At 33.7% G+C, this 71,009-nt stretch overlaps 7 protein-coding genes and 2 pseudogenes across 9 annotated transcripts; 8 read left to right on the top strand and 1 right to left on the bottom strand.

The window, feature by feature from the left end:
- Nucleotides 1–21,021: 21,021 nt before the first annotated feature.
- On the top strand, nt 21,022–27,034 carry LOC114730779 (adagio protein 1-like). Of its 3 annotated transcripts, none has more exons than XM_028917888.1 (2): nt 21,022–21,414; nt 24,794–27,034. In XM_028917888.1, exons 1-2 carry the CDS (start codon nt 21,191–21,193, stop codon nt 26,403–26,405), a joined length of 1,836 nt encoding a protein of 611 aa, XP_028773721.1. In that variant the 5' UTR covers nt 21,022–21,190; the 3' UTR covers nt 26,406–27,034. The 3 variants fall into 3 exon arrangements, with proteins under 3 accessions (XP_028773721.1, XP_028773722.1, XP_028773723.1); XM_028917889.1 differs by having other exon boundaries at nt 21,132–21,427; XM_028917890.1 differs by lacking the exon at nt 21,022–21,414 and adding an exon at nt 21,774–21,867.
- A 1,621-nt stretch (nt 27,035–28,655) lies between these two features.
- LOC114730804 (uncharacterized) lies at nt 28,656–31,643 on the top strand. The gene is made up of 4 exons (XM_028917918.1): nt 28,656–29,007; nt 29,827–29,924; nt 31,062–31,129; nt 31,220–31,643. Exons 1-3 carry the CDS (start codon nt 28,779–28,781, stop codon nt 31,113–31,115), a joined length of 381 nt encoding a protein of 126 aa, XP_028773751.1. The 5' UTR covers nt 28,656–28,778; the 3' UTR covers nt 31,116–31,129; nt 31,220–31,643.
- Nucleotides 31,644–36,978: 5,335 nt separating this feature from the next.
- LOC114730753 (PR5-like receptor kinase) lies at nt 36,979–42,043 on the top strand (annotated as a pseudogene).
- A 1,679-nt stretch (nt 42,044–43,722) lies between these two features.
- Nucleotides 43,723–45,949, top strand: LOC114730752 (uncharacterized). Its single transcript, XM_028917856.1, has 4 exons — nt 43,723–44,645; nt 44,734–44,886; nt 45,101–45,506; nt 45,642–45,949. The coding sequence occupies exons 1-4, from the start codon at nt 43,794–43,796 to the stop codon at nt 45,947–45,949; spliced, it is 1,719 nt and encodes a 572-aa protein (XP_028773689.1). The 5' UTR covers nt 43,723–43,793.
- A 2,392-nt stretch (nt 45,950–48,341) lies between these two features.
- LOC114730751 (uncharacterized) lies at nt 48,342–50,888 on the bottom strand. The gene is made up of 2 exons (XM_028917855.1): nt 50,390–50,888; nt 48,342–50,301 (listed from the first exon to the last, which is right to left on the bottom strand). Exons 1-2 carry the CDS (start codon nt 50,746–50,748, stop codon nt 48,342–48,344), a joined length of 2,319 nt encoding a protein of 772 aa, XP_028773688.1. The 5' UTR covers nt 50,749–50,888.
- Nucleotides 50,889–53,229: 2,341 nt separating this feature from the next.
- On the top strand, nt 53,230–54,313 carry LOC114730748 (G-type lectin S-receptor-like serine/threonine-protein kinase At5g24080; annotated as a pseudogene).
- A 1,518-nt stretch (nt 54,314–55,831) lies between these two features.
- Nucleotides 55,832–56,374, top strand: LOC114730747 (LEAF RUST 10 DISEASE-RESISTANCE LOCUS RECEPTOR-LIKE PROTEIN KINASE-like 2.4). Its single transcript, XM_028917854.1, has one exon. It carries the CDS (start codon nt 55,832–55,834, stop codon nt 56,372–56,374), a length of 543 nt encoding a protein of 180 aa, XP_028773687.1.
- Nucleotides 56,375–59,737: 3,363 nt separating this feature from the next.
- On the top strand, nt 59,738–61,764 carry LOC114730746 (LEAF RUST 10 DISEASE-RESISTANCE LOCUS RECEPTOR-LIKE PROTEIN KINASE-like 2.2). The gene is made up of 3 exons (XM_028917853.1): nt 59,738–59,795; nt 60,030–61,258; nt 61,711–61,764. Exons 1-3 carry the CDS (start codon nt 59,738–59,740, stop codon nt 61,762–61,764), a joined length of 1,341 nt encoding a protein of 446 aa, XP_028773686.1.
- Nucleotides 61,765–64,607: 2,843 nt separating this feature from the next.
- On the top strand, nt 64,608–66,061 carry LOC114730705 (rust resistance kinase Lr10-like). Its single transcript, XM_028917815.1, has 2 exons — nt 64,608–64,700; nt 64,813–66,061. The coding sequence occupies exons 1-2, from the start codon at nt 64,655–64,657 to the stop codon at nt 65,997–65,999; spliced, it is 1,233 nt and encodes a 410-aa protein (XP_028773648.1). The 5' UTR covers nt 64,608–64,654; the 3' UTR covers nt 66,000–66,061.
- The last annotated feature ends 4,948 nt before the right edge of the window (nt 66,062–71,009 follow it).

The following is a 71,009-nucleotide window of genomic DNA, read 5'->3' as shown; positions in this document are numbered from 1 at the left end:
TATGTATTGATTAGAACTACCATTTGATGAAATCTTTAGCATATGCAGCTATATTAGGGACAAAGTGGATTAAATTTTATATTCATGACCAAATTAAATATTAAACTAGTTTTTGTGTTAAGATTTGGGTGTAGTATAGTAACATAGAAACTAGAAACTGTAATTTTGTAAATTTAATCAATATTTTTTATTTATTTTTTGATTAAGTAATCAATTTGTTTTATTTAATACAGTTAAAAGCACTTACACAAACGTATTAAGAATGAACTCAAACTTAAAATCTCAAATAAGTACAATAGACGACGTTGCTATTGGAATAATTAAACACACTTTAATCATTGTAAATATGTGTGGGGAGATACTGTTGAAGTACTCCCTCGCTTTCATATCACTCGTAGAAATACTACTTTTCCGTTTGGGAAAAAAAAAATCTGCAGGTCCTTATATGTTTGTATGATTTCTAATGAGATATCTTCAGTGCTTTTTTTATTGGGTCTGTCTAATTTTATCAATCATAGGCAGTAGGTTTTTTATTTTAATAATTTGTTAATTTGCAAGAGAAACAATAGTTGATGATATGGCATTTACTTAGTGTGCACTTGATTAAAAATAACTTATAATAGAGAGCCGATTTAAAAAAAAAAAGAAATTGTGAATTTTGACGGCTAAATTTTGTATTCTGTTTTACTCTTGTTTATTTCAGATTTCAAAACTACACTAAATTAGGAGTAGTATTTATTTCAAGAAGATTAATCATTTTTTAAAAAAAGAGTGTCTCTAAAAATTATTTTCGAGACAATTAATGCACAATAAAATAATATTATTTTATATTGCGTATAAAAAATATAATATGTGAAAAATTGTGCCTGCGCTTCACGGGGCAACTCGTTTTTCTAAGTTTGCGTTGACTTTGAATCTAATTTTTCCGAAAATTTCTGATACACTTTCCATCTTGCCCAGAGATTAGGTCACTATTACTATTTTACCGTTGGAATTGGGTCCTTCAAATACATTTGTTTGCTGTATTGCTTGCGTAGTGAAAAAAAGAAAAAGAAAAGAAAAAGGCTCTTAAGAATTTAACTGCTATCAAGAAAATAAACAATTATTGTCAGCTAAAATAACCGTGACAAAATATGCTGCTAGTATTGATCCATGATTTTGAAAATTATTATTCATACCAATGAAAAGTGTTTCGAATTTCTTATAGACTATGAATGAATTTTTTTAGATATAGCAGCTTCAAATGGATTCAAGTATTGGACTCGGCAATCGTTTTTTTTTTTTTATCTAGAAAGATCTCAATTAAGTTCAGTTGAAATAATTAAAATCAAAATGCGCTGTAACTTCAAGTTTTTTTCACAGTAAAATAGCATTTTGGTCTGTTGACAATCTTCAGAAATTATTGATAAAAAGAATTTGCTAAAAGTATAGGTTAATAACCAACAAATTTAGCCTTCATGGTAAATATATGAGGATTTAATTTGGAGATTCTGAGCTCAATACCATGAAAAAAGTATAGGTTAATAAAAAATAGGAATCAAGTTTTTGAGGGGTTGATATTAAAATGAGGAATAAATGAAAACATTAGAAAGCATTAGGTTAACTGAGAGTTAATTTATTGAAAAAAATTTAACATTGATAATTGAACAAATTCTTATCCAAATTTAATATTACGCTATTAATATAAGATTTAGTTGATTAATTTGGAGAAATTAAAAAAATTAACTAAATTAGTTATTTGTAATAAATATATATTGTCTTTTCTATAATATTCTTGCTAATAATGTGTATTAACTAAAATTATTATTTAATGGAACATTTAACATGTGTAACTACTACAATGATTACTTTTAAAAAAAATGGATAAATATAAAAGACAAAATGGATTGATATCTTATATTTAAAACCAAATTTAAAGTTAAATTAGCTCTTATATTAAAGACTCGGTTTAGTATTAATTATAGATTTCGTTCATTAAGCTTGGATCATTGTTGGAGTTAATCTGACGGCATTCTTCACGTTAATTCATCAGCAAGCACGCATGATTACGTGCCGTGACAAGTGAAGAGAAGCACGCCCCTCGTTGGCCAAAAAGAGAACGACATTTAATTTTAAAAAAAACGATTGATGTAATTGGATGATTAAATTAAATCATTTTTGCATAATTTATTTATCTGTTTATACTCCTATATGCATATGTTTCCCAAGACGATAGCTATATCATGCACTTCAATATAATTTTCAATTCATTAATTTTTTAAAAAAGCAAGTCAATGCTCAAAGTACTATTTTTTGTCTTAAAACAACATTAATATATTTGAAAACAAAGTAGAAGGATCTATCATATAAATATGTTTTTTCAAAAATTAGAATACATGCCACTGCTGAATATAGATTACTGCTATGCATCTATCAGTTCATGTGTCAACATTATAGCAATTAGTTTAAAATTATTTTATTTTTATTTAAAAATCTAGTTTTATCATTGACTTATGTGCATCTTTTTATCTCTATAATATTTTAATCTATGATTTATATATATAATAATGTTATTATTATATAAGATTATTTTTGTTGAAAAGGGTATATAAACTAAAAATATCTCTAGATTTGTAGGGTAACGTTCTCTGATTTGGTCATCATCTTCGTAATATATACATAGAAAAATTCTAAAAAAGTACTTCTTGAATTTAAAAATTTTAAATTCAAAATTAATGCAAAAATATATTATCATTTACTTTTTAAGTTTAGTTAATTACTTTTAAAGCATAGTGAACAAAATTGATTAAAAATTTTGAAATTTAAAATATTTTTTTAAAAAATTTTCCCATATACAACCCATTTCAACTAATGCATATGAGTCCAATACGACAAAATTCATTTTTTTTGCTAGACATAAATATAGAGACAATCTCATTTAAAACACAATCAGTCACCAAATGTTGACACATCTTTCAGTTGGGATTCAAAACTTGATTCGTTATATTGCAAGGAACTAATCCCTTAGACTAAACTTAACCCTTATTAGTGGACAAAATTAATTTTAAAAAGTATAATTTGTCAAAATATTAAGAGAAAAGAAGTACTATGTGATAATATAAGAACTGTTTAATGAACTTGAGTAAATTAAAAAAATTATTTAATATCTCTAAAATATCATTCCAGTTTATACAAAATAAACAAATTAATTTAAAAACATACTAAATGCAAAACATAAAATCAAAACTAACTATCTAAATAAAGGATAATTACAATAAGGTCCCAAGCAAGGCAAACAATTAAAAAAAAGTCTTAGATTGTCATTCTTACTATACAACTTGTTATTATTAAGTTGTTATTGGATCTTCTGATAATTATTTTTTTTTTGTGAGACTTTATTGTAATTTTCTGTTCAAATGATAGTGCACAGGATTATAAATTAAACACTGGCGAGGATGAGAAGACCAATTCTATAATATATGTTAAATGGCTGTTTGCATGCTTGCAACGGTAAAGAATCTGCCACTCTCTGCATCGTTCCGTTCATGATTCATGTCAGAACTCGGGACAACTTTATAATATTTAATATATATACATATATATTTATATATTATATTGTTATTAATAAATAATAATATAATATATACCCAACCCGTACGTACGACGGTATGAAACTGTGAGGTGCACTGTTACTGTTTTATAAAGGGAATCTATGTAATTTTAAAATGATTAAATAAGTATACATGATTTATTCTTTTTTAAATCCAGATGTATACTTTATTATTTTGTTTTAGAAAAGGCTGGCGTGTATAAAGTTTTGCAAGTTGAATAAGATTCTAAAACATTTTGTGTTAATTTAGAAATAAAAAGAGCATACAATTTTGTCATGAAGTATAAGACATTTTTATATGATTTACTTCTTTTAATGCAATTTTCAAACTTACTTTTAATATGTTCCATGTCTTTCTTTCTTTTCTTTTTTTTTAGGTTAAGTCAAAATATCATCAAGTCACTTTAGAGTTGAGATTAATCTCTATTTGATCGGGAGCGTTGAGATTAAACTCCTTTTAACAAGCACTTTTTTATATTCAAACCTATGTTCTCCTTCTTCTAAGGTGAAACCATTTACCATTTTAACTAATAGTTTGTTAGTATTTTTCTTTTTTCCAGTCAAGTACTACTAACATGTATTGAAAGCATCTGGCAAAAAAAAAACATGTATTGAAAGCACACCCCATTTTTAATTTCCCAAAAAAAAAAAAGGAATTTGGTGTACTTGTATTATTGTATCCATATATATGGTCAAGTTTAAGGACACCATCTATACTCTATGTCGTCATTCAAAAGAAAGGGCCAAAATTTTCTTAGACTCGTCTATTGAAAGCAGACCCCATTTTCTGGTTTTTTCTATCTACCCATCAAATGTTTTTAAAGATATTTTAATATAGTACTCTTTAGAATTGAGAGGCTATGATATTTATGTATTTAATGTTTGAAGTCTATCTTGTCCACGAAAAAAAGAGTTTGAAATCTAGAATATGTTTTCTTGATTTTCCCCTAGCTAGCTTGGATTATTGGATACCGTATAGTTGAAGGTGCCAATCCATCATATTCTTCATACTAATATTAAAATGATCGCTGTTTAATTTGCATACAACAACAATGATGATAACAACAATAACGGATTTTAAAATCTTTTTTATCCATTTTTAAGAGATTTTAAATTTTCTGATGTACTATCTTCATAGATGCTCTTAAATGACATAACTTCGCTATATATATCTAAATAATTTTAAAAGATTTTCTATAATTTTCTTTTCAGTAAATGCCTTGCCAACTCTTCAATCTTCATCATGTACATGCATTACGACTTTTATTATATATTTTTTATATGACCATACATAATACATCCATCTTAATATTATACCGTTCATGCTCATCCAACATTAAGCCCTCGTTGTCCCTTCAAAAGTTAACATTTATTATCATGTAAGCATTATTGGTCTTATAACAGAGATTAAAAGAAATTTGTATTAAATAATTTAGCCAGGTGTAAATTCAAAAAAATTTAAAGTTTTTAGTGGCATGGATTAAATAAAAAATATAAGTAGAGTGATATTGTGTTTATTCCATAATGCTACTATATAAAATGCTATTACTTTTTATCAAAAAAATAAAATAAAATTATTTTGAATACTTATGGTTTCTGTTCAAAATTGAACAGAAGCCATAAGTACCCTTATGGTGTTAGGTCTAAGAAGACCAGAAATGAAAAGTATTCAAGGTGCATACAACTTATGTTTCTTATATAACTGACACCAAAAATAGTAGTTATATTGATATTTTGTACACTTTACTTCAACCCCTTCATATATATTCTGATTTGGTATCATTTGGATTTTCATTTTATATCCCAAACTATAAGTCCTAATCCAAATACTAAGGTAAAATTATTATTACTTGTTTCTAATATTGACCTAAAGTAAATTTTAAATTTTAAAGTGCATAGACTCCGCTCCACCTACCATTATATATTACTAATATTATGATCTGCAAGTAATTATTTTTGAACCCAACGTTAATTGGGTGTTGATTTTATCCGAAAGAGCGTGAACATGTCAAAGAATAATGAACATAGTAATGATGTTCACATGCACAAAACTTGCACATATATTAATTTATTGTCATGTTCTCTCTTTCGATCAACTAACCCATTGGTATATACAATTCAAACTGGATGTTCCGTTGTTCCCACTTGATCACATTATATTCTTGGGCTTTGAACGTTATGAAGACAGATAGTCAAAAAGATGGAGCTCATGTGAGAGAAATATTGTGGTCCAAACCAAAATGATGTCCCATGGCTTGTGGGAACTTAGCGTTGAAAAAACAAACAACTTTTGAAAACAAACTCTATAATATATATTAAGAAATCCTCTGTTCTGTTATGTATATTATCTCCAATTCTAAATATAAGATCAACTTTTAGTAACTCGTATTGTCTAGCGTATTATTTTTTTAACCTGGTATCCATAATAGACTATAAAAATTCCTAAATAAATCACTAAGCTCCTTCCACCTGATAATTTTTATTGAGGGTAATTTTGATGTTTTATGAGAAATAATTAATTTCAACTTACTAAAGTTGTTATTAATTAGATGCTTATAAGGAACGAATAGAGTAGTTAAGTATATTATTGTTTTTAACTTATTATTATCATTTATCACTATTTTTTTACATAATTGGTTCTAGTTCACATCCCACAAGCAAGACAGAATGAAGAAGATTCCGAAATAGTATCCCTTATTAGTGGCAACATGGTTTCATGTCATCAAGTATGAGAAAGGACAGCAAAGTCCCCATTTTGTTTGGGAAAAAAAAAATCCCCATAATTGGGGACTAAAATTGATCGTAGACCACTAGCGCCATTTATGTGGTTAGTTATATAGCTCAAGTTGTTAAGTTAATGTGATTTTTTTCAAAAAAAAATTATTTTTGTCCAAAAAATATTTCATACAAACTATGTGCATCCTAAAAAAAATTATGAATAGGTGATATGTAAATATATATAACACATAATTTTTTATAACTAGTACTATATGTTACCCCTTTTGAACAATTAACATTAAATTAAACGGGCTAGAAGATCGACGATTAAAATAAGGAAAACAATTGTATTCGTTTTTTGAAAGAAAATTCTGTGTTATATTATTTTACAAAATGATTTTTAGACAAAATATATTGTAATCGTTATTCTTTTCTGGTGAAAAAATGTTATTAAGAAAAAATGATTATTGATATAGATTGATTTATGGTACCATGAGAATTCTCATTCAAAATAGATGAAAATCTCTGCATCACACGGACTTTAATATAAATCAGTTGTACCATTTATAATTCATGAATAATATAGCTTTTTTCAAATAGATTATATATATTGATTGATGAATGATTGATGATAATGGAATTTTTTTTAATATATATTGATGATCGAATCAAGCACAGAAGATTAGCAGGTAATTTTTGAATGTTTCAGCTATAAGTATATAATCATTCATACTCATTTTTGCATTTATTTACTAATATTTTTAATTATTAATTTTAACTATTAAATTAATGTATAATGTTCCCAAAGTATACTTTACTCTGTTACTTGCAAAAAGGCATATACTCTACTAACAGCAATTGATCTAGTAAAAGAAGCAATGGCGATTAATACACGAGGTCGTGGGCAGCACACGTAAAAATATGTATGGCTAATGAACAAAATGGAATATGAAATTTCAAATTAATAGTGAAAAAAATTAAATAGAAAATAGAATTAAAATCTAAAAAATAAGGTATTACAAAAAAAAAATGAAAGCCTATATAAAAAAACTATAACTTAGATACTTGTGTGTGTGATATATATTAATTATGACACTTTCTTTCCGAGCCTCACGCAAGAAAATACGCTCAAAATGATTGGAGCATAATTAGCTACACAACACATGTAAGCATGTGAGGAGATGCTTACACACACACACAAAATTAAACTTGATGATAATAATGCAAGCTACGTATCTCGAAAGATGCTCCAACTTATACATACACACACTTTAAAATAAAGTATAAAATATAAAATATTTATACACAAAGTCGGGGAAGGATTTAAGGTAGTCCTTTGAACTTTGGTGGACTCACATATTGGATTAGGTATCCAATGGATATTTATTACCATAAAGTATGATCTAATCTTCCCTTCTCGAATAACAATGAGATGGAAAGGATCAAATACTCTTTGCAGTATCAAGAGGCATTGGTCTTTAAGAAAAGAGAGAGATTTGCTTGCTTGAACATAAGGTTTCAAGGTCAAATTCTTGTGAACGAAGAAAACAACTTTAGAAAAGCTATCCCTAATTGGGTTTGACAATGCTCGAATATAACCTGATCAAACAGCCATTTGAAAAAAAAGCTTTGCAGTGTTCTTTTATTTTATTTTAGTATAATTTACGCACTCATTGTGTTCTTTATAAAGACTTCGAACTCATGATGACATCATTTTTAATAAAATTTTAAGAGAGTTGTTTGCCGTCATTTGTTATGTCCTTTTCCTTAAACTTCCATTTTAAAAGACGTACGCATTTTGAGGCGATTGAATTTTTTTCTTAAAAAAAAAACAAAATTTCAAGTGTGATTTTTATTGAAAGGAAGTTATAGAATGTGAGATATATGTTATTTCTTCGATATAAGAAAAGAAAGGCAATATTTTGACCATCTATTGGTATTAGGCTTGATTAGCATGTCAGATAATTTAGCAGTCTAGTCTGATTGCAATCCCATTATTAATGAATTTTATATCAATATTTTTATCGATTCATTGACTCAGTTATCAGTTTTTAAAAGCATTGATTATGTTTTCAGCAAAGGGGCCAATGCTTGTAAAGGATGGAGTATGCTGCCGCACTTTTTCGTTTTCTTGTATGGATCAAATCTCATTTTCTTCTTATACTCCTTTTTATCATTATTATAAAAAAAATCCCATTAACAAGTAAATTAAGAAATTCAATTAAAAGTAATTGATAATTGTCAAACTTATAAGTATTTACCGTGAAATTCATTAATTGCAGAAGTTGTCAGTTAATAAAAGAACATCAAAATAAGATGTAGTTAGGGGGGGGGGAATTAATGTTGCAGACAAGAAGTTTCATATATATATTAAGCTCGAGTCTTATCATAAGAAGGAGAAAAGATATTTAGGAATCTATACGCTAATTGTATTGCGCCCATTTAAGGATGCCTGAGTGGTAATATGACTTTTATTGTTTCAAATCCATGAAAAAAATACATTTTTTTAAAATTACATAAGTGTATACTGATGACTTTAGGTTATAAGCAAGATTGAATTCATGATGTTTTATTAGAAATTTACATGTACCTCAAAAGTCTTAAACCTTCCCCAGACAGGCTTCCTATTATAGTGGCATAAGAGGAATGGCATCCTAAGGTTAATTTGATACTTTTTTTTATTTGAAAAAAAAACTACTCCCTCCGTTCCTTATTATAAGAGACAAATAACCGAAGTACGTTGATAAAAAAAACAGTTAAAATTAGTTAAGAACAATTAATGTGTAAAAAGTATAATTTTTTTCCAAAAATACCCTCATTAATAAGGAGAGAGAGTATGAGAGAGAACAATTAAATTATTAAAAGAAAGAGAAGTGGGAGGGAGAGAGAGTGTGAGTTGAAGATAATAAATATGGGTAAAATAGTAAATGAACACAAAAAAGTAGAGACAACTTGTAAGTGTCTCTTATATATAGGAATATACCATAAGCATCAAATGTCTCTTATAATAAGGAACGGAGGGAGTAATTCTCTTGGTATCAGGATTGATTAGTATGTCAGATAATTTAGCAGTCTAATCTGATTGCAATCCCATTATTAATGAATTTTATATCAATATTTTTATCCATTCATTGACTCAGTTATCAGTTTTTAAAAGCATTGATTATCTTTTTAGCAAAGGGGCCAATGCTTGTAAAGGATGGAGTATGCTGCGTAACTTTTTCGGTATATATATGGATCAAATCTCATTTTCTTCTTATATATGCTGCTTTTTATCATTATTATAAAAAAAATCCAATTAACAATTAAATTAAGAAATTCAATTAAAATTAATTGATGCTTGTAAAACTTTATAAATATTTACCATGAAATTCATTAATTGCAGAAGTTGTTCAGTTAATAAAAGAACATCAAAATAAGATGTAGTTAGGGAAAAAAGAATAATGTCGCAGACAAGAAGTTTCATATATATTATATCGTGAGGAAGAGTCTTATCATAAGAAGGAGAAAAGATATTTAGGAATCTATACGCTAATTGTAGTGAGTCCATTTAAGGATGCCTGAGTGGTAACATGACTTTTATTGTTTCAAATCTATAAAAAAAAAATACATTTTTTAAAAATTAAATTAGTGTATACTAATGACTTTAGATTATGAGCAAGATTGAATTCCCGATGTTTTATTAGAAATTTACATGTCACTAATTTACTTTTTGCAGCCGACGTAGAAAGTAACTTTCCACAAAATTACATCACTGGACCTTTTAAAATCGACCTCAAAAGTCTTAAACCTCCCCCAGACAGGCTTCCTATTACAGTGGCACAAGAGGAATGGCATCCTAAGGTTAATTTGATACTTTTTTTTCCCAAAAAAAAAACTAATTCTCTTGAATTTGAGTTATATATATATATATATATATATATATATTACGTCTTCAGGAAGCTAACTTATATTAATTAGAATTTATTGGGACTTTTGAAAACCACTAGATATGTACAAGAATGACTAATGGTGGTCTGGATTCATGAACTACGTGGCTGAGATATTTTGTTAGGGTTTGGTAGGAGAAGTTAATGAACAAAAACGACGTAGATTTGCATGCATTTAAACTAAAACGACTTGCAATCACAGATGCTGACTAAACATGAATAATCCACACTTAATTATCAATCATTTACCTCGTTTTTAAGCCACCCGTGATATGTATTTTCAACCACTCCCCTTCATTTTCTCACCGTCTTCAGTAAACGACACTGATATATGGGAGCTATACTATTGATTAAAACTTTAAAAGGGACGAAATAATTAACAATGTCCATATAATTAAGAGAGAATTACTACAAGGTCTCAAGGAAGGAATATATTTACTATTCTTCTGGTCCTTAATATAGGACCTGATTGTTAAGTTTATTTTGATCCTAAATATAAGACTTATTTCTCATATTTATCAATTTTTTTCTAAATTATCCCTATGGATACTTTTTCAACCATAACTAAGTTAGTGAGGGAGGGATGATATTAAGGAAGATGATTATGGTATTTTAAGAAAAACATGCCATATTTTTTGTAATTAACTAACTTACCTAACTTTCTTAATCTAATCAAATTAGTTAAATAAGTCTTATATTAAGGACCGGAAGAGTATTTACTATAAAGTCCTATAACAATCCAGTAGCTTCTAATAATAAATTCTAACGTAAGAAATAACAATGGGTTCTAGCTGCTCACTTGTTTTAAAATTTTTTTACTAATTATATTATTCCTTATCTGAAACTTCGTAATTATTCTCTCTGTAATGAACACTTTTTTCCCCCCCACATTATGGACCTATGTCACGTCATGTGAGAATAACTTTATATTAATCAAAATAGAAGTAGCACAATTTGTATGAACACATCTGGCATTATATTCCTGAAATGAACCTTATTATACTTATTTTGACCGGGTCAAAAGAATTCATCTACGAGGTAAGATATCATAATCATTTAGCTAATAGCTACAATAAGTAGCATAAAAATTAAGACTTGGGAGAGAGACGAGGACTGGTTTGGCTGCTTTAAATATATAAAATATATAGGAAAAAGCCAATAAATTTACCAAATGGATTAGAATTATATACGGTAGAAAACAACTTCTTTTCAAAAACATGCTTTTACAGTTTAGTCAGACGACGGCTAATAAAATCTTTGTATTTTTCTTTTCCTCCCAACTTTTTGCATTTATAATGACGATAAGGTTGAACCATCGGGACAAATTAAATCCGAAAACATTGACTTAGACTTTGAGAAAGCTAGCTTTATTTTGGCCCTCTGTGAAACCAAATAAAGTGAGACCATTTTCCTAGTAAATCTCTTATATTTTATTTTTATTTGCGAACGTGGGATTAAAAAAAACTATGGTTTATCTATATAAGTATGAATTCAAAATCTAAGCTTTCTGTATAAAAGAATTCAGGTCTTTAATATTTGATTTTTTTTGACCAAGGGTCTTTAACATTTGATTGTCTATTGAAATTTTACATTGTATAATGAAAAACTATTACCCGAACAAACCAAGTGGTTTGATTTGACCCGATAATTCTAGATTTTGTTGGTTCAATTTAATCCAATGTGACGTCGTAGAACATTATCATTTTTCTTTGGCCTACTAAACTGGGCCCGGCCCATGTACATCAACCGACAATATTATAGAATATGTTTTCTTTTTCTTAATTGGTCCACGGACAAATTGTGATGCTAATTAAATGTTAAATAATTATTGAAATCCTTGTTGTTTGAACACCGGCTAGTAAAGTTATTTTGAGTAAAGTTTATCTATTATCTCCGATTCTAATTATAAGACCTTATTTATAAATTATAAACAAGATTTTATAACTCATTTTTAAACTATAAACAAGGTTTTATAATTAGAACTGGAACTAGTATTTAATCATTATTTTTTTGTTTGATTTTATTTGTTTTCCGAAAGTTCTAAGAACCTATTAATGAACGTGTGATTAATAAAAAAACTGGGGCTTTGACAACAATGAATTCAAAATCTAGGGTTTCTGTGGAAGCAATTAAAGTTTTTGGAACTACTTGATTGTCTCTTTTGAAATTAATAATTAAAAGAAATTACCACAAACGCGCCAGGTGATTTGAATCCGATAATCCTAATCGAATCAAATTTGACGTCATGCAACAAGATCATGTTGTTTGGGCCAGGGGCAATGACGATTCGGAGCAACAAGGCCCAACGATCCAATTAAGCCTAGGATAGAGAGAAATTTTTTGGGATAATTAATTCACAGCTCCTTATAGTTTTAACTAATTTTGAATCAGGTCCTTATAGTTTTTTTTCTTTTTATCAGGTCCTTATACTTTCACCTGTTTTTAATTAGGTCTTTGTATTTATTTTGCTTTTTATCAAGTCCTTATAAGTTCACTTTATTTTTAATTAAGTCCCTGAATTTTTTATTCTTTATTTTATGAATTCTAATAGTACTATTATATAAACATAAAATAGTATATATTATTTAATATTAGTTTATAAACAATAATATTCTAAAGATATTGAATTATTATAATGATTTTAATTTTTTCAGCAAAAAAATTAATTGTTCTAAAAAATTTTCCTGAATTAATTAATTCTATTACTTTTTTATTACATAATTATTAATTTAATTTAATTATTAATATTTTATATTTCAGTATTAATCTATTTAATTAAGCTTATATTTAATTAATAAATAAAAATTAAAACTACATGGACCTGATTAAAAATTTAGTGAAATGATAAGGACTTAATTAAAAGAAAAATAAATACAAGGACCTAATTAAAAAAAGGTAAAAATATAAGGATCTGATAAAAAGAAAAAAAAACTATAGGAACCTGATTTAAAATTCGTTGAAACTATAAGGACTTGCGGATTAATTAACCCTATGAGAAATTAAGATTTGAATTCCACTAAAAGAGATACCTACATTTCATACTTGATAGTGCTTCAAACATAATTACCTCTAATAAAAGAATACTTATACTTAGCAAAAATAAAAGAAAAGAAAAGAAGCTCTTCTAGTGGCTTAAACCATTTGAACCAATTGTTATTGTTATAATTGCTTTTTTCTTTTTTTTGAGTAAAACTGTTCTTTTCATTTTATCTTCTGTTTTTTGCCATAATATTTTGCTTTCATAAGATGTCCTTTGATTGCGAATGTGGGGTTTATATATTCTTGTGGATATCGTTGTGCCTGTTTTGTTGCGAATATTTGTAGGGGTATTCATAGACTAGGTTGGAAAATTAATTACCACTAAAAAGGAAAATAGTAAAAAAAATTTAAAAAATAAAAAATTTAATTTAATGTTATCAAATAAAAATTAATTGCCATTATTTTAAAATTCCTCAAAAAAAAAAAAAAAGCGATGTCAACAAAATTATCAGTTATTATGAGTACTCAATATTTGTGCACAATATTTCACCCTTATCTCCTTGCCATGTGGTTCTGCTTGCTGACCTAAAACAAGGAAAAATCAACACACATGCACTCTCCATGTTTGGCTTTTGTTGGTACAAAATGATGCATGCTTTGTTCAAAGTTTGATGTTTCTGGTTTGTTGCTTACTTCTCACCCTATTCCTTCCATTTTTCTACAAATGGGGACATCATGGTACATTGTGCCCATCCTGTGAGCTCCATCAAAAACAGGCTTGGTTTGAACTTTTTTGGATAATTTTTCCTTATTTTTTATGTTGATAATTAGAAGATTGATATTATTTTACCATGTTTAATTTATACGTTTGCCAGCTTCATGCCATGGATTTATAATAAATGCAAACACAACATGTTGTCTAGGTAATTAAATTAATTATGTTAGCTAGAGCTTTCCCTATACTTAAATTTGAGTTAATTTTATAGTACATTGTATTGAATTGAATTTAAATTTCACTTAAAGCAGTCTAACAGTTTTAAGGGAACATTCCTTCAATTCAATCACATGATGAATATAAATGAAAAAGAGATAAATTTACATATTTATTTTGTAAAATATGAAAGGAAAATTCCAACTGCCTGTTGCTAAATTCCCTGTCATGCACAAGGAAATGGCATGTGCACGGATTTAATGGCATTGATACAGGGGCATGTTTGTGAGCTGGGAGAAAAAGAATCCACCCCACCATGTGACTCTGCTTTCCCTTCCCAATTTCTCTCCAACAATAATGGAAAAGTTGAACTAAAACACTTCCTTTTTTAATTTTTCTAAATTACTATTTGCCTGCACCTTTTTTTCCTAAAATAATAAAATGTTAGAAATATAGTTAAACAATCTTGAAGCACGATAAGATCATTGTTAACTATTTGTAGTTCAATATGAACTACAAAAATAAATTTTATTGAGCTATAAACTAGATTTTATATTAAAAATTACAAGTAGTATAATTTCTTTCAAAATATGTACTTGTAATAATTCAATAGGTCACTCTGCTCTTTGATAGGCAACATGAATTAATAGAAAATATTTATCGTAATAAATTATGTCACATTAGAAAAGAGAAGGTCATGTTACGCTATTTTTTCATTCAAATTTTGTGAACCAGTATATGCCGGGATATCTATTCCATTGGAAAAATTACAATAACATCTACGGCTGGTAATACACGGGCTCAGCCCACCAGCCTTGCAAAAAAGGCAGCTTTTCCAACTTATTAAGGTGCGGGCTATTCTAGTTCACACTGCTTTGAGCTCGCTCAACCGCGGGTGCTGGGTTGGCCCATTTTTTTATATATTAAATTTTTCATATAATTCCCAATATATTATACAACATATTTAAAAGATTCTGACCCTCAAATTCCACATGAATATTACATCATTCATATCATTACATATGTAATTAAGCACTTTATATATGTGTAACTGTGTGTGCAGTTATATAAAGAACATTGTCTATCTTTTATTTTTCATTTATTTGTTGCGTTACTATACAAGCCTTTATGAGATTAAATAAACATGTGATACTTATACACAGACACACACACATAAAAGATCTACCTAATTAATTTGGATAAGAAAACTAGTTAAATTAATTATTTATAAAAAATATGTGTTATTTTTTTAAAATATCTTCTTAAATTATAAATTAATCCTCAGATTATTTTATTACAATCTACTACTCAAATTCAAGATTCCAAGTTTAATTTTAACATTTCAAACTAAACCCAACTCACACCAATAATAATGTTTTATTAAAAAAAAGAAGAAGAAGAAAAGAACATTGAGGCAGGCTGGCAGGTGAGCTCGGGCTGGCAAAATTCCAGCCTGCCAAGGTGCAGGCTACTTCAGCCCGTACCGCTATGAGCTGGCTCGTATCCGCACCGCCAGCTTGCTTTATCACCTGTAATAAGATCCCATATAAGAAAATTAAATACAAAAAAATTCTTTGAAATCATCAAATTATTTCAAAGTCTCAAGGGACTTCATTGTAGGAAATTTTACTTGTTTAATTATCAAATTATTCTTATTTTCTTTAAGTATGTATTGACAACTGAAAGAGTAGTTGTCATGACATCTTTATTTTTATATCTAGAATTTAATTAAATTTAAAAATAAATATATTTTAGTATTAAGTCAATAAAAATTTAGATATAGGCAAATTATTATTATTATTATTATTATTATTATTATTATTATTATTATTATTATCATCATCATGTTATTTTGTGTGTGTGTGGGTGATATTCCAAAAAAGTATTGCATGGTATAGAAGTCTCACATTGACTAATCACTAGAGTGAAGGAGTTTGGAGTGAGCAAATAATTTTCACACATATCTGAGCTAGTCTTAAAAAAATGCTAGTTTTGAGTTTATTAATTGTTGGATCGGACTAAAATTTGGTCAGTCATTTGGGACATTCAAATCGTCAATTCTAACGGTTAGATCATTAGTTTGATCTCCGAGTGACAAGTTACTAGGTACGTTTTCAACTTACTTTTTTAGATTTAGCAGATAGAGACCTGAATAGTAAGTTAACATTTTAAAGTTTATTCACCGTTAAATTGAGCCATAATTTTGAAGATAGTATCATGATAGATAGAAAACTAAATTCAACAGTCAGATCAATGGTTTAACTTCTGTAGTGAAAATAACCTAGCTCATATTAAATCTAATTATTTAAGTCATTTGAATATAGAACATAAGTTATAAATTAGGATTTTTCTATTTACGTTATGAATTTGATAATTATAATTATATAATATGATAATTAAAGGATATTTAAGCAAGAAAAATTTAGGAATCAAGTCTAAATCATATATATATATACATGTTATCATTCCAAACCTTAAAAAAAAAAAGATCTTTTAGGCTAGAATTCTGAGTAAAAGTTGAAGCTTTTAGAGGAAGAGTTAGAGGCTAGGATTTTGTAAGTAGCCTACTCAAATACTATAAAGATAACATTTTAATTTTGTTTGTAGATATAAACTCTATTATGGTGTTTTCGAGATTGGACTTTGGTTATATTTGACTGTCAGCTAAGAGACCAGGTAACTAAATTTCTATCTGTTACATGCTTTAGTATGAAGTTAGTGAGTGGTTTTATAACTAATTTTATATAAGTATATTATGTTTTATATGAACTATCTTGTGGGATGCCGTTTTGAAAAGAATTGAAATCATTTATATTGTTAGAAATTAATGATTATGACTATGAGGTGTTATTTTGGATTTCGGTTGATTATGCATATAATATGTTATTTTGAACCATGTGCAGCTAGTTTGGGTGGGAGAAGAAGATTATTGGAGTTACTGAGACTTATATACTTATCACGTGGTATTGACCTCCATACGGAGCTCTATGGTTGGTTACTATTATTATCCCACTAGTTCTTCGAGAGATTGTGACACCTCACTGGTTCTTCGTGGGGGACCCATGATCGATCGAGTGTTCTATGGTCTTTCGCCAGTCCATATCACTCGTGTGATGAGCTTGTCAGAGTCGCTAGTCAAATAGAAAGAACTTAGCCCATGAATCTAGTCGGATGAAATAAGAAGGATATAAAGATGGATTTGGGTTCAGGAATTGCATATGACATGGGATCTTTATTGATGTTTGTATCTTTTAAATAAATGAAAAATATATTATCTCTTTTGAAATTATCAACTGCATGAGATTGGTGGAAGTATTTGTCTTATGTGGTTATTGTGAGTTTTAAATGTTAAATAAATGTCTATCGACTGTTATTAACTCTATGTATCCCACCTGACACCTCACTAACCCATGCTAGGGTGTGTGATAGGTAGGGATTTAGTTACTGAGACGTTGTCTCACTCTTTTTGTTTCACCATTTTCAAGAAACAATATGTTAGTAGGACTTTGGGGGAAGACTCCTGAGGCTTAATAGTTGTAGCTGACAATGTAGAGCTTCAGGACTTTATTTTATGCAATCTTTTCATATATTGCCATACATCAGGACTGCATTCATTTAGAATTTATTTTATTTTCTTATATTTTTATGTCATTTGTCTCAATGAATGTATTATACCTTCTATCCTTGGTTTATTTTGTTTGGACACTGGATTGGAGTGCTAGTAGTGGGTCTTAGGCCTTTAGGTTGCATGCCATTCAATTATTGTGGATTCATGATGTGACAATGGTAATTTTTGCAAGTTTAGTTGTTGTTAGTATTGAATGATATAATCAAATCTGAACTGCTATTATAATTTATCATTCAGGGGCGTGTTGTTTTATGACGTGTTAGCTATGATTACAAATATAGGTTATTTCTTTTTTTAACCATGATAGCCTTGATTGATATCAAGTGCTTTTCTATTATGGTTAGCCCCTTATTGATGTGACTACTTCTAAATAACCATGATAAGGTAGCTTTACTAGTTTTATTCCTTTCTATCATGGTTAGTTTTAGTTAGTAAGTAGCGAAGTTACATTTTTAACAATTTAAGGTGTAATAATTAACAACTATCGTAACAAATATTAACTGCATGAGCTATCAATATTTGCCGTGATAGCATTCAACCGTTATATCTCAAGTTGTTAACTATTATACTTTTAGTTGTTAATGCATTCTTTTTTAAAAAAAAGAATAATTTGATAATTAAACAAGTGGAATCTCTTATAATGAGATCCCTTGATATTTTAGAATAATTTGATAATTTGAAAAGATTTTTTTAATATTTAATTCTCTTGGACCTTATTGCAAAATTTCCTATTCTATTTAGGCCAGTACTATATAAATTTGAAGTTATTACATTTAGTATTAGTAGATTAAGATTATTTATTGCATATTTCTTGACAACTAAGATGATCACTGCCACTAATTTAAAAAAAAAAAATTTTTTGACCAGAACTAACATTTTAAATTGGGATCTCGAAACTTTACACTCACACATGGGAGCAGGAGTATCAACTGTCCAACATTGGATAATTTTTGCTTACGCTCAACGGCACTGTGTTGTGGGGACCAATGCCGCTCAATGCGATGGACATCGATTTGCACTTTTGGAATCTGGACCGCCTCTTTAATATGCATGCATATAGCGTGTGTATATACTCCTCCGATTCTTATTATAAGACCCCATTTAACTTTTTATTTGGTCCTAATTATAAGACTCCAATTCATTTTGTCTCTTATATTTATGCATTTTTTTCCAAGACAATCCTTCTAATAATGATAGTTTTAGCCAATATACTTAATTAGCAAGGATATTTTAGGAATGACAACACTTATTTATTATAAATAACCAACTTAACTTACTTCCTTAATTTCCTCAAATAAGTGAATTGGGTCTTATAATTAGGACCGGAGGAGTATATTTAATTTAGGGAGTGTTTGGATAGAAATAAAACTATGATTTTTAAAATGATTTATGGTATACGAAACAAATATGTGAAAGAATTTCTTCGATTTGCAGAAAAATGTTTTGGAGAAGTACTTTTATAGCTTCCAAACACTTCCTTGATCAATGATTTTTCTTTTTGATACTTATAACGTAAAAAGTTTTTCGTCTCTCCTAGTAATAAGCTTTCTAAGATTCAAACTGTGCTATTCTTTTTACGGGATGATGCCTCTTACTATCTCAACCAACATCTTGTTGGTTATATAGTATATTGTGATAAAAGAATTGGAAACTTGTTTCCTTTGTTATAAGAAAAAATAGGTTAAAAATCCTCATTTAAAAACTTAATTGATTAAAACGATCTAAATTTGAGCAAGTGTAACTATGATTTGTGAGCTAATTTTTCTTTCGCTGCGTGCAATATATTATCAATGATATGCAACAATCATCAATATATAAGTTATTTGCACACAACAGAAAATATGTTACATATTACAGAAAAAAGTTGTACTTAGATCATAGTTGTGCGTGTTCAAATTTAAGTCTTTTTAGCCAATTAAGTTTTCAAATAGAGACTAAAACCTATGATTTTAAACTTGAGGGATTAAAACAAAAATGAGAACAAATTTGAAGGGAAAAAAATTATCTTAACCTCTTTTATCATAATGCTATGAGAAACGTGCTCTTAACGAGCTTCATATGTGTGCGTGTATATATATAAGTAGGCCTGTGACATTATAATTTTTCTTCTTGGAATTAAAAGAAAAAAAACAGAGCATTGAGGGGGTGATGCATGTTGTGATGTGTCAGGAGAAACTGAAGTAGTATATATACGAGAGATTTCTGGTCGTAACCTGACACAAACTGCCTCAAAACGAATATGGTGAGTTCCCCTTTTAGCAATATCCAACAATTGGTTTTGTGCCCCATACAACAAAATGCTTGGGTTCTTTTCCACTCTCTTTATCGTGGGACATTTATCTTTTCCTTAAGTTTGCTTCCTCTCCTAAAATGGCACTCAACTGTCTTGCTGTGCTCCATGTGCACTTCATCATTGGCTTGCCTGCCTCAAAAGGACACCCCCACATAACTGCAGCATCCAAAGAGTTGTTACCCATTCCGCGGGCACACTCTTCAAATTAAATTTTTTTGGGGGTCAAAAGTCTTAAAATTAAAATTAAAAGTGGTGCCTATAAGGAGGGGTTGAGTAGATAATTTTCAGCCTCGTGAAGAGATGCAGATAGAAATAAGAATGACTTTTAAAAGAAATTATTAATTAAAATTTCTTGGTTAATGGCTTGTTGGTAGGACACTAGGGCTGGTGTCACAGAAGGTATAATAATGTTGTGTGATTATTGATTAAAGAAGTTATTTCTCTAAAACAAAAAAGCTAATAAAACATTTTAATTTGGGCCTGATAAGTGAACAAATAAAGAGAAAATAGAATAGATAAATTAAGCAGTTCTAATATATTTTAAGCAAAATATAACTTATATAATTGATTCAGTCAGATTCTAAGATAGGTTATACGGTTTATTTGCTGGTTCAACCAATTATTTCAGCTGGATTTTACATATATTAAGTATGAATTTACAATTTAATTGATAAAAATATTTTATTTTCCATAATTGTTAGAAAGGGAAAGAAAAATTGTAGGGTATTTGATCAAATCCTTCATGGTAAAAAGATTTTTGGAAAAAAAAAGAAAAGAAAGTGATACCCATGGGAGGTGCTACCCGTGTCCGAATCCAACAAACCTAACCGCAACCCGTTCCCAGATTTTCCAACCAACCAAAAACGTTTCGTGCCACCGCCCACGTGGAAACCGGCTCGCTTTCTCTCTCAAGAGGCCTCGCTTCTTAGCTATATTCTCACCACTCGTTTCTACGCACATCTCAAAACCCCTTCTTTCCACTACCGTTTCCCGCACTCTCTCTCTCCCCCCCTCTCTCTCCCCCTCTGTCGCCTCTGATCACTGATCATTCTATCACTTCCCGATTCTTCTATCTCCTTCCTTTTCCTGTTCATGGGTTGAGCTGGATTTCTCATTCTTCTTCATGGAGTGGGACAGCAATTCCGATCTCAGCGGGGAGGAGGACGAGAGTTTCATGGTCACCGATGCTGGCCCTCTTCCCTTCCCCGTCGGGAACTTGCTCCAAACGGCGCCGTGTGGGATTGTCGTCACTGACGCACTCGATCCGGACCATCCTATTATATATGTCAATACGGTGTTCGAGATGGTCACTGGATATCGGGCAGAGGAAGTGCTTGGTCGCAACTGGTCAGTTTTTGAGGTCTTGCTTGTTTATTAGATTGCCTCTCTTTTGCCTCAGTTCATTCTTGCGGTCAATGAGTGCGGTTAGCTCCATTTTTGCAGGACTGGAAATGTGTAATTTTTTAGGGAATAATTTCAATTTCGTGACTGATCAATGGAGATGATGAAGTTTGTCATCAATTTTTGTGTGGTTTTGTTTAGATCACTTGTTAGGATAAGGTTGAGCATTTCCAGCCTAATGATGCTTGCTTAAACCCTAGCCCCACTGAGTGCTTGGAAATGTTGATAAGTTATTTCCTAATCTTTCCATCGGACAATATTTGATAAGTTTGTTTGTGCATGTGCTTGTCTGGATGCATTAGGAAGAACGTTGCCTCAAATTATTGCAGGGCTTCTTAATTCCATTTCTTCTTCTTGATGTTTTATGGAATATCATTTCTGGAACTGTAGAGCTGAGAGGTGAGTCTGGATTAGTTCTGGTTGATAGTATAGAAACGCAATTAGGACCATAATTGTCGAGGTTGTGCAATTTGCAATGTGAATTTTTGATTCCTAGCGAGTCATGAAGCTAATGATATAAATTGATGGCTGAATTGAAAATAATTTTGGATTGGTTTGGTGGAGTTGTATTAATTTTGAGTAAGGTCTATACCTCTTACAAGGAAGGGTATTGCTTGGTTTTATTTGAAGAAATAACTTACAAATTAATGACAAACGGGCTTCTTCATCACTTATGTTGAAGTATGTTTTTAACTCTCAGGTTATATTTATCTTGAGTAATTTATGTATGTAACTAGCATATGCATATGTCATATTTTATATTGGAAGTTACTTTTCACTTCTTATTTGGCACCTTTTGCAATTGACTATTCAAAAGTAGGCTTTTTGATTGGCAATACTATGGTTTGCTCCTTCTATTAACATTTTGTTCATCTGCTGGGTTCTTTAGCTGATAAAGCCATAAATGAGTCCGGGCTTTAATTACTTGTAAATAGTATGTTAACTATATTTACAAAGCCAGGAGAATAATTTGAGTTTGTTCTTTAATTGTTATCATATTACTCATGATAAAGCCACTGGTGAGAACTTTGAAGAGGATGTATTTACGAGTTGTTTGGAACATGCAAAAAAGAGAAGCCTTTAGGTGTGATTGTTATACTATTATTACTATTTTGTTTCAAAATTTGTTGTGATATTCTTAAAATGGTCATATAGAAGTTATCATTGTTAACGTTGGGATGAGCTGTACTTTCATCATTCTTGTGTCCAAAATGGACGGGTCTTTCAGAGTGAAGGATCACACTTCTCATCCTGATTACTAGGCGCGTAGCTATTCATGAAATCATTATTAATGTCCTTTTGAATGACACCATCTCTGTAAGTTAAGCGGTTTCATGGGAGGTGGTAAAACCTTTAGATGTTAGCCTTGTGGTAAAGGAGGGAGATGATTGTAACATTTAAGGCATACTTTTCTTATCTTTATATTGGATTTTGTGAAGACTTAGGTCTGAGATAGTTGTGGTTTTCTTGACAAGATTCTTGATGAGAAATTGAGGAGGTGGGTTTTAGGTTGTCTGTCTGAAGTTACTTTTTCTGTATTTCAATAGGGATCCTAGATTTTAACTTCATTCTCATAGAGGAGCATTAGGCAGAGGGAATGATAGTCGCGGAGAGAAACTTGAAAAAGGAATTAGGAACATGTGCAAGATTCTCCCAGAACATTATTTCAACCAAGAGTGTCCATACCAACTCCTGTTTCCAACAAACAATATTTGATTCGATGAATTCAAAATTCTACATCTATGTGACAAAACATCCCACTTTGTTAGCAACAGAAAGATGATGACAGATAATGCTAAACAGAAAACTAATCACATGCTGCCCACTAAATTGAGTTCCTCCAATATTCTTGCCCCTCAGCTGCCAAAAGTGGAATTGTTCTGCGTTTGCACACAAGCATTATGAGGCTTGACTGCTTTATCTTCAGCGACGACATGATGCTGGACCTGCTGCATGGCTACTTCATCCCTAGCACTGGCACGTGGTTGGACATATGCGTTCCCCTTAAAAAACCCTTCGTAGGAAGTGGCATCAAATCAGGAAATCCCTGCATCATTCTTGTTTACTTTAGTCGTTGTATGCTGATATAGAATAAAGACAGGAAAGAGAAGGAAACGGAGGGAAATAGAGGAGAGGGAGATAGGTAGATAGATAGATAGATAGATAAATGTGAGAGAGAGAGAGAGAGAGAGAGAGAGAGAGAGAGAGTGAGAGACAGAACACATTCAATCCATTAATCTATTAAGCTTTGACTATAGAACCCAACCCAACCCATGTATTTATAGCCTAATACCATCCTATAACCCCATAACTACCCCAGCAGATACCCCAAGTAACTTCTTATTTCCTTCTTTATTACATACCATACGCTTTGTCATCTCTGCAAGGATTTTTTGGGTGGAGGACTGTTTTATTTCTCAGAGGCTTTCCAATCTATATTAGCTTTCATCTTCAGTTAATTGTCCATCCTGAAAATCTTTATTTCTAACATGCCATTTTCTTCTTTAACTTTAGTTTTGGTGGAATTTGAGTGGCAGAGGAACCTTTTGACTACAGCTCATTTGGTTCTGTTTTTCATGTGCGTGCGTGTGTTCTTTTTTATTCCATGTCATTTTGGATAGTTTCCATACACTTGTTTCTGCTGGCCAAATACATGTAATTCTTACTTCTTGTCACATACCCATCTTTGTGAAGAATGAACTTGTTTCTTGAGATGCCCCTTTGGAAGCCCTAGGCTCCCTTTACACTGAAGTCTTCCATTTGAATGGTAGTATGATATCGGATTAATACTAACGAGATGCAGATCATCTAAAACCTTGCCTAGATTTCTATCAGTCTAGTTATAAAAGTTTTGGTGAATGTACTTCACACAGTTTGATGGACACCTCCATTTAATGTAGTTTGTTTAGAGTGTCTGATGAGACTTGGGTGCAATTTCCACTTTTTTGTTCTAAAGGGTTTTGCCATAGTGAAGAGGCGAAGTTTTATGGATGTGTGCAGTTTGATTTTCTATCTTGTCATCCTGCTACTGTATCTTACATATTGATTTCATAAACATCCTAAGAAGGCCTAAGTACTGGGGATTGTTGGATGCCCCCAAAATTTGTTAGTTCAACTTAGTTCCTGTGTTGTAATGTTGGTGTACGGTTTGTTTGCACCATATTTTTGAATTTCTTATTTTACTATGCTCCTATATGAGCAAATAAGCAATAACTTCTGTCCCTTTTGTGTCTCTTTGGTCACTTGAGATTCTATTCCTTTGTGATTCTAATTTAATGTCACTTGCAATTTTTTTTTTTTTTAATAATTTCAATGGATATTGCAGCCGTTTCTTGCAGTGTCGAGGCCCATATGCTAAGAGAAGGCATCCATTAGTGGACTCTGCAGTAGTTTCAGAAATTAGGAGATGCCTTGAGGAGGGGATCGAATTCCAAGGTGAGTTGCTGAACTTTAGGAAAGATGGATCTCCACTGATGAACAGATTGCGGTTGACACCTATATATGGGGATGATGAGACTATAACACATGTCATTGGAATTCAGCTCTTCGCAGAGGCAAACATTGATCTTGGTCCTGTTCCAGGTTCTACAATTAAGGAATCTGCCAAGTCATTTGATCCATTTCGTTCTTCTGCTCTTGCCTTGTTACGCCCTCTTCCATCAGGGGACCGTAATGTTTCCCGTGGAGTTTGTGGGATATTGCAGTTGAGCGATGAGGTTTTGTCTATGAAGATACTTTCTCGCTTAACTCCAAGAGATATTGCGTCAGTTGGCTCTGTTTGTAGGCGATTGTATGAGCTAACAAGAAATGAAGATCTTTGGAGAATGGTATGTCAAAATGCATGGGGAAGTGAAACCACACGTGTTTTAGAGACCGTGCCTGCTGCAAGAAGACTTGGATGGGGCAGGCTGGCAAGAGAATTGACAACTCTTGAAGCTGCAGCATGGAGAAAGTTGACTGTTGGGGGTGCTGTTGAACCCTCACGCTGTAATTTTAGTGCTTGTGCTGTTGGTAATAGAGTTGTGCTATTTGGTGGTGAAGGGGTTAACATGCAGCCCATGAATGACACCTTTGTATTAGATCTCAGTTCTAGTAATCCTGAGTGGCAACACGTCCAGGTGAGCTCTCCTCCTCCAGGTCGTTGGGGCCATACACTTTCTTGTGTTAATGGCTCTAATTTGGTTGTATTTGGAGGCTGTGGAACGCAGGGCTTGCTCAATGATGTGTTTGTGCTGGACCTGGATGCAAAGCCTCCAACTTGGCGTGAAATTTCTGGCTTGGCACCACCACTTCCCAGATCATGGCATAGCTCCTGTACCCTTGATGGAACTAAGTTGATTGTTTCTGGTGGCTGTGCAGATTCTGGAGTGCTTTTGAGTGATACATTCCTGCTTGATCTGTCAATGGAGAAACCTGTTTGGAGAGAGATACCAGTCACATGGACTCCGCCTTCTCGTCTGGGTGCCACACTGTCTGTTTATGGTGGTAGGAAAATACTGATGTTTGGGGGTCTGGCCAAGAGTGGGCCATTGCGGTTCCGCTCTAGTGATGTATTCACGATGGATTTGAGTGAAGAGGAGCCATGTTGGAGATGTGTTACTGGTAGTGGAATGCCTGGTTCTGGGAATCCTGGGGGCATAGCTCCTCCTCCCAGACTTGATCATGTGGCTGTCAGTCTTCCTGGCGGGAGAATTCTGGTTTTTGGAGGGTCTGTTGCAGGTCTTCATTCTGCCTCCCAGCTCTACATCCTGGACCCAACTGATGAGAAGCCTACTTGGAGAATCTTAAATGTACCAGGCCGTCCCCCGAGATTTGCTTGGGGACATAGCACTTGTGTTGTCGGAGGGACAAGAGCTATTGTACTGGGTGGTCAGACTGGAGAGGAGTGGATGCTAAGCGAACTTCATGAGCTGTCTCTGGCAAGTTCTGTGATCTAAATTTAGTGAATAAACAAACAGCATGCTGTAGTGAAGGGAAATATCGTGATGCGCCACAAAGAAGTTGTGAAATCATTCCAAGCATCAATTGTCGGCAGAGGCTTTGGTCACACCGATAACTCGTGACAAGCAAGGCTATGGTCAGAACGCTTGTATTAGAAGTGCATTTTCTTGTATATGGTTTAGTTCTGGCTCAGGGAAGAGCTTATCATGAGTGACATGAGACCATGCTTGTTTTTTTTGTGAGGGTTCCGTGAGACTTTGCCCTTCAGTACGTACAATGAAATATTCTTCCAAATAGATCATTGCTAGTGTCTGATAGTAAGTAGGGTATTATATATTATTAGAGGTAGTTCTCGCTTGTTTCCCTTGTGTTGTTGTATAGGTGGAATTCTGTAAGTTGAACAATGAAATGGAGAGGGAAAGTCCATGTTCATAGTAACGTCGTTAAATTTGGGTTTTATGTTACTGAAGTTTTTGAATGTGGATGGAAAAACCCCTATTTTGGGATAGGAAAACAGGTGGAAGATTTTGTGGTGAGCCAATATCACGTTTTGCTGTTGTATTCTGGGATGATGCAAACGTATTACTATTGATTATAATTATAGGTAAATCTTTTTCGCACGTAATATACAAGGCTATTTCTCCTTTTGGTTTAGTTTTTTCCTTTGCAAGCAGGAATGAAGTAGGCCTTTGTGGGATAGGGCCATGCGATCTATTATAAATATAATATAGCTGATTCCACAAAGTGAAACAAGACTTTTGTTATTGCTGCACGCGAGCTCAATATGGAAAAGATTTTTTCCCCCATTTTGAGTGTGGGTTTTTGTCAGTAAGAAAAAGATATTTGTATATGGGTTTTTTGAAACGCATCAATAAGTTAGCCTCATGCTTCGAGTAAGTATTTTATTGGGTTTAACGACAGCTACCCAATATTTGGAGGATCTTTTTCTATTTTTGTAGGTCTTATGTGCCAGATGTACAAATATCCTACCCTATTCATCTGAAAAACGGTTTGTAATGTGTTTGCTAGAGAGAATTCTCAGAGAATGGCTTAAAAAAATTTCAAATTAAGAGACTTCTATTTATGTGATCCACAAAATTTAAATTTGAAAGCAGAGTTATTGAATCTTTTACATTTAACACAGGTATCATTGGTAGATTCTGTTTTTGCTTTAATATTTATTAGAAAAAAAATATTTTTGAGACTACACGTGTCAAATATTGAAATTATGATTAAAGCAACCAACAAAAAGTATCTGTTCGGAGAATTAATTACTCAATAATATTTAATATATTTTCATACACAAAAAGTATCAATATTTTGAAAAATTTCATAGACAGAAAGTATTAGGATCTTAAAGAATTTCATACACAAAAAATATTGACACTTAAAATTCAGGTATCATTGGGCAATTAGTTTTATGAACTCTTTTTATTTTTTTTTATATAACTATATGATCTTCCCTATTAATAGGTTAATTCAAATATCATTGGATTCGATAAAGAATAACTTTTTTTAGAGATAGTTTTCTACATCTATATATAAATTTAAACTTAAGAATTCATGTTATAGTAAAGAGAAAATTACGGGACGCAACATCGCTCAAAATTAAGCTAAGCGAATCGATGAAAATGACAGCAAAGAGAGTTAGGGCTCGTTTGGTTTCTTGTTTTGAGAACAACTTTTTGTTTTTAAAAATAGAAAAACAAAAATACTTGTTTGGCAATATGTTTTTAGTTGATTGTTTTAAAAAACAAAAAAACAATAATCTGTTTTTAAAAACTGAAAAACCAAAACAACTTTTACATGTTTTCTTATTTTTGTTTTTGTGTTTTTTATTTTTTTGTTTTGAAAAATTAGAGAAATCTTCTTCTCTTCTTTTCTACTACCTACTACTTATTATTATCGGTGATAACTATCCCTTGTCAAAGTATAATTTTTTATATTTTTTTTAAATGTGATTTTTTAAAAATTATTTTCCAAACAAAGTTTTTTGTTTTCTGTTTCCAAAACTTGTTTTTAAAAACAATTTTATAAAATTGTTTTGAGAATAAGAAATCATAGAAAAAAACAAACAGGCCCTTAATTATTGCCTTAAAAATTTTCAATCTTACTAATTTTGAGTTAAAAAGAATAAATATTAAATTAAAATTAAAGTAAAGTACTGTACATAGAAAGACGAAGACCTGGGCGCCACTTGCTGCTTGGTCCAGTTGAGCTGCGTGTAGCTTGCGGTTCAGTGTTCACTCCCGAGCTCGCTGTTGAAGCTCCTCGCTAAAGCCCCATCCAGTCCCTCCCTCCCTCTCTGTCCAAGTCATTTTCTTACAGATTTTCTCACCTTTTCTCTCATTTCTTTTAATTTCCCATCAATGGCTATCAACAGAGAATCCACTCCCCCGCCTGTGATCGGCAAAATTGGCCCTTACACTGTTTTCATGACACCTCCTTCTACCCCGAAGCCTTCCGATGCCGTTTTGGATTCGCCGAAGAAGGTCGTTCCTCCGCCGGTGCAGTTGGAGAAGTCCGTCTCTGGGAAATCCGTACCAGATGGGTCTGTTCTGGGGTTTTTCAAGAATGCTGTAACGAAAGTGCAAACTGGTAAGTAGAACTTTGCGGTAGAGAAAACCTGTTAAGTAGCATGTTTTGGGTAGTGCTTTTGCGTTTGTGTAGCTTTGATCATTGTCAATGTAGCTGGAAAATGAAGTGCGGGCAATTGCTGAACAACCAAAAAAAGTCTCACAAAAGGGTAAAAGCAGATAATCAAGTAAAACTTGTCTAAGTCAGTTGATGCGTTTGAGACATTTAAGAGCATGACACTCGTACCTGATGGATCTGAATTTTGGTTAGTGGGATGCCTCCATGAGAAGGAAAAATACGTGTTGTTTGATCTTTCCGTCACAAAGCATTTGTTTTTATATTTTTTGTTCCAGTTTTCTGAGATATTGCAAATTTCCTTGCAGTAGCTGACAGTAAAAAAGGTCATGCATGAACTGATCGTTGAGTCGTTCTCGTGGTCTTTCCAAGTTATTGAATGACTAGGTTTGGAGAGTTTCAGTAGGAAATATTATAACTTTAAAGGCACCCTTTTGTTTTTTGAGAAGATGATGTAATGTATTTAATCATCGGTGCTGTCCTCTTAGTAGATGTTGTGAAAGCGCACATAGACCTAGACAGGGTATATTAAGGAACAACGGATCTAAGTCAGTAATGTCAAAAATCAGGGATGGTTGCAATCTGGATTCTGGTTAAGGTAGTGACGGCGTACTTTCTATATCGAGTATTGTATATTCTCATGTATTCTCTTCAGGTTAGCTTTCTTATTATTTAAGAAAATACTGGGCGATAAATCTTTTATTCAGGTTTTTGCCTTAATATTCTTGTTCTGGTAAGTAAACTCGTTTGCTTTTCCTTGTACAGCACAATCAAGTTTGGATGATCATTTGGCGCGGTGGTTCGGGTTGGATCAGTCAAAGTACCAATGGGCACTTGATGATTATTATGAAAGCAAGGGAGTGGTAAGCGATTAATTGGTGCTAGTTATTGCAATTTTAGTGTATAGTAAAGATAGTCTGTATGAATTTAGGTATTGGATACTCTTATAGTTTCATTAATCTGTTTTCATGTGCTTTCCTTTAGCTTTTTGTGTATATGTTCTGATGTTGTTCTTTTACTTGTATATGTAAGTGCTTTTCCTACATGAGTTCTGCACATGCTCATGAGGGCCTCTAATTTTTTATGGTTTCATTAATTTGTTTTGATTTGGTTCCCTTTGGTATGTACAAACGTTCTGATATGTCTCTTTCTCATTCATATGTTCTTTTTAACAAGTAATGTTTCACCAAGTGCTTCTTCTGCATGAGTATTGTTCATTATGAACTTGCCTAACTTATTTGTCATTGAAAGAAATAGCCAATGCATCTTCCATATCAAGATGCAGCAGTATAGTTCTTCGTAGGTCAAATTACGATGATGGTCTGGAAGGTTAACCTCCTTCATAGCAAAGTGGATAGATATTCTACTTTTGAGGATTTTCCTATTTAAAGCGCTTCATTGTCAACAAGAAATTTCTCTCCTAGAGGATGTAAAGACCTGACACGAATTATCATAGATATGATATTGCTTCCCTTCCTTAATAGTGCCACTGAGTTTGAGATTTGACTCGCACAATACTAAGTGCCATAAGGACAAATTTACTGCAAATGAGTTTTAAAAACTTGCTGTATTCCATGTCAGCCACTGTTTTCATATGCATCTTGCATCAAGTGTTGGTTGGCCGCTGTTCAAATTTACTTTAGAAATTTACTGAAAATGCTGGTGCCATTGTTGTGGAAGAGACTTGAAAATATTTGAGGCTTTAGAACAGAATTTTGGAGTTGTGTAAGGATGACTTTTCCATCTTTTTTCCTATATTTATCTAACAATATATTTGTATACACAGATATATATATTCTCTGAAATAGAGGTTTACTTGGATGCCCTGCAATTTGGTTTTATAGGAAATCTGTGGTTATAGGGTTCATGATGAGTTTAAAATTCCATAGCCATTACAGGGAATAACAGATTCCGTTAGTCATTATAGTAATTTTTCAAATATTTAAGAACGACCAAAGTGGGAGACGTTAAAGTGTATTGTGTGTCTAACTTTGATGCAGGGACAAGGAGATATTAAAGTGAAAGAAGTATCAAGCAAAGTACAGAATGTTTAACATATATTGGGCTGGTAATGTCCTTAATTTGTTTGCCATATTTGTATCCCTTGAAATGTTTGAGAAATTTTGTTCAATTGTTAGGACTTGGAACTGTCATGCAGGGTTTATCAGAAGTTGAGGTATGAAGCCCCTTTGAGTATATACCTCATATGGAGTGGAGCGGAGCAATTACATTTGATTTGGCAAATGGGTCTTTTACCTACATCCATTGATCTCATGATTGATCTCAAGGGTTCTTTCCCAGCGCCGGCAGTCGAGGCTGAGCATTCCATGCATTTTGGATCCTTTAATTTTATCATCAAGTTGTAACCCTAGGTCAACTTTCCCCCCTTATCTTTGTCTCTTGATGAGCAACCTCTGATCATCCTAGTCTGTGTCATGTTTTGGGCTCTGTACGTTATAATTGTTAATGCATTTGAACTTGATTGAAAACTAGAAAGATTATAGACTTACAGTTGCTATACCATCATGGCGCCTGAGTTGTCTAATTCAACTGTTTATGATTTTTTTTCCTTTTTCGCCAAAGCAATTGTTAATGTTTGCTTTAAGCTTAAATAGACTTCTCATTCTCAGTTTTGATACATTGAGGACTGTGAAGGTTTCAGTTTGCTTGCTCCCTTTTCTTTTCTTTTTTGTTTTTTTGGTTTTTAAAAACCTTCTGCTTGCTCTTGGTATGTCTGGATTACTGAGAACAAATTTTATGTAGGCTCTAACAATTTGGGAATCCCATGAGTCCCAGCAAGCAGCAATGAAGCAACTAAGAGGGTCCACCGGTCAAGTCAATGCATTGCTTAAGGGTGTGTTTGGTTGGAGGGTAGGGGAGGGGAGGAAAAATGAACCCCTCTCCTCATTTGGTTAAAAATTTTGGAGGAGAGGGAAGTTAAAATGTCCCCTCTCCTCCTCTCCATCCCTCCAATTTAGCTCCCCTTCAAATTGGGAGTTTTTGGAGGGGAGCTAAATTTATGGACCATTATACTCTTATAATTTTTTTAATATTCCACTTTTACCCATAAAATATATTATCATAATATTTATTTCGAATAAAAAATATATTATCTTAAGTAAAAAATAAAAAATATAAATTATTATAATTAAAAAATATATTATAAAAATTATTTAGAAATAAAATATTATTTAAATAACAAATTATAATATTATAAATTAATTGTTTTTTATAAATATATTATTTATTAAATATATTTTAAAGCTGAAAAAAATGATAGCCTAAGAGAATAAAATTTTATTTTTCTTAGAGCATATAAAATGTTAATTTGATTATTTTAAATATATTATTATATTAATTAAAATACAAAATTATTGTATCAATTTTTTAATGCACATATTAACATGATAAGAATGAATTTTTATTAAATTATATATTTTAAATTAAGATGTGAATTAATTTATATAATATATCAATAAAAAAATATAAACTAATATGTAAGGGTAAAATGGTAAATTGATTATTACTATCCCTTTCCTTCCCTCCTTGAACCAAACAAGGGATAATTAAGTATCTTCCCCTCCCTTTCTTTTTAATCAAATCAAACAAGGTGAGGATAAAACCTCCCCTCCCTCTCTTACCCCTCCCTCCTCTCAAACCAAACAGACCTAAAGCAAGAATGTGAGGATAAATTTAAATATAAACATTTTTTCTTCAAAAGTTTCTGTAAATATAAAAGAGGAAGTGACAAGACATTAAGAATTTATATGGATAAGATACACTTTTAGTCATTAAAAATATTGGTTAAAGGATTGAAAAAAAATATTTTATAAAATTAAGGAATTAAAATAAAACATTACATAAAATTAAACTAAAATTAAAACATTACATGAAATTAAGAGATTAAAATGCGCTTTTTCCTACGTATTATCAGCTTTTTAATTTGTTCACTTAGCTTTCTCCTACTTATTTCATGGATATATGCTAACTTGAAAATTGTGGGAAATCTCTAATTAAGATCAAAGGGAACAATAACCTGATAAAAGGAATACACACATAAACTTCATAGGGTTAGATTATACAGTCAATAAACTGCCCAACTGAACGAGAAACAACATATTCCGTAAAAAAAAAAAAACAGAGAGAGAGAGACAGACAGCATAACATATGGACGTATGAGACGGTTAAAGACCACAGTAAAGCCCCCACCGAAAACCTACACAATTTTTCTTTGTGAGTAGAGCCCGGAAAATAGGCCAAACCCGTCGGGGCCGGCCCTTTTAGGCCCTGAAATTATGAGGGCTGGGTTTGGCATTTTTCTCTTAAAATGATAAATAAGTCCTGGAGGGCCGAGGGCTTAAAAGGGTCGGCCCTTTTAAGCCCTTTTATAATTTTTTTTATTTTTTAATTTTTTTATATAATATTAATGTTATTAATTTTTTACATTGTTAATAATATTTCAAATATTTGGTTATTATTATCATTTTAAAATTAAATTTAGTTTTAGACAATAATTTATCCAATTAAATTTTAAAAAATGGGTTAATTTGGACTTTAATAATGATTTGATTTATATTATATGCGTTGATATTTTTAAACTATATATATATATTTGATAATAGAATATTTTTATACTTATATAACTTGTGATTCTATAATTTGAATTAGAAATTCATGAGTTTCAACAACAATGTTCTCACATTAAAGTAAAATAATAGTTAGATTGCAAAATTTAAAAATAAAATTTTATAAAGAAGAAAAACTTGATATTTTTATTACGAAAGAAAAGCATACTTATGAAGAAAAATAATTAATTATAGTGATGATGAAGTTTCAAAAGATTAATGATAGTGTTTATTTATTGCACAATTGCATTATAGATAAAACTTTTAGATGTTGTTATCTTGTTAATGAATGTTTTAGATGTTCTTAGATGTTGATGAATATTTATATATGATAATATTTTATATTTGTGACTTAATTTTATTCATATTTATGTCTTTTATTAATAATTTCATGGTTTATTTTTATATTTTTATAAAAAAATATGATAAATATAAAAAATAGTATTTTTTCTTAAACGGGCCAAAAGCCCGCGGGCCGGCCCTGACCCTGTAGTTTAAGAGCTGGACCTAATAAATTGAGGTATTTTTAAAATTTCAACCCTGGAGGGCCGGGCCGGCCCTGATTCCCGGTTCTATTTGTGAGAAGGTTCGTATAAAGGTTTCACGCGGTTTTACAGACCAAATGTCCCAGTTTGGGGAACATAGACAATTATGGCCGTATTGCCAAATGCCTTTCTCCGCCGAACGGAGAAAAGATATAATGGCCGTATTGGTAAGAAAAAATACAAAAAATAAGGTCTGCTCAGATGGTTGTTAGGAAAAAGTCATAATACCTTATTCTTAATATAAAAACTCATTTGATATCTAATTTGGTTATAAATATAAAACTTTGATTTTTTTTTGTTCTTATATTTATCTATTTTTTTTAAAATAATCTTTGTAATAGTTACACATGTTAAAAGTTCTATTAAATTATAGTTTTGACTAATATAAATGATTACAAAAGTATTTTAGGAAAAATGATACTTATTTATGACAAATAACTTACTTAATAAATTTTTTTAATCTGTCCAAAATAGTTAGTTTATTTTTATATCAAGGAGTCCTAGTATTTGAGAAGACGGAGACAAGAGAAGGAAGCTCCAACGAGTTTAAGAGGTGAGAGCTCAAGCAGTCAAGCGGCTAAAGCATATAAGGTTGTTATCTACCACTTGCCCAGTTTTATAGGAAGAAATAGTTACTTTTTGGCCTGGGCTTATATAAATAAATATATATATCTTTATTAGAGGCAATCTTGTTTAAGATATTGTTAGATATTAAATATGGATATTTTTTCAATAAGAATTTAAACCTTAGTTTATCCAAGGGACTAAGGGGGTGTTTGGATAGAAACCAAGCTATGGTTTTAAAAGTGATTTTATGGTTTACGAGATAAATATGTAGAGGAGTTTATCTCAATTTGTGAAAAAGTGCTTCTGAGAAACATTTTTCAGGGTATCCAAACACCTCCTAAAACTTCTTAGATTCAATCTCTTGGTAGGAAAAAAAATAATTCTACTGAATAAAATTACGGAAACATACAGAACTTCTCTTCCTGAAAACAGATTCCTTTTTTTTTGTTTTGTTTTATAAAACACTTGGCTAAAAACTGATTAACAACAAGTTTTTTTTAAATTTTGTTTGTTGATTTTATTTTCATTTTTCTAGTCTTGCTTGCTTTCCAACTTCTACTGTAAACTCAAATCTCAATGAACTTGACGTATGATGAAAAAAAAAATTTTTTGTAAACATTTAGAAAGATTTGGAGAATGTGCATTATTATACATGAGAAATAGTAGTACGTAGGCTAAAAGTTGAATTACAAGTTTTGGTAAAAACAAAATTATAGTTTTAAAAATAATTTTACAATATATAAAATAAATATGTTAAAAAAATTTTTATCTCAATTTATATATAAAAAAATTTTTAGAAGTACTTTCGTGAGAAACCAAACCCTTTCTCAGTCAGAACCTATAGATTGTCTTGTGGGACCCATAAAGAAGAGGCTTTTTTTTTCTGTTTGATAAAATGACAAATTAATTAAAAGTAAAAAGATACATATACAAAATCACCAAATTAAATTACATAACAGAAGTACATAAAGGAGATAAATCTAAGAAATTAAAAACGCCAGGTGCAAGGAGATTATAAATGGAAGTATGGAATAAATTAAACAAGTATGTCAGAGAAATATCGAGAAAAGTAAAGTTGCACAATAAACGATAGCTTTTAGCCAAGAGCAGTAGAAGCTTAGTAAGAAATACCACTCTTCTCCTATTTATAGGTCATTTTTGTTCAAAGTAAGCAACTTAAATTTAATCACCTATCTGAGGAAGACGATAATTTCTTTATTAAATTTTACTTAACAGTAATATATCACGAGTATTTCCATGCCAAAAGGAAAAACTGGTGATAAGCATAAATATGAATCATCCAGATTAAAAGTGGATGGTCCAGCTAGTCAATGCCTTTCAGGGTTGCAGTGCGAATCTTTGACCAAATCTTTGTCTTTCTCAATTGGACGAAACTTTGTGTTTAAATTAAAACTGTCTTGTTCTGGTTTTATATGCATCTTTGTTTACAGGGGTGTTTGGAAAACGTAAGACGTGTTTTTTTAAAATATTTTTTTTATAAATCGAGATAAATTTTTTTATGTATTTAATTCGTATATCATAAAATCACTTCTGAAATTATGATTTGATTCCATCTAAACATATCTTATATCTATATACATATATATTTGTGTATGTATGTATTTGGCTTTTTGATGTGATGATTATTTTGAAATAGAGCATATATAATTCTTTATATTTATATTGTTTAGGGATATAATAGGTTACTTTATTTTGAGGTTGAAGGCATCTCCCGACTATAACAAGTTTTATAAACTCGTTCAGAATAATTTATAAACATATTTTTAATCATATACTCTACAGGATACATGGTAAATGCATGAAAGAAGCTTTATTTCACGTGTAATTACAAGTGTTCATAAAAGTATACCCTTTTATTGCCGGCAAGGGGCGGAGGATTAAGAGAAATTTCTTGGAAATTTCATTCAAATAAACGCGTTTATGGGGCCCATTGATGATGGTCCCAAGTCAACAGATGATGATGGAGTCGTAATAAATAAACAGTTACAATCGATGCGGTGTCTCACCTGCCATTCCATTGCCTATTCATATTTCATAGTTCACGCTTCACAGTCCATTTGGTTGCTGTTTTAACAATAAAGATGAGTTCGGAGTGTCCTCCATTGACATTCTCAGTTCCGACACTGATCCAACGTGTGTTTGATGGAGTTGTTTCTACCATGAAATTATCAACCGCTGAGTCTATTGGTATGAAGCTCTTCATCATGGTTTCCTTTATTTGTCTTTTCATTCCCCTGAATTTGATGTCAATATGTCACTCCCCTCTTTGTCCGTATCCGACTAGCCCCTTGTGTCTCTATAAGAGCTAAATAATTGGTGTTTTAAGGGACCTGTTAATATTGAAAAAAAGTAATGTATTATTCTCGGTCTTTAATATAAGATTCATTTTGTGGTATAATTTATAATATAAAATGATACTTATATTAAGAGCTGGGGGTATTAAATATGTAAACAATGCATTTTTTTCTTAAATTATGTTCTAATTTATAAGAGGGACAGAGGGTATTTGAGAAAGAAAAATTGTGAAGAAAGAAAAACGATTAAAAAATGTATAAAAAAACTAATGCAATTATCCAAGGCAGAAAGTTATTGCTTTAGTAGAGGGGCCAGTGTTTTGTACTCCGTTTTATATGATGGCCTTTTTCTCCTCGATTGACTCGATACTTCATAATATAAGATATTTTGAGGTAAATAACGATTCATTAATAAAAATTATTCCAAAATTGTCCTCCATTATTTTACTTAAATACATGTTTCTCTCTCTCAAAATGTAGGATATTCTTGAAAGTTTATGTTTCTCTCTCTAAACTGTATTTAAGTAGAAAACAATGGGTTCTGTTTTCAAGGTCAAAATCATCCTTCTTTTAGTTTCTTTGATCTTTCTTATTTTAGAAGAGAAAATTTACATAAACATGCTGTTCCATTTTGATTTTCAGTTATAGTGGTGGCTGTGGTTATAGCCATTATGGCAATAACATACGCCATTGTTAAGTGCTTGAAGAAAGCACCCACAACGACTACAGCTCAAACCCACATTTCAACAACAGATCATCATAATGACCATAACATATATTCTCCAAACAACAGGGAAACCGTGTTAGTAATGCCGCCAGATTCAGATTCACAAGTTCTGGAGTTTCCGAGTATGGAAAGATTCCTCAACAACATCAACCAAGAGAAACCCATCAGATTCTCACCTGAGCAACTTCATCAAATCACAAATAACTACTCCACCGTTTTGGGTTCTGGTGCTTTTGGGGAGGTTTATAAAGGTGAACTGCCAAACGGACATCAAGTTGCTGTGCAAGTTCTAAAAAGTTTGGATCTTGGCACAGAGGGGCAGTTCAAAGCAGACGTTAGCACTATTGGAAGAACTTACCATATTAATTTAGTTACGCTTTATGGCTTCTGCTTCCACCGTGACAAGAGAGCTCTTATGTATGAGTTTGTGCAAAATGGTCTCTCAACAACTTATTATTTGGCACTCTGAACACAGAAATTGAGTTTAGGAAGCTTCATGAGATTGCAATTGGAACAGCAAAAGGAATTGCCTACTTACATGAAGAGTGTCAACAAAGAATCATTCATTACGATATTAAACCAGAGAATATACTTCTGGGACAGAACTTGGAACCAAAAGTTGCAGATTTTGGTCTTGCAAAACTTTGTAGCAGAGAAAGAGGCCACGTGAATATGTCTCAGTTCAGAGGAACAAGAGGGTATGCTGCACCAGAATTATGGAAGTGTTATCCTGTGAATCATAAGTGTGATGTTTATAGTTTTGGCATTGTCCTCTTTGAGATTGTAGGGAGAAGGCATTTTGATTGTGGCTACAGTGAATCACAACAATGGCTTCCAAAATGGACATGGGATATGTTTGAGAATAATGAATTACCAATGATGATTTCGCTGTTTGGGATTGAAAAAGAGAAAGACAGGGAAAAAGCCAGGAGAATGTTAATGGTGGGCCTTTGGTGTGTTCAATATTTGCCTACTGATAGGACTGTTATGAGTAATGTGGTGAAGATGTTCGAAGGTGATATAGAAATCGCTGCCCCGCCATTTCCCTTTCAGAATTTGGTGTCTGCTAAACCAAGTTTTACACCAAAGGGAACCGATGCAGATTCAGATGCTTCTTCTTCAGTAGTGGCAGAATCTTCTGATGAGCAATGCAATTCTAAACCAGTGCAAAATATAGACAGTATGTTAAGTTACAAGATGATGAGAAATTTCTTTATTAAATTCTACTTCATGAGTTGCAGAATTTTCTCAGCAATGCAATTCTCAACCATTACAAAATACTACGTAGAAAAATCTACACAGTTGCATGTTACGTTGTATTATTATGGCTCAAGATGATGATAAGCTTCTTTATTAACTTATTAAAATATTCTGAGTCTGTCCAAGCGAGGGAAAAAAATTAGAAAAATGACTACAAAATACTATATGAAAATAAAAAAGACAAAATAGGCATCCCAATAAGCAAAACGAGTAAATAGGCATGAGGTATCAATCTGAAATTTTTACTTTTGGTGTAAAGACTAAAATGCCCATAAAGTGAGAGAAAAAGAAACTAAAGGTGAAAAGAAAACAAATAGAGGAAGATATTGATGAAACACGTGAAGAAGAAAAGAGGAATGTTGGAAATACTATTATCTTACTCTTTCACGTCACCATTTTGTAGACATTATTGATTTGGTGGGTTTTGGTTGTGAGTAAGAGGGTTTGTAGTAAGAGAGGGAGCAAACCTGTGAGATTATGTAAGTGAGTAGAAGTTGATGGTAAGATTTGGATTGTTCATTTTTGTGGCTGCTTTATGGTGAAATAGAGATAGGATTATTGGGTTTGGGGGTTTATATTTAGTATATGATGAATGATGTAGCAAAGATCAGAAAATGATGACAAGTAATTACGTAATTAACTACTGTTATATGCTTGTTGGTTTTTGATAAATACCATTACGTGAATGTTATATTTCATTACACATATGGTTAATTATGAAAGTTAATGGTTCAATATTTATTGTGACGTATTTCAGGTGCATGTCCACTAAATGATTTATATATGCTTACAAGTTGCCCATCTGGTGAAAACAGGCTTACAAAATCTATTGAAGAAGTGATCATTTTTACTATGAAAGTTATAAATCTTATTATATGTTTTGTAAAATTCAGCGTGAAATTTTATTCGTAGTCAGAAATAGGTTACCCATCCCCAAAAATAGGTTGCAAAACCTATTAACAAAACGATTACTTTTACTACAAAAGTTGTAAATCTCAATATATATTTTGTAAAATTCAGCGTACAATTTTATCAGTGTTTGCAAACCCAAACCGGACCGGCCGGTTCAGGCCGGAAACTGGCAAACCAGTCAATTGTTCGGTTCGGTTCATCATCTGAATTGAAAAAATTTCAAACTGGTGTGAACCGTCCAGATCCGGTATGAACCGGGAATAGACCGGCCAACCCATTGGGTTGGGCGGTTTAGCCAGGTGGCTTGAAAAAGTAAACTGTTCAGAGAAAAACTAGATAAATATAGAGCCCAGAGAAAGAAGAAACACAAAAATAAAAGAGAGACCGCCGCCTGACTCTCGTTTTATGAGTTTACTTTTTGCCTTGTGCAACTACAAGTCGATGGCCTTGATCTATTCACTTTCCTTTAAGCTTCTCTGGAACGAAAGTGAAGAGATGTGAACTGTGGAGGTATGAAAATGAAGAATGAAAGTAAAGAATTCGAAACGAAGAAGATAGAGAGAGAACTAGAGAAAGAGAGCAAAAAAGACGGAGGAAAGAAGATGACTGAAACATGCAGAGCCTGCCATGACTAATGGATTCAGACTTCGAAAAACGTGAGAAGTCTGGAAATGACAAAAACTGGGAGAGAAATATTTATATTATAAAGCATCATTTATTAATATTATGTATTGTTCTCTGGGTATATACCGCTTATTTTATATACATTATTGATGGAAAGAAATATTTTATATATATTATTGTAATTACAAAATAAGTCAGATATTATTGATTTTATTTTTATATGTAAATATTATGTATTTATTATTATCTGACATTTGTTTTTTTTATCTTATCTTTCCTTTTATTTAAAATAACGAATATAAATTTGAAAATATATTATTTTAATTAACAATGGTTTGACTCCGGTTTGATCCCGATTTGACCCATTAACCCTTAACCCACCATCTCGAACGGTTTAGTGACCGGTCTGATTTTCAGTACCTTGAATTTTATTAATTTTTAGAAACAAGTTGCCCATCCTCTGAAAATAGGTTGCAAAATCCATTTAAGAAATGGTCATTTTCACTGCGAAAATTGTAAATCTCAATATGTGTTTTGTAAAATTCAAGGCAAAAGGTTTAATAATACTAGAAAATCAGGCAGCTTCACATTCCCTGAAAACAGTTTTATGCGAAGAACAAAGGCGAAACCAGAAAGAGGAATGCTAGATAATAACATTTTAAGCTTTAGGGATCATAAAAAATGCTCTATGAAGAACAATATTCAAGCTTCTTACTCGTTTATCACAGTTGACGTTACTTCAGTGACGACTTCGATGGCAGCAATCTCGAGGAGTACAAGTTATTTCAAACAAGACAATGTACTTCAACGACAGTAACCAGTTTCAGCGACGGCAATCTACTCCTACGACAGCAGCAATGTGATTTCGAAGAACCGTTTTTGGTAACCGAAGGAACTTGGATTTAATTTCGTCAAGTGAAAGAAGTCAGTTTCTCCCTTTCTCCATTGCACGAATACACTCCTCAGTTTTCAGAAACAATCAAGACATTTCAGTCTTTACACCAAAAGTGTAAATTCCAAGTTAGAACTTCATGTCCATTTGGTCATTTTACTTATTTAGATGATTGTTTTGTTTTTTTAATTTTCATATGGTATTTTGTGGTTATTTTTCAAAAAAAATTTGTGTGGTGAGCGTATCATTGCTTATCCTCAGGATTGCTGAGCACAGATATGAACCATCCGATTTTAAATTGGGTTCCAGTCCATGCGTTGTGCAGTGTAGAGTCTTTGACCAAGACTTTGTCTTTCTTGGTAGGAAAAATGTCGTTGTCGGTGATGCCTAGTCTTCACTCTTCACAGGCAGGAACTCTACCAGTGGAGAACAACAGACCATTGACAGGCTTTAGGCTTCGACCCCCCTCAACTACAAGTCGTTTTGACCCCACCCTCTTTGCAGTTGCTTTTTAAAGAATTCTCAAGTCCTTGTAAATAGAGATGCCAGTGTTTGACCAAAAAAATTAGAGATGCCAGTGATACTTTAGCACCTGGAAGTCTCAGACACTAAAGCTCGAAATAGTAGAAGACAAAAAGGGTCACACCTTTCTTAATTAAACATTTTTTTGCTCATTCTTGTAGCATGCATCATTTTTCTAATTTAACTTCTGGTATGTGTACATTCTTAAAATTAAAATAGGAATGTATAAAAATGCTTAATTGAAAATTACTATGGGAAGATCCCAAAAAAAACTTATTAAATTTTAAAATCTCAAATTAGAAATTATTAAAAAAAAATGTTATCATTTACTTTTTAAATTTGCTCAGTTGCTAACAACTAAGACTTATAATTATAGATAAAAAAAAAAACAAATAATGAGGGAGAGGTATTTTTATAAGTAAATATTTGGGGAAAATGACAGATAAAGAAGGCTGAAATAATAAAATGCCAGAATGGGAAGCTAAGCAAATGTATTACCAGATAGGGAAGTGTTGCCTGATTTGGGATTATGCAAATGTTGCACAATTACAAAACAGCCCCTGTCAGTCAGCGTTTGAAAGCGGAGAGAGAGAAGGCGCGCGCGAACACTCCTGCACTGACCGTCGTGCTTCCCGGTTTCTCGCTTCCACCATCCCCATTGTTGCCCTAAAAACGCCGGCAAGCTGGACAGTTGAGGACCCCGAAATAGTGTGTGCGTAAGAGAGCAGAGGAGTTGGAAGTGGAAGGGCGTGCTGTTCGAAGGGCGAACGTGGTCGCGTCTGACTGATTGTGTGGAAAGACGAAGGTTGGCGCACGGTGATTCACCATTGCAGTTAACAAGCATCAACAGCATTTCAGTGAGGTAAGTTCAGGCATTTAAGTTTCGTGCTGTGGTCGACGTTTCTGGGTGAGTCTGGGAATCAATGATAGGGCAATATTTAGATATGACGCGATGAAGTTTGTGAATGACAGGAATGGCGATTAAGGGTTTATGCTGAGTCGCTATGGCAAGCTATTCTGTTTTTAATAACGTAGTTGAGAACTGGAAAAATGGGTTTTGAAATCAGTAGGAAAATTGTCTGATTGACTGGAAAAATGATATGAACAACTGGAAATGACAATAACATACTGGTAAATGACTATGATCGAACCTAAAATGACCATATTCATAGTAATGACCTTACTGTCTGAATGAGTGGAAAGATTATATGAATAAACTGGAAATGACAATACCAAACTGGTAAATGACTATGAAGGAACTTGAAATGACCATATTCATAGTAATGACCTTACTGTCAGACTGTAATGGCCATGTTGGTAATGACAATGAATTAAGTGGGAATGACCATATTCATATTAATGACCTAACTGTTAGTCTGTAATGGGCATATTGGTAATGACAATAAGTTAACTGGAAACGACCATATTCATACCGGCATCCTTACTGTCACTCTGTAATGGCCATATTGTAAATGACAATGAATTAATTGGAAATGACCATATTCATAGTACTGACCTAACTGTTAGTCTATAATGGGCATATTGGTAATGACAATAAATTAACTGGAAACGACCATATTCATACCAGCATCCTTACTGTCACTCTGTAATGGCCATATTGTAAATGACAATGAATTAATTGGAAATGACCATAACGAATCTGGAAAGAACTAGATGTGTAGTAAATGTATTAAAATTATGATTTAATGATGGTACCTTGATGACTTTGCAGAACTATACGAGATGGTGTTGGAAGAAGGGGAAGGGTCCACAAGCAAAGGAGTCCACAGTGGGCTTGTGTTGTTCAGAAGGGAGTATATGGCTAAACGAGGTGAGAAGTGTAAAAACGCAAGAGAAGAAAAAATTGAAGTGGGGAAGGCATGGAGGGCCCTGAGTGAAGAAGAGAAAGATAGGTATAATGAGAGGGCAAGGAAAACGAAGCCACAGAAAGGTGAGAAGAAGAAGTATGATGTTCCCTTGTACACCCGGTGCTCATTGCCCGGATTTCTATCATTGGCTGAATATGTGAAGAAGAACAGGCGGTTGAGGCAGAAAGTTCAGAGGATGGGATTTGGGAACTTGCTTAATGTGAATGTGAAGCAACTTCCACGTGATCTACTTGTGTCATTGTTGAGATGCTATGACCCACCAACGCATTTTTTGACCATTAGAGGGCAAGGGCAGGCAATTGAGGCAAAAGATGCGCATGAGTTTCTAGGTGTACCTGACAGTGGGGAGGAAGTGAAATCTGATGTTAGTGAGGATGACCCGGAATACAAGAGGTTGAAGGACACTTATTGGAAGGTTCCATTTACCCAGATACTGAAGAGGATATTATCTGGGGAAGAAAGCGACAATTTTGAGTTCCTATTTATGCTTTATACAGTTGGAGCTTTTCTATGTCCTGGGTCAAGCACAACTGTACATATACGTTTGTTGAAAGTGATGCGTCACACGATGAATGGGTTTTGGAAATATGATTGGTCAACGTACATAATCAAGAACCTGTGGAAGGAAATGGGAGACTTTGTGAAGATGACAAAGAAGAAGAAGAAAGGAACCTGCAATGTTGGAGGGTGTCTTTATTTGCTGCTGGTAAGTCAATATTTTTCTTATGGTTCACTATATTTTTGTCTTTTGTTATTGTTGCAGAAGTGTGACCTATCTTTATTTGGTTTTGCAGCTGTATTTTGTTGAGCGTTTCCCGCTGGGATTGTCTGTTGACCGGGGTTCAACAAGCGCCATTGAATATTGGACCGAGGAGAAGATAAAGGAGAGGGTGGAGAAAGAGAGAGGCAGCAGCATGGGAATATTGCATGGAAGCAGTGGCAGCGAGGTATACTCAGCAGGACATGAGGACAGTTCAATTTTGCAGTCTTTAGATCCGGTATGTGGGAACTTAGAAAATATACGTGACCTGAGTTTAAGTCAGTCTATTAGCAAGGTTGATACTTGAGATGACAAGACTTTATTTAGAAATGACCAGTGAGATACTGGCATTTGATAACAGTGAACAATTTTTTTGATATCTTCATTTACTGTGTATGCAGGCATTGAAGGAGTTGAGGGCTCGTTTTGTGAAGAAGCTTGAAGAAAGCCAGAGGACGTTAATGAAGGCTCTTGATGATGAGCTACTCAAATTGCAGATTGGATTGAACGCCAAAGTTAAGGGGATGGGGAATGAGAATGCCACTGCTAAAGAAGGGGTTGAAACAGTTGGTGATGCAGCTGGTAACGATGCTGAAGAAGCTGATGATGTTGACCGAGTGGTGGAGGAGATTGCAAGAGAGGTTGCAGCGGGAAGTGCAGATGAGGAACTTGATGAGGATGAAACCAGCAAAGGAGATGATGAGAAGGATGAGGATGAGGAACAACATGACCTTCATGACAGGGAAGTCAGTGATGATTACATGGTTGAGGAGGTGGAAGAAGAGGGTGACCGTGATGGTCATGGAGGTGATGACGACGACGACGAGGATGAGGAGGAAGATGACCATGATGACAGGGAAGGAGGTCATGTGGTTGATGAGGAGGAAGATGACCATGATGACATGGAAGTCAGTCATGATTATGTGGTTGAGGAGGCCGAAGATGATGATAAGGAGGTTCGGGATTCAGATGATGAGGGGGAGGAAGCTACACATGTACTGACAATGACCCCTACCAATGTTCCTTTGCTGTTGGATCGAGAATGGGTGAGCAGTGACAGTGGGGAGGAAGGAGGGCCTGAAAAATCGATTGACCTTCGGAGGTCAACAAGGGCAAAGAGTTCCACAATTAAATCTCCGTGGATAGAATTCAAGGCAGCTCCGAGGACGAAGAGGCCAAAGGAGGAAAGTGACATCTTTTTCACTTTAATATCCCGTAGACCCAAGGGAGAGGAAGAGGGGAATATGTAAGTATATCCGTAGCTAGTGTTTTGTTTTTAAATGACACAGTGTGCCCTGAAAATGACAGCAATAGGATTGAAAATGACAATAACATACATGGGAATGACAAGTATTGATGTCCCCAACACCATACTTTCTGTCACTGACATCTGACAATGTTTGCAGGACTGTCATCAAAATGTTTGATGAAGATATAGACCGACAACAGCTGTTTTCCCTGGGTGGAGTGAACAGAGTAAATAACAGGGTATTTAAGAATGCTCTGTCCCTGCACCCACGATTATGTTTGATAATGTTTGGTGAGATTATTGTACCAGAATGACGTTTTCACTTGTGTTCTGTAGGTGCTTAATTTGGTGTGCAAGGCAGTGATGGAGGACATGAAGGCAGAGTTGGGGCCAGGGAAGAGGCACATTTTCGATGTTGATTTCATGGTGAGGTTGCATAATTCCAAATGCAAATACCAATGACAGCAATTGAATTGGAAATGACTTGTTCTCTGTTAATGGATTAACAATTTCATGTCATGCAGAACATGATGGCACATGATCCAACCTGGAAAGCCCAAAAATATAAGAAGCTCTTTCTTCCTGAGTTCGTTGGCTACAACTTAGCTGAATGTGATTTCATAATTGGTCCTGCTCTTGTTGGCCAACACTGGTTTTGCGTTGCCATTCAGCCTAGCACATTGGATTTCCACGTAATAGACTCCATGAGGAACCATTTCGGAACCAAGGACAGAAAGCAGAAGAAGAAGGTTGTCATCAAAGACCCAGTGGAAATGGCTGTGGATGATTGTGTAAGAAAAAACTCATTATCTTTACCCTAGTTTTTGAACTTGGAAAATCATTAAACTTTCTATGTTGGTCCTGAATGTTGTTGCAGAGGAAGAGGCTCAATATTATACTGGACTTGGTCAAGCCAGGATTGGTTGGGAAAAAGCCAATGTCTCCCATGATATTTGCAGCAGTTCCCCAGCAGAATAACCTGTCAGTTTTGTCAAATTCGATTTCTGTGGGGTAAATGCACATGTCAGATGTGTTAACTAACTGTGCTGATATTGTTGCGTCCACAGGAGGGATTGTGGGGTGCACTGCATGATGTGGCTGAGAAGATGGGAACCTGGTGTGACCCTTACCTACACAGAGGAAGAAGTTGCTGGCTTTCGTCGTGACCTGACATGGTGGTTGGTCAATCATGAACAGAATGAAAAACGTGACGAGGCATTGGCCCTTATTCGACGACCACAACCAACCAAGAGCACAAAGTCCAAGAAAAGGCGTCGGTCTTAGGTGTCTCGATGTTAGGGTCATAATTCACTTGTCCTCTGTTAGATTGCTGTATGTAATGTGCATTGTAGGCTGACCAAAAATTTACTGTGTATTGTTATGGTTAACAAAGATTGGTGTCCATAAATGTATGATAGTTGAGAACCATGATGCCAATTTATTCCCCAGTGACATGAATGAATCTGGTTTTAACCACACAAAAACAGATGCTGACAACAACCCCATTGGACATGTGCTATTGGTTTTCATTTTTTGTTCAGGTCACTAAATTTTACTTCAATATATCCTGTTGGTATCCAACAGAAAATGACCAGAACAAATTTAAAAATGATACGAAGTGAAGCGAATATGACAGCGATAATGACAAGGATCACCTGGTCTGATTTTACAACATCAGTTCAGCACGGCTGTCAGCTTATGCTGATAGCATCACTGCCAATGACCAGAACAAATTTAAAAATGACACGAAGTGAAGCGAATATGACAGCGATAATGACAAGGATCACCTGGTCTGATTTTACAACATCAGTTCAGCACGGCTGTCAGCTTATGCTGATAGCATCACTGCCAATGACCAGAACAAATTTAAAAATGACACGAAGTGAAGCGAATATGACAGCGATAATGACAAGGATCACCTGGTCTGATTTTACAACATCAGTTCAGCACGGCTGTCAGCTTATGCTGATAGCATCACTGCCAATGACCAGAACAAATTTAAAAATGACACGAAGTGAAGCGAATATGACAGCGATAATGACAAGGATCACCTGGTCTGATTTTACAACATCAGTTCAGCACGGCTGTCAGCTTATGCTGATAGCATCACTGCCAATGACCAGAACAAATTTAAAAATGACAACAAGTAATGCGCCATTAACAAAAGCTAACATCCCCATAACAGTAACTTCCTTTCATGTATTCAACAAGTGGACATTAAGATACTAGCCACACTTAATGCTCCGTTATCACTGAAATAACTATCAGCTTACTTACAAAAAAATGTCTCCACCTAGCTCCTAACTACAACCCCAGTCCCAAAAAAGTTGACAAGGGCGGAGCATACAACTATGTACACCAAAAAATGACCCATCCCCACTGTACTCGAAACTTCATGATGGGTTAGGATTTCTGCAATTCCTCCTTGTGTGTCCAGGCTGGTGGCATCTTCCACAGTGGTATATCCGTTTGTTCTGGAACTGTGATTCATCCCTGTTTACTTTTGGCCTTCCTGGTGGTCGGGATGTCATGGGAGGTAGCAAGAAAACTTGCTCACTGACATTTTCTATTCTATAGTAGTCATTTGGGTGAGGCATGTCTGTTGTTACCACAGGAATCATACTGCGAGCATAGATCTTTTCTTGTGATGACTTTTTATAGCAATTATCAATATAATCATAAACATTGCCGTGCACAATCTTGATGGCAGCACAAGCATGGGAACAAGGGATCCCCGTCATTTGCCAAGATCTGCAACTGCATTGGTGTAGTCCAAGATCAACCCGATGGTCTCCACGTGATGTTGTCACCTTCACTCTTCCCCCACCATAATTTTCAGCATACATATGGTCAGACCCAGCCACCATATCCAGCACCTTACTCTCTATATTTGGACCAACGCAATTCTTCCATTTGGTCATACCCACATAGGAGGCATGCAGCTTTCTTGCAACTTTATCTCGGTGCTCATAGATCAATTGGGGTACAGTATGCTTTCTCTCATTCACCATCCATGCATTGAATGATTCTGCTATATTGGTTGTAATATTGTCCCATCTTTTATATGGGAACCTACTTTTAGCCCACCTATCTACATCCCCATGATGAATAAGCCAATCAAATAGCCTTGGAGAAAAGGATCTCATGTCATCCATTGCTGCCTCAAATTTCTCATCCGTCCTTGCGTATGCAATTTTATCCAATAAATATAGTGCATCCTCCTTTGATCGGCCATTTGTCCTTGTTTGCCCCTTATTCATTTTCATAACTTCTGAACTAAAATTCTCCTTGATGTGTCTATAACAAAAGGCATGCCTTTGACCCCCAAAGATTGATGCCACTCCTCCGATGATAGCATTGTGTCGATCTGATACAATCGTTACTTCCACAGAACCCAGGATTTTTTTTATCATATAGAAAAACCACGTCCAGTCATCTAGTGTTTCTCCCTTCACAATTGCAATTGCAAATGGCAGCAGCTCGTTATCTGCATCATAAGCTGAAGCTGACAACATTGTCCCCTTGTATGGTCCGCTTAAGTGAGTTCCATCAACATACATAATATGCCTCGCGCCACCCAGGAAACCCTCAATGCATGCCCCGTAAGCAATGAAAACACGCTCAAACCGGTTCCCAATAGCAGTCCATTCAGCCACTGATTTTTCATCTGTTTCCTTTATCCTTTCGCATAGCCATGGTATGAGCATGTATGATTGTTCGGGCCTGCCATATATGTCTTCCAGTGACTTCTCTCTTGCTCTATAAGCCTGTTTATATGTTAGATCAATCCCATACTCTCGTTTCAACCTCTTCCTTATCTCAGAAGTGCGCTTGTCTGCATGATCCCTCATCTCATCAATTATTATTGATGAGTTCAAACTAGCTCTTCCACTATGCATCACGTCCAAGCTATCTTGGGCAGAATGAACATGCCGGTTTATAAATGTCGTCACTCGTAGCACATCACAACTCTTCCCCACATGATTTGCACATAGCTTCCATGGACAACCCTCAACTTTACACCTTATCGACATGAATTCCTTGCTATTCCTCATATACTTGGCCACAAACTTGTTTGCAAGTGCAAACTTGTATACAGACACCCGAAATACATCTGCACTAGGAAAACGTTGGCCCACTCCTGTTAAAAGTCCCCTCCATTCCGCATGAACCATCTCACTACCATCCGTATCTTCAGCTCCGATAGATTTATCCACATTAGGGGGCCCACTTATTTCATCATTGTCACATTCACGAGCATTTTCTTCACTGAGCCAGCCATAATCACAACACAAACTAATGGGAGACGCATCCAGTTCAGTTTGCTGTGACATGCCCATGAATCTCTCTGTTCTGCATTCATAATGACAAGACTCGTTAACACAAATGACAAGAAGAAATTCATAAATGACAACAAATAGTTAGGACAAACTCCACTTACATTTCTACATTGTCCCTTGGTTGGGGACCCACTTGTCTTTTTTCGGCGACATACACATGACCGCTGTTCCCATTGTATTGAAAGAGGTTATACATTTCAGCATTGTCATGAAGGTCAATCAATGTCTTCTCATCAAAGGCCACTGTGTACTTAATGTCATAATTTCTTCCATCGCCACCAATCCACTCAGATATCATTAGCCTCAATTCATCAAGTGTCAGCCCATCCTTAATGCTTCTTAACCTCACGCCACCTCCATTATATCTCACTTCACCTTCACCATTTGTCACAAATTTCCCCCCCACATGAAAATAACAGAACAGCTCCTTCCCACAAGATGACCCAGCTGCAAAATTCATTTATCTTCATTACCTGCACTGATAACATAACAGAAGTCGAATGATTATATGACTTAATACCATCATCATCAACTTACACGACCAACTTAGGGTTTGACACATTCATGCTTATAATTTGCAACAAAACAATCATTTCTTTCCTGTCCACACTAATGCTTCGTTTTCTCAGAATCAATCCACTCCATTATTCGAATCTCCCTCCAACATTGTCCATTTATCTGACACTAATCACTCTAACCCACTTGTGACGCCATCAAACCCCTCTCCCTCAGTGTTTTTCCTTCCCCCTGCATTCACCCTCTGATCACCGTCCTTCCCCCCACACTTTCTATATACCCACGCCGTCTCCATGCTTCGCCACCCTCTCCACCTCAAAACCATCCCCACATCGACGACATTGCCATCCAACGGGAAGAGGAAAATCAACCGGCGCATAAAGGAGAGGGACAAAAGACACAGGCGAACAATATAGTCACTGGATACTAACCTCGCTTCCGTCGTTCAGTTGTTGCTTCGCGCGTTCATGCTCCCACGTTCGTGGTCCCTCCCAACTTTTTCCTCCAGCTCCCGCCACAACTTCCACACTTCCACCGGTCACTTTTTCGGTTTGCATATGAGGGGCTGTTTTGTAATTGTGCAACATTTGCATAATCCCAAATCAGGCAACACTTCCCTATCTGGTAATACATTTGCTTAGCTTCCCATTCTGGCATTTTATTATTTCAGCCTTCTTTATCTGTCATTTTCCCAAATATTTGCCCCTATTTATTTTTATTTTTAAAGCCTTCTTGCTTTTCTCACATTTGACAATAACGTCATCATCGTACAATTATTACTTCAACGGCCAACAATGTGTCATTTTCCCTAATAAATACAGTTACCGTATGCTAGTATCTTGGTGTAATGTTCCAAGATACTTCTGAATGCTTTCTTCCTTCTTTGAACTTTCGTCAGAGCCGCCTGTTTCTAGTACTTTTCCCGGAACATTCATTCATTATCCCCTGTTTCAAAGGAACTATTACTTCTGATCAACATAAGACCCTCATGATCATCATCTTCGCACTCTTTTCTTATTTGGGTTTGAGTTTCATAAACCAAAAATCACATTTTCTCCGATCGACTTTCCTTCGTTAATCGCCAGAAAAGTCTCAGGTACGGTTCTTCTCCGATCACCATCAACGTCAGCTTATCAGAAACTTCAGAGCATAGTCCTTTTATTTCTTTTAATTTCTGATTACTGATTAATTGTATATGCTTAAGATCCGATCCATCTGGATTTTGACCATCGCTAATTATTATGGGTTCCATGTTAGAATTAACGGCACGATAATCCGAGTGAGAAACACAACACGCCAGATTCGAATGGATAGGGATGGCAATTGTTTGGTGGCAACTAGATCATTCATGTCATCCGTATGGAGGGAAGGCAGTCGCATAATTATCACGAGTAAGATTTAAATTTTGCTTCGTCATATTGTGGAAGTATTATCTGTTTTTGTTAGACTCAACACCGGTTGATATTTTCATTTTTATTTTAACGACGTGTCGATAGAAATTCTGGGTACCCAATCAACAATTTGATGATTTCAGATCTTCTATATACTTTTTCCCCATGATGAGCATTGCGTACTTATTTTATGGAAAATGCATATGAAGTATGCTGGTTTCATGTGGACGCACTATAGTCTAGCTTTTTCCCCCTAAATTTCTTTTAACTAAATTATTTAAAATGTTCGGTGGTAATAAATATTTTAAGACAAAAAAATTTAGATCAAGTTTTTTAATCACACATATTAATTTGGTATTATTAGTTGGTTGTTAAAATGCATATATATATATTATATGCACTGGTAAATTCACTTATGAAGTTAATCTAATAAATATAACTAACTTCATCTAAGTTTTATCCATTATTGAATAAAAAGAAAAGTTTGGATTGCAAGAATTCTGACCGAATCATTTCTACGTATATTGCAGTTTGCCTTATGAGCATAGTGGGGATAGCAATCGTTTTGCGTGGACATCGGACCCTACTCATTATTTTCGGCAGCGTGGGTAAGATTTACGTACAGCATTTTAAAGTTGAAAATAATAATAGAAGCACCAACAGTTTATTGGTTGAAATAGTAAGTGATTTTACTCTGTAAGGAGTAGAAAACAAAATTCAAAATTTAAAAAGCATACTTGTTGGAGAATTTTAACCTTAATATTTTCAACCTGACATAGAATAGTCTTGAGTGTAAAGTGACTTGAGAATGCCCAGAGTCACGAAGCAAAATAATAGGAGATCTATGAAAATGACTAAATTATATGATTAACCTACAAGGCAAATTTGGCTTAAAATTTTTGAAAGTTTTGTTGTTGCAATAATTGTGACTGATTATCACTCATATATGTGTGTATGCCTGCCTTGTAATCGGGGTCATTGGCCTTGCATTACTTACCATGTTACTACGTCGTATTGAGGACGCGGATAAGTTTCTGACATTTACTATGGAAAAGTTTCTGAATGATTTGGAAAGACAAGGCCCAACAAAGTTCACATCATTTGACATAATGCGTGCAACGAACAACTACTCCGCCATGTTGGGGTCGGGAGGCTTTGGATCAGTTTATAAAGGAACATTTATTGACGGATCTGTTGTGGCAGCGAAAGTTCTACGTGGTGGCGTTTCTGCCAAGAGAATGGAGGAGCAATTCATGGCTGAGGTTGGCACAATTGGAAGAGTTCATCATTTGAATCTGGTTCGCCTCATTGGATTCTGCGTTGAAAAGGATACGACAGCTCTAGTTTATGAGTACATGAGCAATGGCTCTCTTGACAAACATCTGTTTGCTAGTGAAAAGAATAAGAACTTGGCATTTGAGAAGCTTCATGAGATTGCGGTTGGAACAGCCAGAGGGATTGCTTACTTGCATGAAGAATGCCAAGAGGATCATCCACTATGATATAAAACCAGAAAACATCCTCTTGGACCATATTTTGCATCCTAAAGTTTCCGATTTTGGTTTAGCCAAGCTTTGTAACAGGGAAAACTCTTATGTCACAATGACAGGCCTAAGAGGGACACCGGGTTATGCTGCACCAGAACTTTGGATGCCTTTCCGTGTAACTCACAAATGTGATCTTTATAGTTTTGGAATGTTATTGTTTGAAATCGTAGGAGGAAGAAGAAACCTCGTTGGGGACCTCCCAGAAAGTCAAGAGTGGCTTCCTATGAGGGGTTGGAAAAAATTTGAGAGTAAAAATCTAAAAGAGTTGATAACAGATTGTGGTATTGAAGATAAAGACGAAGAGATGGCAGAAAGAATGGCAGAAATAGCTCTGTGGTGTGTTCAGTATAAACCAGAATTGAGACCTAAGGTGAGTGATGTGGTGAAAATGTTGGAAGGCTCCACGGATGCTGCAGACCCTTCAAACCCATTTCAACACTTGATGGATGAGGCAGATCAAGTGGATAGTAGTATTGATGGTGGCTCATCTACTCTTGAAGGAACTGAATCTTCCATTGTGAGTGCTCCTCCTTTGTTTGATGAGATCCAAATAGATTCCAGCCAAACTTAATTAGCAAAAACCATTTTCCCTTTAGATGACATACACATCTTCCTATGCTTTAATTTAGAGTTTAGCTTCTGCATTGTGTATCTTATGGATCCACATCTTATTTCTGGTGCGGGAGATATATATTTCATGCATTTTTAATTTTTAAATTTTGTTTGTTGTTCAACTTTGTAGGGTAACCAAAAATATATCAATGACTTTGACGCACGTACGACGAGGAAACAGAGTGTAACTGCCAAAGAAATGAAAAAACAAAAGACGTACCCGTGCAGACTGCAAGACCAGAAAATGTGTTTTTTTTTGTAGGCACTGATATTCTTTTATTAGAGACAATCATGTGTTGGACACTAAATATAGATACTTCTTCTATCCGAAAAAAGAAAAGGAACGAAAGGTGAAAGGAGTTATTACTGCAGCAATTGGGTTGATCTGAATGAACAGCAGAGATAGTCATCTTACTTTCTGCAAAAGAAAACAATTTAAATTGTTAGAAAATTTGAAGTACACTGTCTTATGATTCGCCTTCCTTTTTTCCTCACACGGTCTGCGTCGTATTTAAAAAGGATTCGGCCAGGTTTTTCTATTTTGGGACTGATTGGTTTTTATATGCAGCGAGGCTAAAATTACGTGTACTTGCTCCTTATTTTCCAACTAGAGGAGATAGTGAACGTTTAAATTTAACGTGATACTTGATAGCCACTATTAATAAAATAAAATAAAAACATCAAATATCAATTTGGACGTGCTAAAATAGTAGCATCCTCTGCTCTCATAGTAATGCATATATATATATATATATATATATATAAAACATTGATGGAAGTTTAATGAAAATGATTAAATTGAAAAATGGAAATTATAAAAAGTCATATAACAATTTGACATAGCACAATATATATATATATATATATATATAGTTATTTTGTGGCGGTAAGAACTTTGACCGAATTAACTATTGTGGGCTTTGTTATAAAAGCACTCATTTGGATTGCCAGTCCTTATCACTCTCTACTCAGTTAAGATTTTGATAGTTATCCTTCCTTTATTTCTTAATATAATAGTTAGATAACTAATATATAAAAATTAAAAAAATTAGTAGCCTTCGTTTAATTTGAATCCAATTCCTACCATTTTGGATTTTGCTTCAAAGAGAATATGAGGACTCTCTAGTTTATGCGTATGAGTGTAATGGCTCCCTTAATAGTGATTTGTTTGGTGAAAACAACATGCTAACATTTGATAATTAGCTTGGATTTAAAAAAAAAAATCACCCGTATTATTACGGACATCTAACACATTTCTCACGCATAATTAATTTTCTTTCCTATTTTTCTTTTCGCTCATTAGGTTTGCATCGTATTTTTAGGTGCGACACTTGTCTTATATGAAATTTATAGAAAAAATTTTAATTTTTATAAAACGATACTTGTCCTATATATTGTTTGTTCATATCTAAATAATTTATTTATACTCATTGTGCACATGAAACATTTACTAAGAAAAGTACTGGAATTTTCAAGCATGGAAAGATTCCTCAACAACATCGACCAAGAGGAACCCGTCAGATTCTCACCGGAGCAACTTGGCCAAATCACAAACAACAACACCACTGTTCTGGGGTCTGGTGCTTTTGGAGAGGTTTGTAAAAGTGAATTGTCAAATGGACAGCAAGTTGCAGTGAAAGTTCTCAAAAGTTTGGATCCTGGGACAGAAGAGCAATTCAAAGCAGAAGTTAGCACTATTGGAAGAACTTACCATATCAATGTAGTTACGCTTTATGACTTCTGCTCCCACCGTGACAAGAGAGCTCTTATATACGAGTTTGTGCAAAATGGGTCTCTCAACAACTTATTATTTGGCAGTCTGAGCACAGAAATCCAGTGTGGGAAGCTTCATGAGATTGCAATTGGAACAGCAAAAAGAATTGACTACTCACATGAAGAGTGTCAACAAAGAGTCATTCTTTACGCTATTAAACCGGAGAATATACTTCTGGGCCTGAACTTGGAACCACAAGTTGCAGACTTTGGTCTTCCAGTCTGTCTAGTAAATAAGCCTTTTTAACCCGTCCTATCAGGTCCGCATAACCAGTCCAAAATCTTCTCACCCTCCTCATCAATTCCAATTCGATGACCCTCTTCTGTTTTTTTTTTTTGTGAATGAAACTGAATAACAATTCTCGAAACAACAAAATAAGAGAGAGCAAGAACCTATCGTTCATCAACCTCTACCTGTTGGATAAGAGGGGGAGGATAATAAAAAAGCCAAAAATTCCCTTCTAACCTATGAGAAAGTTTTGCTAAACTATCGGCAATGGTCATGTCCTCTCTTGGTACATGAGAAACTATGACCTGCCAATCCCTGTTAATCAACAACCTAACATCATCAATAATGTCCTTGAAAGGATGGTCATTATTGCATCCTCTAAGAGCAAAATTGATTGCAGCTATACAATCAGAAAATAAAATAATTTTCCTTCATTACATAATATTGGCACCATCTGTCAATGCTCATGCATATAAAAGTGGTACGTGAACCGTAATTCATGGTGTTTGATTCCACAATATAAAAGTAGTACACAAGAGTATGACAGTATAAAATCAACGATTGCGGCTGGGAATATTATTTCTTCATTACATGTATTGGCACCATCTGTCAATGCTCTTGCATGAAAATAGTCACACTTTTACGGATGTGGGCTGTCTTAAAAGGTACTACCTGCGATCCTTAATATAAGACCCCGTTTGACTTTTGTGTTAGTCCTAAATATGAGACTCCAATCTATTTTGTCTATCATATTTATTTAATTTTTTTCAAGATAGTTCTTCTAATAATTATAGTTTTAGCTAACATACTTGATTAGTAAGGATATTTTAGGAAAGACAACACTTATTTATTACAAATAACTTACTTAACTTCTTTTCTTAATTTTTTCAAATTAGTCAGGCTCTTATAATTAGGACCGAAGGTGGTAGCTAGTATTGATTTACTTTGGTTGTTTATTGCTAGAATTGGATCTAAAGAAATAGAAAAGGACGCAAGATTCTTATATTTGAGGAACCTGAAACTTACTCCGTTTGGCATATAAAAAACACTGTATAACAGTGTTCAAGTATGCTCAGGTAAATTAGAATTTTGTACGAAAATTGAAGTATACTTAAGTAACTTGGAATATATTTGAGCAAATTCCAATGTGATGAAAAAAATTCAAATTTTTTTGAGCAAATTCGAATTTAATAAAAAGAATTTGAATTTGCTGCATCAAATTCGAGTTTGCTTGCTCATTTTATTATCATATTAAAGTTTAAATTTTATCGAACATAACTTTACAAATAAGAACTTTTTTATGAGAATAATATTTATATTTTTTATGAGAATGGTATTTATATTTATATATTTTTTCATATTCAAATTGAGTATTTCTTTCTTTAATATATTTTATTTACACTTTTTTATTTAATTTTTTAATTTATTTTTAATCATTTAATATCTATAATGATTTTTATATTTATATTGAACATCCATGTTTATTTAAATTATAATTTATTAAAATTTTTAATAATATTATTATTCTGTCAGATTAAAAAGCACTTTTATATTTATATTGAATATTCATATTTATTACAAGTGGAGGGCTTGGTATTTCCTCTTTTAAATTTTTTTAATAATACTAAATTATTTTATTAAGGGCAATATGATTAATTTGGTTTATTTTTTCATTTTTTCATCCAGCTAAATATAAATTTTTCATTGAATCAATTTTAGTTTCTAGTAAACATTCACTTAGCTGGAAATTTTTTTTCCTCTTTCTTTCAATTCATTTTATTCCAATCTATTTTTAAAACCAAACGGGCCTTTATGATCTGTCTTGTGGATCCCTAGACGTTTTATGGAAAAAATTAAAATGCATGACAACCAGTCGAAATAAAAAGTGTGAGGAAATTACTAATGAAATTACCTAATAAAATTAAATGAGTATGCCAGAGAAATATCGACCTATGGGAGAAACTTTTGTCACAGTTCGCAAATTGTATATAAATTCATTAAAAAAAAAAAGGATGCCTGAAGAAGTTGGACTCTGAGGTGGAACCTCCAATACATAGTATGACAATAGATTGCGCCTAAACGGATACCTTTCCTAAAATGAATCCATTCATTGTTTAAAAAAGTTATGGTGGTTCAAGCGTCAAGTATACGCTATTTCTCAAATTATTTTGTGATGTGTATTTTTTCATCCTAAATTATTTCCTGGTGCATCAGCTTAAATTATAAAGTGTAAAATTGGACTAAAAAATATTTTAAAATACTAGATGTATCTGAAAAAAAATATTTCAAGGTACTAGATAAATCACAAAATGCTTCTGAATATTAGATTAGATATACCTGAAAAAATATTTTAGGGCGCTAGATGCACAATTTCTATTTGAAAAGAAAACAATGAGATCCAATGATAAACTTTATTTGTACGGAAGATTCATCCCAAATTCTGAATAATTAGTTTATTTTACGCCTTTTTGATGTGCTTGAACGTGGTTATAGAGTCAATAGAGATTAATTCAATTAGTAACGATTTGGCCTATAATTTAATTTATAAGATTTTGAGTGAAATATAGGTACCTTTAAAAGCACTCTTTTGACTTAAAAGCACATCTTAACTCTAATAAGCTCTTATAATTTAAGCATTTAACTCACTGGAACTTTATATGGAAAAAAATAGCATTCCTTCTATTCTTATTTATAAGAGACTTTTTTTTTTGAAAAGGTATGTTCTTTTTTATAAAAGACATTTTAAAATTTACCCTCAATTAATTATATGTTTCTCTCTCTCTTTTTTCACTCATTCTTTCTCCCACCCACATTTTCCATGAATAAGGGTGCTTTTGAAAAATAAATTATATCTGTTTTACATATTTATTACTTTTAACTAATTTTAGCTAACCTTTTGATCAATATGATTTGATGAATCATCTTTTACAGAATGAAACAGAGAGAGCGGTGGATAATAACTACTAGGTTTACGTATTCTAATGAGCTATTACTGCTCTGCTAGCAAGAGGAAGATGATGAGAAATGAAATTTCCTTATTTCCGTTTTTTTTTAACAGAAATTTTAGCTAAGTGTACAGACTCAATCTAAGCTGGAGAGCTCGATCCAACTCTTCCTAGATCGTACCATCTCCATGCAAAACACGTTATGGGGCTGTACAGAAAAACGCGTTTACGGGGCCCTAATCGTCAGATGCTCGTATCCACCATCATGTTACCGTAGGGGTTTTATGTTTACATCTCATACACCTCTGTCCATTGGCTTGCTCTTTTCCGCCATTATTTATTCATTCATTCTAAGTTTCCAGTTTTAAGAATAAAGATTATTTTAGTTTCGAGTCTCCTGCGTCGTTCATTAATTAACTCAAGCAAAGATTTTCCAATGCCGTATTTTCCTCCGTCTGGTTCTTGTGTGGCATGGTCAACGGCTGGGTCTATTGGTATGAAGCTACTACTCTCTTCATTCATGGTTTATTTTATGCTTATATTTTGAACTGAGGAGTATAAACGCATAAGGCAATTGCCCGTGGGTCCCCACGGCCTTGCTTCAAAGCTCAAAATGATTAAAACTAAGCATTTACAGAGATAATCTTGATTTTTCAGAATTTTTCTTTTTAATTTAGAATCACCTGTTTTAGTTTTCTTTGATCTTCTTGTTCCATTTTGATTTTCAGTCACAGCGGTGGTGGTTATAGCCATTATAGCAATAGCATATGCCGTTACTAAGTGCATGAAGAAAGCACCAACAACCCAGATTTCAACAACAGATCATGACAATAACATGCATTCTTCAAACAACAAGGAAATAGTGTTAGTAAAACCGCCAGATTCAGATTCACAGGTACTGGAGTTTGCAACCGTGGAAAGATTCCTCAACAACATCAACCGAGAGAAACCCATCAGATTCTCACCTGAGCAAATTGAAGAAATCACAGACAACTACACCACTGTTCTGGGGTCTGGTGCTTTTGGGGAGGTTTATAAAGGTGAATTGTCCAATGGACAGCAAGTTGCAGTGAAAGTTCTCAACAGTTTGGATCTTGGCGCAGAAGAGCAATTCAAAGCAGAAGTTAGCACTATTGGAAGAACTTACCATATCAATGTAGTTATGCTATATGGCTTCTGCTTCCACCGTGAAAAGAGAGCTCTTATATACGAGTTTGTGCAAAATGGGTCTCTCAACAACTTATTATTTGGCACTCTGAACACAGAAATCCAGTTTGGGAAGCTTCATGAGATTGCAATTGGAACAGCAAAAGGAATTGCCTACTTACATGAAGAGTGTCAACAAAGAATCATTCATTACGATATTAAACCAGAGAATATACTTCTGGGCCAGAACTTGGAACCAAAAGTTGCAGATTTTGGTCTTGCAAAACATTGTAGCAGAGAAAGCAGCCGCGTGAATATGTCTCAGTTCAGAGGAACAAGAGGGTATGCTGCACCAGAATTATGGAAGTGTTATCCTGTGAATCATAAGTGTGATGTTTATAGTTTTGGCATTGTCCTCTTTGAGATTGTAGGGAGAAGAAGGCATTTTGATTGTGGCTACAGTGAATCACAACAATGGCTTCCAAAATGGACATGGGAGATGTTTGAGAATAATGAACTACCAATGATGATTTCGCTGTTTGGGATTGAAAAAGAGAAAGACAGGGAAAAAGCCAAGAGAATGTTAATGGTGGGCCTTTGGTGTGTTCAATATTTGCCCACTGATAGGCCTCTTATGAGTAATGTGGTGAAGATGTTGGAAGGTGATATAGAAATCGCTGCCCCGCCATTTCCCTTTCAGAACTTGGGGGCTGCTAAACCAAGTTTTACACCAAAGGGAACCGATGCAGATTCAGATGCTTCTTATTCAGTAGTGGCAGAACCTTCTGATGAGCAATGCAGTTCTAAACCGGTGCAAAATATATATACCGTATAGAAAAATCTACACAGACGTATGTCACTTTGTATTAGTATGTTACGTTACAAGATGATGGGAAGTTTCTTTATTAACTTCTACTTCATGAGTTGTAGAATCTTCTCAGCAATTCAATTCTCAACCAGTGCAAAATACAACGTAGAAAAATCTACACAGTCGCATGTTATGTTACGTTGTGTTAGTATGGTTCAAGGTGATGAGAAGTTTCTTTTCTAACATTTACTTATTAAAATATTCTGAGTCTGTCCAAGAAAGGGGGAAAAAAATTCGTGGTGTGACAGACTGACAGTATCATTGCTTATCCTCATGATTGATAAGCACAGATATGGACCATCCGATTTTAAACTGGGTTCCAGCCCATGCCATGCGCAGTGTAACGCCTTTGACAAAGACTTTGTCTTTCTTGGTCGGAAAATATGTCGTTGTAGGTAATGCCTGGTCTTCGCTCTTCACAGGCTCTTCACAGGCGGGAACTCTACTAGAGGAGAACAGCAGACCAAGAAGTTGACGGGTTTTAGGCTTCGCCCCCCAAACTACAAGTCGTTTTGACCTTTTTAAAGAATTCGCAAGTCCTTGTGAAGAGAGATGACTGGTCTCTATCAACAAAAAGAGATGACAGGGATACTTTAGCAACTGGAACTCTCAGTCTCTCATACACTAAGCTAGAAATAGTTAAAGACTAAAAGCATCATAACTTTCTTAATTAAACATTTTTTATGTTCATTCTTTTAGCATGCATCATTTTTCTATTTTAACTTTTGATATATGTACATTATTCTTAAAATTAAAATATGAATATATGAAAATGCTCAATTGAAAATTATTACAGGAAAATTTTAAAAAAAATACTTGTTAAATTTCAAAATATCAAATCAGAAATTATTACAAAAATATGTTGTTATTTACTTTTCAAGTTTGCTCAATTGCTATTAAAGTGTAGTAAATAAGAGAAAAAATAATAATAACAAATAATGAGGGAGAGGTATTTTTATAATTAAAAGTAAAATAAAAATATACTAATTGATGAAAAAGGGCATTTTCCTCTATTATTTTTATTTTTTAAGCCTTCATGCTTTTCTCGCATTTGACAATAATGTCATCAAGTATTCAAGTTGCAATTTTTACTTCAACGGCCCCCAGTGTGTCATCTTCCCTAGTAAAGACAGTTACAGTATGTCTTGGTGTAATGTTCCAAGATTCTTCTGAATGCTTTCTTCCTACTTTGAACTTTCGTCAGAGCCGCCTGTTTCGAGTACTTTTCCCACAACATTCATTCACTATCCCCAGTTTCAAAGGAACTGTTACTTCTGATCAATATAAGACCCTCCTGATCATCATCTTCGCACTCTTTTCTCATCTGGGTTTGAGTTTCATAAACCACAAATCACATTTTCTCCGATCGACTTTCCTTCATTAATTCCCAGAAAAGTCTCAGGTACGGTTCTTCTCATCAACGTCAGCTCACCAAAACTTCAAAGCATAGTCCTTTTATTTCCTTTAATTTCTGATTACTGATTAATTATATATGCTTAAGATCCGATCCATCTGGATTTTGACCATCGCTAAGTATTATGTGTTCCATGGTAGATTTAACGGCACGACAATCCGAGTGAGAAACACAACACTCCAGGTTCAATGGACAGGGTGCCAATTGTTTGGTGGCAACTAGATCAGTCATGCCATCTCTATGGAGGGAAGGCAGTCGCACTATTATCGCGCTTAAGATTTAGAGCCTTTTAATTGTTCCTGGTTAAAAAAGAAGAAGAACTTTTTAGATTCAGTTGTTACTATTAGTCCACTTCATTCTTAATTTAAATTTATCTTTCTTTCTTTTTTTGGGTTAGACTCAGCACCAAGTAGTCTTTTCATTTATATTTTAATGACATGTTGATAAATGTTCTGGGTACTCAATTAACAATTTGATGATTTCAGATCTTCTGTATATTTTTTTGGTGTGCGGCTTATTGTGGTGCCCACGTGGTGCCCACGTTTTGTAATGGGTGAGGGCGGTTTGGTCTTTTCTTCTAAGAAAATAATCCCAATTTAGTCTGCTGGTACCAAAACGGGATTTGTGAAATTCGGCAGACGTTTTTGGGCTTCTGGAGTTAGAGGTGCATTTTTATGTATATGTAATTGATTGATTCGGAGTGCACTTAATTTCCAGCCCAATTCTATCGCTCTAATTAGACTGGGTCTTTTTTTTTTTTTTTTGTGTGTGTTTAAACTTTATCATTCAATTCAATTCAAGCAACATACGGTATTAATTTAAATGCAAATTACTTCAAATATCAGTATGGATATAATCAACAGGGGTAAAATAGAACTCATCTTAATTATTTTGGATCTCATTCTACATGTGTCTTTTTAATTCTTCATTTCTTTTTTTTCATTCATTGGTTAATTAACTCACTTAAAAGAATTTCAAATTTTTTAATGCGAATTGAAGTGACTTGAAATCGAATAAGAAATGGTTTGAGTAATAAAAAGATATAAATTTAAACTAAATTTAAACAACTCTGCGTCAAATTCTTGAGACTTAAGTAAGTCATCTAGACGCGATATTTTAACGAAGAACATCTTTTCTTGAGGTGGAATCTTCCCATGGTTAATTAAGAGTATATGAGTTGTTGAAAGTTTTATTTTCGTCACTTGATTATGTTGGATGCATTGTTTCCTGGGTGTGGATACCTTAACATTGTTTTGCTGTTGAACTTTTAGCAAAGTAAAACGTTAGGGAAAATTGGTATATAACTTTAAAAAATTAAAAAAAACATGTTTCTTATTTTACAAGAATTCAATTATTAAAAATTGATCACAGTAAAAAGACAAAAATTTTGCTAATAACAGTTATTAAATAAATAAATAAATAAAGCAAGAACAACTTCACCACTATGGCACTATGCCCGTCAAGAGATGAAAGGTGAGGCAACCATGTACAAATCCAAAAAATTTGAAGTACCAGATTTATTCATATATATCACATGTAACAAAAATTAACACCATAAAATATGAACGTCCCATGTAAGGCACAAATTCTGGTTAATTTCCGTAAGTCATACGTTATAGAATATTGTTGCCTTATCATGGCGCCAAAATATTCTCAGTAGTCTAGTAGTCTCCATGCTCTCATATTCAAAGAAAATAGAAAAACCTCCATAAAAACAAAACAAAAAACAAAAGCCTACCCTCTGTTGAATGAGTCGCTTCATCTACAAACGCGTTTTACGTGAAACTTTGCCTTTTGCCTGGATATAGTGGCCGGCAGATTCTTATTTGTTTCGAAGTCCATAGTACTCCTTATTTTGCATCCACACTTCAATGGCCTTGGCTCCTGAAACTTCACTTTGAATTTTCGCCTCCTAGTTCACAAATATGGCTTCTGGTGTTGTGGTAGGAATTGCTGTTGTTGGCTTCATGGGTAGGACTTAGACCTATGATTTGCTTCTTTGCCGTGTGATTTTCCGTATTTAATTTTTTCCTGTTGTTTCTTGTTATGACTTGTAACTGAGATAATTCTTACCCCATCGCAGTAATTCTGACTGCGATTTTTTGGAGCGCAACTATGTCTTGTTACCTTCGTCGGTCCCAGGTTATTGCACACCAAGAATTTCTGACTTACACTATGTACAAGTTTCTGCATGAAATGGAAAGGGAAAAGCCAATCAGGTTCACCTCACATGTTCTGATGCTTGCAACTAACAATTATTCCAACATGTTGGGTTCAGGTGGTTTTGGATCAGTCTATAAAGGGACTTTCAGTGATGGAACCATCGTGGCTGTGAAGGTTTTGAATGGGAGCTCAGACAAGAGAATGGAGGAGCAGTTCATGGCAGAAGTAGGCACAATTGGAAGAGTTCATCATGTCAATCTACTTCGCCTCTATGGATTTTGCATAGAAGGGAATATAAGGGCACTAGTTTATGAGTTCATGGGCAACGGCTCACTTGACAAGTATCTATTTAAGGAAAACCAGAGGTTGGAATTTAAAAAACTTCATGAGATTGCAGTTGGAACAGCCAAAGGAATTTCTTATTTGCATGAAGAATGCCAACAGAGAATTGTCCACTATGACATAAAACCAGAAAACATCCTCTTGGACGACAACTTCTATCCTAAAGTTGCAGACTTTGGTTTGGCCAAGCTTTGTAACAGAGAAAATACTCATATCACCATGACCGGAGGTAGAGGGACTCCCGGTTATGCTGCTCCGGAGCTCTGGATGCCATTTCCAGTAACTTACAAGTGTGATGTTTACAGCTTTGGAATGTTGTTATTCGAAATCATAGGTAGGAGAAGGAATCTTGATGTTAACCTTACAGAAGAAAGTAAAGAGTGGTTTCCAAGATGGGTTTGGATCAAATTTGATAATGGAGAACTTAATGAAATGATAAGAGTTTGTGGAATAGAGGAGGAAGATAAAGAGATGGCAGAAAGAATGGTTAAGATAGCTCTTTGGTGTGTTCAGTATAAACCTCAACTGAGGCTTATGATGAGTGTTGTGGTGAAAATGTTGGAGGGTTCAGAAGAAATCCCAGAACCTGTGAATCCTTTTCAGCACTTCATGGATGGAAGTTATTCTGTAGAATCGGTTCAGGCAACACAGACTGATACTAGTTTTGCTTCTGGTTCTTCAATTACAGCATCTAAACCTAGCACTGTGAATGCTACTCCTATCATGAGTAAGTATGAGATCCAAATAGCCTCTAGCCAGGATTAACACAAATGCGAGTAAAGCCTTGCGATAAATTATTTTCTTTCATGATTTGCTATTCTGTTGGATCTACTCTGTTCCTAAAAGAAATAGTTTATTTACCCCTCCCCCCCGGCCCCGAATTTTTCAGAAGGAAACTTTGATGAATTCAATGTACATGAAACAAAGAAGAAGCTTTATATTTAAAAGGCAATAGATTGGACTCAAACAGTAATATCACGCACCATCTATCTTACATCACTCAAAGGTTCCATTTCTAGGTGCTTGACTTGAACATTGTCAAAACATGCTTCTTTGCAGGGTGTATGTATGGCTATATCAACGCAAATGTTAATTTGAGTGAAAACTGTGAAGTTTTGTTTTTAATGCAAAAGAATGTACTACCTCTTGTCCTTAATATAAGACCTTATTTGATTTTTATTTTAATTCTAAATATAAGACCCAAACCCACTCTGTCTCTCATATTTATACATTTTTTCCAATGTAGTCCTTATAACAATGATAATTCTAACCAATATCTTAATTAGTAAGGATATTTTAGGAAAGACAACACCTATTTATTACAAATAACTAACTTAACTTCTTTTCTTAATCTCCTCAAATTAGTCAACTAGCTCTTATAATTAGGACCAGAGGTAATATAAACTCAAGGTACAAAGATTCAAACATTCAGCTACCAAGGAATTAGAGTGCAGTTTAATTATGTTTATACCAAGCCTATAGATTTTTTTTACAATAAAAAGAGTTACAAACGAGAGAACAAATTAGATTGCGCGTGTTTATTGTCAGGTTTGATTATATGAAATTGACTCGAATGGCTCACACATAATGACTTAGTTTTCAATTTAGTTCTATCACTCTAATCACGGTAAAAAGCAAAAAAATTTGTTAATAGCAGTTAATAAATTGAGGAAAACAAAAAAAGCAAGAGCAGTTTCACCTCTCCATCCATAAAAGAGATGACAGGGGAGGCAAACATACAGCAACAGAGTTTTACCATACTAGGTCGAGTCGGCTACATAGATCATCATATGATTATAAAATGTGAACGTCCCATGTAAGGCACAAATTAGGGTTAATTTCCGTGAGTCATACGTTACGAAATACTGTTGCTTTATCATGCATGGCGCCAGAATATTCTCAGTCTAGGAGTCTCCATGGTCGCACATTCAAAGAACATAGAAAAAGCTCCCATTCCAGTGGGTCATAAGAATAAATACATTGTTGCCTTATCATGCTTTGTGTGTCTTATGACCTACAGAAGAGACATTTTAAGAATTGCACAACAATCACTCGGCAAAAATGTGAAAGGGGAAAGAAATTGCGAGTGCTCCTCCCTTGTTTGGTGAGATCCAAGTAGATTCCAGCCCAACTTACTTAGCAAAAGCCATTTTCCCTTTAGATGGCATATACATCTTCCCATGCTTTAATTTAGACTTTAGCTTCTGCATTATATATCTTATGGATCCACATCTTATTTCTGGTGTGAGAGATATATATTTCATGCAGCTTTAACTTTTAAATTTTATTTGTTGTTGAACTTTGTACGGTAACCAAAAAATGATATCAATGAATTTGACACACGTACGACGAGGAAACAGAGAGTGTAACTGCACAAGGAATGGAAAAACAAAGGACGTACCCTTACAGACTGTAAGACCAGAAAATGTGTTTTTTTTTTGGGTACAGGTATTTCTAATACAATCTTATTCAAGGCACTGTTCGAACCTTAGTTTATCATATTGTAAGGGACTACTATTTTTCACTAGACCCAATCCCGACCGTACCAGAAAATGTGTTTAGATCATAACTAACATAACTGTGAAAGGAGTTGTGATCCAAAAAAAGCGAAAGGACCGAAAGGCGAAAGGAGTTGTTACTGCAGCAATGGGTTTGTTCGGACCGCTGGATTCAATCAGAATGAACGGCAGATATCATCATCTTAATTTCTGCAAAAAAAAATTCTAATTGTTAGAAATTTCACAACGCACCGTTTTATGACGTGCCTTCCCTTTTTTTTCTCACGCAGTTTGCGTTATATATAAAAATGATTCAGTCATTAGAGACATGTCACCTTAGTGAGCTTCCGGAATCTAATTTATATAAACTTTTTTTCACAAAAAAAAATGATCTGCCCAGATTTTTCTATTTTGAGGCTGATTGGCTCTATATGCAGCTAAGATTTAAAGCTTTTATTTTAAAAGCTAAAATTACAAGTACTTGCTCCAATTATAGGAGATAGTTAACGTTTAAATTTAACTTGACACTTGATAGCCACTATTAATAAAATAAAAAAAACATCAAACTTCAATTTGAACGTGCTAAAATAGCAGCATCCTTTGCTCTCATAGAAATGCATATATATAAAAGATTGATGGAAGTTTAATGAAAATGATTAAATTGAAAAATGAAAATTATAAAAAACCATATAACAATTGGACATAGCACAGTATATTCACCTGGTCCTTAATATTGGATCTAATTATTGAATTGATTTTTATACTAAATAAAAGACTTATTTCTGATATTTATCTTTTTTTTTTATAAATTATCCCTATAGATACTTCATCAATCATAATCAAGTAGAAGAAGGAGGAAAGATATTAAGAAAAATAATTATAATGTTTAAAAAAATCATCATATTTTTTATAATTAACTAACTTACTTAACTTTCTTAATTTAATCAAATTAATTAAATAGATCTTATATTAAGGATCGGAACAGTATATAGTTATTTTGTGGCGGCAAGAACTTTGACCGAATCAATTATTGTGGGCTTTGTTATAATAGCTTTCATTTGGATCGCCAGTCCTTATCATCCTCTACTTAGTTAAAAACTTTGATAGTTATACTTTTTCCGTTTTTTAATATAAAAATTAAATAACTAATTTATAAAAATTAAAAAAAATTGATTAAATAATTAGTCGTAATAAATGGGTGTTGTATTTTTTAAAATGTTCTTATTTGTCCATTAGAATATATTGAGGAAACTTGTCTGCGTTGAATAAAATTCTAATGATTTGAGATCTTTGTTTGTCTTGAAACTAAGTTCCGAGATGTCATCAAATCAAAAGAAATTGAAACCATGAGAAGCCACCCATTAATCGTTATGATTATTGCATCATTTTTACCTATCGTAATTGTGGGTTTTTTTTTATCATAATACAAGTTATCTTACTAATCCTTAAATAGAGCCTTCATTTAATTTGAATCTAATTCCTACCATGTTGGATTTTACTTCAAAGAGAATATGAGGACTCTCTAGTTTATGCGCACGAGTGTAATGGCTCTCTTGATAGTCATTTGTTTGGGGAAAACAACGTCCTAACATTTGATAATTGGCTTCATGAATTTAAAAAACAATAATCACCAACTTCTTATAATGGCTCTGCTGTGAATAGCCATACTGAAATTGTAAATACTTATATAGATGTTGTTAATCCCTACACTGGAGGTGTTAAGTTCTAACCGAAGTTAGAAAAAGGGGTTTGTTTTCTTCAAAATGCTGTTGTGAATAGCCATACCGAAGTTATAAATAACTATATAGATGTTGTTAATCACAAGTTCCTAATTGTTTTCTGACATGCTTGTATTAATGTGTAATGTGCAGAAAAAATGGTGTTGGAGAGAGAGACATCAACTTCAAAAGGGCCAAGGAATGGGTATGTCTTATTTAGAGAGGAATTTGCTCAAGGGAAAAAATTCAAGGGTGCAGTAGATAGAACTAACAAGGCGAAAGAGGCATGGGTAAGGCTCTCTATTAAGGAGAAGAAAATATATAGTGAAAGGGCCAAACAAATGAGGCCGGAGAAGAAGAAGAGTAAGAGAGTATGGAAAATGTTCACCCGTTGCTCTGTTCGTCAATTCATGTCACTGGCGGAATTTGTTAAGAGTGATGAAAGTTTAAGACAAAGGATAGAGAACATAGGATTCTCTAAGTTGTTGGATGTGAAAATTGACAGACTCCCACGTGAGTTAATTGTAGCTTTCATTCAATCGTACGATCCAGCAACACATCAATTCCGATTAAGGGGGAGGACAGAAGAAGTTGAGGCAAATGATGTGGGAACATTGCTTGGTGTGCCCCATACTGAGCAAGAGGTAAAAGGAGATGTTGATGAAAATCATGACACATATAAAAAGCTGAGGAGAAAGTATTTAAATGTTGTTTATAACAAGATATTAGCTGACATAAAAAGTAGGACGGATGATGAGCATTTTGAACTATTATTTATGTTGGTCACACTTGGCACATTTCTAGCTCCAACTTCAAGTGCAAGAGTTGGTGAGAAGTTATTAAGGGTGGTATGTTCAACTATGAATGGATATGAACAGTATGATTGGGCGACGTACATCATGAATGACCTCTACAAGGAAATGGAAGATTATGTGAATTTGTTCAGGAAGGAGAGGGATCCGTGCTGCACTGTGGGTGGCTGCTTGTACTTCTTGGTGGTATGTTTAGAGCAAAACATGTTATTCAATGTTAATGTAACTGTTTAATTCAATTGGCTAATACGGTGTGTTCTATGATTGTGGTTGCAGCTATATTTGGGTGAGAAATTCCCATTGTCAAAAGCTACTAACCATGACCCAACAAATGCTATTACATATTAGACGGATTAGAGAATAAAGGAATTGGTCAATAAAGAGTCAAAGAGTAACATAGGCCTATTGTACAAAGGGAAGTCTATAAAAGTGGTCGAAGATACAATAAGTGTTGCTCATGTACAGCCGGTATGTTTGTAGTTTTGTATGTATAAAATTCATTAGTATGTAAAGAGTTTAACTGTTTAACAAATGTGTTAGCAGGAATTGAAGGAAGTGCATCGAAGGATGATGGATGCACTTGAGGAAAGCCATAAAAGGCTTAGTAACCAATTTGCAAAGGAGCTGATGAAGGTGCAGCTCCATCTATAGGGGATGCCAAGTTCAAATCTGAGGGACCTTGTTGACAACACACGCGATGAGGCAGTGATTCTTCCATCTGATGGTAAAGGTGAAGAGGGAGGTAGT

The sequence above is a fragment of the Neltuma alba genome, unplaced genomic scaffold (assembly GCF_004799145.2).
Source record: "Neltuma alba isolate B1F8T4 unplaced genomic scaffold, ASM479914v2 tig00012763_pilon, whole genome shotgun sequence".
Taxonomy (NCBI): Eukaryota; Viridiplantae; Streptophyta; class Magnoliopsida; order Fabales; family Fabaceae; genus Neltuma; species Neltuma alba.
This window is presented reverse-complemented; position numbering and strand designations above follow the sequence as displayed.

Excerpts from the sequence above, each read along its gene's own strand:
- LOC114730746 (XM_028917853.1), top strand. The coding sequence starts at position 59,738 with ATGCCGTATTTTCCTCCGTCTGGTTCTTGTGTGGCATGGTCAACGGCT. Across the intron at positions 59,796-60,029 it reads GTCAACGGCTGGGTCTATTG|TCACAGCGGTGGTGGTTATA; the intron begins GTATGAAGCTAC and ends TTTGATTTTCAG. Across the intron at positions 61,259-61,710 it reads AGCAATGCAGTTCTAAACCG|GTAATGCCTGGTCTTCGCTC; the intron begins GTGCAAAATATA and ends ATGTCGTTGTAG.
- LOC114730751 (XM_028917855.1), bottom strand. The coding sequence starts at position 50,748 with ATGAATTTTGCAGCTGGGTCATCTTGTGGGAAGGAGCTGTTCTGTTAT. Across the intron at positions 50,302-50,389 it reads CCAAGGGACAATGTAGAAAT|AACAGAGAGATTCATGGGCA; the intron begins GTAAGTGGAGTT and ends TTATGAATGCAG.
- LOC114730747 (XM_028917854.1), top strand. The coding sequence starts at position 55,832 with ATGGAAAGATTCCTCAACAACATCGACCAAGAGGAACCCGTCAGATTC.
- LOC114730779 (XM_028917888.1), top strand. The coding sequence starts at position 21,191 with ATGGAGTGGGACAGCAATTCCGATCTCAGCGGGGAGGAGGACGAGAGT. Across the intron at positions 21,415-24,793 it reads GAAGTGCTTGGTCGCAACTG|CCGTTTCTTGCAGTGTCGAG; the intron begins GTCAGTTTTTGA and ends TGGATATTGCAG.
- LOC114730804 (XM_028917918.1), top strand. The coding sequence starts at position 28,779 with ATGGCTATCAACAGAGAATCCACTCCCCCGCCTGTGATCGGCAAAATT. Across the intron at positions 29,008-29,826 it reads TGTAACGAAAGTGCAAACTG|CACAATCAAGTTTGGATGAT; the intron begins GTAAGTAGAACT and ends TTCCTTGTACAG. Across the intron at positions 29,925-31,061 it reads ATTATGAAAGCAAGGGAGTG|GGACAAGGAGATATTAAAGT; the intron begins GTAAGCGATTAA and ends ACTTTGATGCAG.
- LOC114730705 (XM_028917815.1), top strand. The coding sequence starts at position 64,655 with ATGGCTTCTGGTGTTGTGGTAGGAATTGCTGTTGTTGGCTTCATGG. Across the intron at positions 64,701-64,812 it reads TGCTGTTGTTGGCTTCATGG|TAATTCTGACTGCGATTTTT; the intron begins GTAGGACTTAGA and ends ACCCCATCGCAG.
- LOC114730752 (XM_028917856.1), top strand. The coding sequence starts at position 43,794 with ATGGTGTTGGAAGAAGGGGAAGGGTCCACAAGCAAAGGAGTCCACAGT. Across the intron at positions 44,646-44,733 it reads GGTGTCTTTATTTGCTGCTG|CTGTATTTTGTTGAGCGTTT; the intron begins GTAAGTCAATAT and ends TTGGTTTTGCAG. Across the intron at positions 45,507-45,641 it reads TGACCGTGATGGTCATGGAG|ATGATGATAAGGAGGTTCGG; the intron begins GTGATGACGACG and ends AGGAGGCCGAAG.